This window comes from Malus domestica, chromosome 09, assembly GCF_042453785.1.
Source record: "Malus domestica chromosome 09, GDT2T_hap1".
Classification (NCBI taxonomy): Eukaryota; Viridiplantae; Streptophyta; class Magnoliopsida; order Rosales; family Rosaceae; genus Malus; species Malus domestica.
Window position 1 is genome coordinate 14,345,003 of NC_091669.1, and position 72,089 is coordinate 14,417,091.

Consider the following 72,089-nt stretch of genomic DNA (forward strand, 5'->3'; position numbering starts at 1 on the left):
AAGGCCAACGCAATCTATTAGCAAAACTGTATATATGAGCAAGGGTTACTAGTAAATTCACCATAATTAAAATACATCACAAAAAATTACACAAATTTGCAGATACATATTAGATATTTATACGTTAAACATAAAAAAAATTAGATCATTTGGTGACCATTAGATGTGTCATTCATCCGATTTGAATCAATACATGTAAACTGCCAGAAATACTATGTGTATCTATCATGAATCTATACAACCATAATTAATTCAATCTCATCCAATTTCAATTCGATGCGCGATGAAACTTAGGTAGTCAAATTTATCCTTTGAATAGAAATCATAGTTCAAATTGAAAAGATTTACAAGCATACTACTTAAACAATGTGTACCTTAGCAATCATTGACTAACCTTCGTGGATCCAATACTTTGCATCAACAAGTCTCATCAGGAGACACAAAAATACATCATGATGCAACCGATTTCCATGCCCTAAAACCAAGACCTATAATGGGGCTCATACTGGAAATATTTGTAACTGAAGATATGGAACTAAATCCCTAATAAACTCCATGAAATTAGATTAATTTACACCTGTGGACAAGAAAATTACCTAGTTTCTAGTACTAGATTATTTGTCACAAAAGTAACTTCATGAAAAACTTCAACACTTGTGGGTAGATAAAGCTTTCATAACTCCTGTCAAATAAAACTCATACTTTGCCATCTTAATTAAGCTAAAAGAAACAATCCACACGTACAGGCAAGAAGATTATTCTTTTATTCTAATTAAGATGCAACATTGGTCAAAATAACTCAAAAACACAGTCTCATCATCAACTAAGCCGTTGCGGCTTGCTTAGTTGAAAAGACATTAATCAACTCCGCCTTGAAACAAAAGGTAACATGGATTAATCAGCCTTAAGTGACAAAATTATGATGACCTGATTCAAGCTTCGAATCTTGCCAACAAATGTCATTAACTCCTTCATGACTCCCTTTGACATTCAATCAATCTCAAGAAACATGACATCATATTTGAAAGAGATTAATCACATATCGAACAAGCTGTATAAGAATCGTAATATCACACTTCCACCACAATAATGTCCATACTTACAAGAGAACATGATGGAGTTAATTGCTTCGAAATTGAAACACTTTATGTAATGTGAAAGAATAATACATTTGCTTTAATTCAAAAGCCAATTTGTGATATCACCTAAATGCTTTCTTAAGTCAAACGAGTTCCTTTTCTTTTGTACGTTTCTTTCCGTAGTACAAAACTACTAAAAGCGTTAATTAGCATTAAAAGTATGCATTAGCTTGGTAAATACCAAATAAACTAAAGCAACAACCAAAATTTTTTTCTTCCGAAGGAAACATTTCAAATACCTGTCATATATTAGTCTTGAATAATTTCTTTTCTTCTTCCATTATGGCACATAAAATTTTGACTGATCAAGCATTGTTTAAATACTTTAGGCATTAGGAAAAACTAACAAACTATAATACCAGTTTGGAAATTCATGCTTATTAATTTGTTAGTTTGTTAGTTTTTCCTAATGCCTAAAGGATTTAAACAATGCCTTTTGCATTCATATTTTCACCACTAGCTTTGGATTAGTATTCCTTACGAAAGAAGACCTTTATTATGTCTAAATAAAAGGGCTATTGCACTAGCTTTGAAGAAGAGCAAAACAATAAGTTGTATGCCACTCAAGGAGTTAAAGTGAGAGAATATAATAAGGGCAAAGTTTGTGCGAGAAAAAAGAAAAGAGATAATAGTTTAACTCTTGTTATTTCAAGTCTTCGTCAAGTACTAATCCTAAAGGCTTGGAAAGATAATTTATTGTACTCATTATTGAAATAGTAAATAGTTGAACCATGTAAATTCTTGGTGTTATCTATCTCGGTTATTTGTTTTCAGTTTCCGAGTTTGTTAAGTTTTTTCCGTTCTTGAAAGCATTATTCACAACAAGTGGTATCAAAGCCTCATTTGGCTAATATCCAATTTAGAATGAAGGGTGCGATTAGCCCTGTGATAAAAGCCACCCGTTCTAACTTGGTGATGTGGAAATCAATAATGAAGGACATGCTTTATTGTAAAGAACTCCATGAGCCAATTGAAGGGGTTAAGGACAAGCCAGCAAGTATGTCTAATATCGATTGGAGCAAGATAAATTGCAAAACTATTGGTAGGATTAGATAATGGGTGGATGAGAGCATATATCCCCATGTAACTCAAGACTGATATACAAGCTCTTTGGAAGAAGTTAGATTCTCTCTTTAAGAAGAAGACCGTTGCCAAGAAAGTATTCCTTATCAAGAGCTTGTCAACGTGAAGTATGTAGAAGATGTTACTATAATCAAGCCCTAGAACAACTTTCAGAGCATGATCCATTAGTTAGCCACTATGGGTTTGAATATTGAAGTAGAACGTTTAGCACTATTGTTGCTAGGATCCTAGCCAGATGATTAGTAAAACTTTGTTGTAACTGTAAACAATCCAGCTTATAATGGTGTACTATCTTTGGATGTTGTTAAGGATAACATGTTCAATGAAGAAATAAGGAGAAAAGCTTCATGTGCAAACATTGGACAAATCTTTATCACGGAGAAAAAGGCAAATATTTTGGTGAGACGATGTTTGGTGGTGACTACTACTATTGTGGGTAAAAGGGTCGATGAAGAAGTACTGTCGTAAATGGAAAAGGAACAAAAGGATGGGATATTTTGTTGGTGTTGTGACTAACGTTGGAGAGCTTCTTTAATGTCGATGAGCGATGGTTTCTGGCAAAGAAATCTATAATTGCCTTTGCCAAATGAAGATGAGAGTCCTAGTCAGCGGGAGCCTGGTAAAAAGAAGTTTGATCTTGGTTATTAGATGTTCGATCAATGAGAGTTTGGTTAAGAGAATCAAGGGTGTAGTACTATTTGTAGTAGTGATCTTTATATATTGTATTAACAATAAAAAAATGGTCGAAAGAAAAAATCTCTATTTGACAAGGCTTCTTCCTATACCTATGAAAGGAGATTGTTGGATTTTTCCAATCGATGATGAGTTTTCCTAAGTCTATTAAGAATTATAGTCTTTGAGAATTAAATTGTTTGCCCAATTGGAGTGGTTTTTCCAATTGGATTTGGTTTATGTATTAAAGAACTATTGATAACTAGATTCTTTAGATTAGTAATCCATATTGAAGAAGACCTTTATTATGTTTATATAAAGGAGCTATTGCACTAGGCTTGAAGGGGAGCAAATCAATAAGTTGTGGGCCACTTAAAGAGTTAGAGTGAGAGAATATTGTAAGGACAAATGTATGCAAGATAAAAGAAAAGAGATAAAAAGTATTTCTTCTTCTTATTCTTTCAAGTTTTTCATCAAGTACTATTGCTGAAGGCTTGGCAAGATAATTTGATGTACTCACTATTGAAATTAAATATAAAGTTTGTTGTTACTACCTCGTAGACTTAGGCACGTAGCCAAACTACGTAATTCTTGGTGTTATTTATCTCGGTTATTTATATTCACAACAATAACAACCCGTGTTTCAGGTACATTGAAAAATCTCTTAATTTATGATTTCAAATCATCCCCCGAAATAGTAAAGAAATACAAAATAAGAGATTTCATGTTAATAGGTTTTAGAACGTACAGACACAAGTTCACGATGCCCTTTTTGATCAAAAAAACACAAACCACATATTGCATGTGAGTTGGCAACACGGTATGTAGAAAACCTTTGCCAACCCATGGCCAGTTTCTTGTAAGTAACGGTTGTCTCTGTCGATGCAAATTTCCGCCGTCTCTAACTCTGACAAAAATGCACCTGCAAAACAATTAACACCTTTGATCAAGGACCTAAGCCTCACACTCCCAGGAGGTGGTGGAAGGGGGGTTAGGCCAATGGATCTCCACTGCTTAAGTTAGTTTCTCTAAGAAAAGTAAAGTGTTTAGGGCCTTTATGGGTAGCAAACGCTTCCGAAATTTGGTAGAATATGAGGTAATATAGGAGGAGAGGGCCGGCCATAGTGTTAGGGTTTTACCCTACACATGGTGGCATCCTATTGGCCAAGGTTTATGGGGAAATATTCGCAAGATATTAAATAGGAAATAATATCTTGAGATAATGGAGTAATTATCCCTAATTGATTTAAATTGGGATTACTTGCTTGAATGAAATCAATCTTTAACTGGGGAATGTATTAAAGATAGGATTTGGGTAATTAATCATTATCTTTAATGCTTTGACTTTTCCTTGCTAAGGGCAAGTGAGTTGTGGGCAATCATATTTAATTGCTAAGACCTTTAGGAGTGTGAGCTACGCATGGAAGTATTTGAGGAGTCTGCCCATTTATTGAGGGCAATCTTGTCTTTCTTGAGCAAAAGTCCACGTGTCGCTTCTAGAATTTTTGGGATTATTTTAGACTCCACAAATGGCCCCACACCTACTGGGTAGCACATAGAAAAAAGGCAGTAGGTGTAGAAATCTCAAGCTGCATGGGCTTGTAGAATTGTTTCCCAATTTAAACCTGATCTTCTTCCTTGATTTGGAGATAGACTTCTTCTAGGAAAAGGAAAGCAATTGCCCCTGTTACTTATTTAATTCTGCCTTAAGCTGGGGATTAAATAAATTTGGAGAATAATCATCATTCCAACAAGGAAGAGAGAAGCCAGAGGAAAAATTTTCCCCCTCCCCTAGTTTTATTATTCTTTTGCCATTGCAAAGAGTTGTCTCTCATTGTTGTTCTTCTTCTCTGTGCCGCACCAAGGTAAACAAAAAATTTCAATTTTCTTTTTCTTGATTTTTTTAGAGTCTTGGGACTTGAAAATTTGACTCGGCAAGGGCCGAAGAAGCGTGATTGACATGGCAAGGATGCCACGGAGTTGTTGTGCTATGGGGGTGCGGTGGTAGAGCTCAGCTGGAGTGGGTTAGGTGTTCAACTTGACTCGGGTCGAGGTGACAGGTGCGCTAGGGCGCAGGGCTGGACAAGTTGTAAGGCTCTAGCCTATCTAGGTTTGAGCTTAGCACAAGCCAAGCATGGAGGAGTAGGCTTAGGCCAGCTATGGTGGATGAAATGGAGAGAAAGACCGGTATGGGTCGGGTCTCTCCTGCAGACAAATTGGGCCAAAAGGCCTTGGGCCCTATTAGCCGTGCTGGGCGCGAGAGAGAGGTAGAGTCGGGTCTAGGTAGTGGGGCCTGGCTTGCCGCTGGGTTTCTGTGATTTAGGCCCGTGCTGGAGAAAATAGAGAGTAAGGTTGAGATAGATCATGGAACCTTTCACTAGGGCGCTGGATTCTGCGGTCTTTTTTATTTTATCTTATTATTTTTGTTTCTCTTCTTATGAGCTGCCTTGTAAATATTTTTCTTGGTACTTTTTGCAGACATTTTGAGATGTCTTCCTCCGATCGCAAAAGTGACGAATATCATCCACCTTTATACCGTCAAGGTGGGCTACTTCAAGGCTGCACATGTCAAGATCAACTCTGATGAGCTGTTTCGGGATTTTCTTAAGATGTACAGGCATGCGATTCTGTCAGGGGTTCGTGTTAAGCTAGTGAAGGATGATAGCAACCATGAACCATGCGGCGAGGGTGCCATTGCTAGGAAGAAGGCTATCAAATTCCATCTGTATTACTTCGTGTTGGGATTTACTTTTCCCATGCCGTGTCTTTTCTAGGAGGTGATCTGCTCCATGAAATGCGCACCTGCTCAATGCTCTTTGAATGTAGTTCTTGCGATGGTGGGGTTCTCGAACTTGAGCAGGTTTTTTTAATCTTGGCTTGACCATAAATGAGTTCTGGTACTTCTTTGAAATTAGCCACAAGGAAGGCGTAGGGCAGTTGAGGTCTCGTCATAGGATGCATCATGTTTTCTGCAAAGGTGATCATGAGTAGGCAAGAGATATCTCGGAGGTAAGTGGAAAGTGAGAGTCTGACTCATCTCCTGACTGTCTTTATCAGTGGTAAGTGAACTGCTTCATTCCTGGCTTGCTTGGATTTTTGTTAAGCTGCTCCATGACTTCAGTTTATTGATCGTCCTTATTATTTTATGTAGATTCGAAATTTGGCTCAACTCCAAGAACTTCGGCGGATATGAAGAAAGTGCACATTGCCTTGGGCATTCTTGCTAAGTACCGTGAGTGGCGCTAGCTGCTCAATCCTCTTCATACGCAGAAACACGTGCTGCCTCAGAAAGAAGAGATAAAGCGGATAAAAGATGGGGTGCTGGCTAGTCCTATCATTGTTGTAGAGCTTGTTGCCAATGAAGGCGGAAAGAAGATATCTTCCTCACTTGCTTGTGAGCCTTCGACCGAGAAGAAGCCAAAGACTTCTTCTACTGCTAGGGGCTCATTTTCTGCTAAGCCTGTGAAACCTACTACTCGGAAGGTAGCCACGACCATTACTGAGAGGTTGACCAGCAGAAAGGTTCGGTGGTGCCCCCGGTGTCTGAGTTTGTGTCGAAACGCGCGTCAGGAGCTAAGTCCAGTTTGGCTTCTAAGAGGCTCATTGCTATGAAGAGCGAGAATATGGATTTTGCTGCTAAGGTGGCGCCTAGGCCTGTTCCTTATTCTGTTGCCACTGATTCGTTTGCTGAGAAAGGGAAGTTTGCTCGCACGGGGAGTTGTGAGAGATCCACTAAGTCTGAAGTTAGGGAGTTTCCTGAGATTTGTGCCTTGCTGAAGGATGACTTACTTGAGGACGTCAATGCATGTGTCAAGTTTGTTGATAATGTTGGGAAAGTTATCGTCCATTCAGACTTTTTTACTAAGTGTCATACTTACTATAAGAGGTCATCCCTGATTCCTACAATGCATAAGACTTTGATCCTGGTAGTTGAGTTTATGCGCATTGATCAGGATGTTGTCGAATATGCTAAGCAAGCCAATGTGGCATTGGTGGCTCAGCTTTGCTCGGTTACTGAAAAGATTGAGAAGCTCGAATTTAAACTCGCTATTTTGAAGGGGTCTGATGTCTCTATCTCTGCCCCTACTTCTATACAGCTGAAAATAGCTCATTAGGAGGTTGCCCATTTAAAGGCTAAGCTTAGTGCGACTCAGGCGATTTGGAAGCTACAGAGAAGGAAGTCAATATTGTTGCACTGGTGGTTAAAGACCTTGAGCATGTCAATTCAGAGCTATGATTTACTTGTTTCACCAAGGACGAGGAGCATGTCTTCATGCATGCTGAAGTGTCTCATCTTAAGGATGTTGCGAGTAAACTTTAGTCCAAGGAAGTGGATCTGCAAGGTACGCTGTATGCTAACGAGAACATGAAAAAAGAACTGGGTAAGTTACAGGATGCTCACACTAGGCTTGTTGAGGAGAATGTGCAGCTGAAGAATGAAAAGGTCGGTCACGAAGCTGCGCTTATTTCTTGTCAGGCTGAGTATTACAAGCTTGGCTATGTAGAACATCTTCAGGGTAGGTCGTAAGATTATGAGTTTTCTGAGAATGACTTCAAGATTTTCTTCATTTCTCCAATTGATTTGCTTGACTTCTCGTTTGAGGCTGCCTTTGGTAGAGCAGCTGAGGGTCAAGCAGTCCAGGCATGGACGGCTGAGGATGAGCTGATGGAAACTTTGGCTGCTAACAGTGGTGTGGCTGCTGAAGGCGTGGCAGTTGAGGGACCAGTGGTTGGTAAGCTACCGATGAGTAGTCTTTTTGCTTAGACTTAGGAATTTTCTTCTTTTCCTTTTCGTTCTGCTTTATTTGAACTTTGTTGGCCTTCAAGTCGGTTTATCAATTTGCTAGAAATTTAATAAACAACTTTCCTTGCTTTGTTTCATTCTTCTATTTCGCCATGTCTTTTGCAAAACTTTACAGTAGGACGGGTAGCTAGGTGAGCTGTCTCAATGAAGCAGTCGATTTCACATCATCACTTAGGTTTTAGTCTCAGCTTTGATGCTCAATGAGCTTTACCTACATGAAAGGAAAATGCAAGATTTTCAACTTATAGAGCCAGCGGCAGAACTCGTAGCCTTCGAAGGAGGTAGGCGAGTCTGCGTAGCTTCTATAGTCGTGAATCTCGGCTTTACCAGCTTCTTGGCCATCCCGGGGCATGTTAAGAAATTTTTAACTTATACAGTCGGCGGCCAGACATGTGCTTCTCGTAGAAAACAGAAGAGTATGCGTGGCTGCTATAGTTGTACATTTCGGCTTTAGTGGCTACATAAGCCTTGGCCTTCTAGAGGCATGTTGCAAAATTTTTAACTTATAGAGTCGGCGGCTGGACAAGTGATTCTCGTATAGAGTAGATGAGTTCGCGTAGCTGTTATAGTTGTACATTTTGGCTTTAACTCTTGCAAAACTTAAATCGTAGATCGTCGGTCGGAATGTTTTAAAATAAGCAGACGGGTCCGTGTAGTCATAGTAGGTGTAAGTCTCAGCTTACAGATTGCCTTGGGCAACCAGTCGTTGGGTCATCGACCGGGCATCTTACTTACAGAAGTAGACGGCCTGCATGACTACTTAGGCGTCGTCCCTGGCTCTCGAATGTGTTTCAGGCTTAAGGTGTAGGCGACATCACGGCTTAGAGACCATATCCTTTTGAGTTGCTGGTTCATTAATCTTCTAAGCTGCATGCAGCTTGATATGGATCTCTAGGGCAGCAGTTGTAACTTGACTCCATAGGTCGCTTAACTAGTATTACAACACTTTAGAACCATGTTATGTTCATGAAAACTTGCGTATCGAAGACGAACAGTCTAGTCACGCGAATTCCTTCATGGGCAAGAATCCTGCACTTAGCATCTTTTTCGGTTAAAGACCCGGGCTAAGTCTTTTTAGGAAAAAGACTATTGTGACCAATTCTTTTAGGTAAAAGACTTTAGTCAGCTAAGTTTTTTTAGGTAAAAGACTATTGTGGCCAATTCTATAGCAGTCCGACGTAGGTAGTTGATGCATTCAGGGGGAACTGAGCAATCATGAAACACATCCACGTCTGGATGTTCCGAATCAGTTTACCATCCCTTGATGGGAGAGCACACGCCATGTCTGCAAGGGTAGGGGCGTCTTCTGCTGTCATAGGGATAGTCAGTTTGTTTATGCATTCGGCCCAGGGTTGTGAACAATTCCTTCAATCTTCATTGAAAATAGAGAAAATGTATTAACTTTGCTTGTAGGCAGTAATAGTATAACTCATAGTCCTCAACATGCAAGGTCTTGTTCATCGAGTTGCTTAAGTCTTCAAACTTTATTTTTCTTAAATAAGGTCCAAAGAATGGTGGGAGGTCGCACGTAGTACTTTCTCAGGTTGTAGGAATTTCATTGCTTTTCGATCTCTTTGTCGCTCATAATGGTGATTTTTGCCTACTCAACTGATTTTGTACAAATTTTCCTAAATGGGAGCCATCTTTTTGGAGCCTTCCTAGTGGGTGGTTATGAAGGCTTTTCTGAGGACTAAGTCTCATGCTTGGAATTGTCGGATCTTCGCCCTCTTGTTTTAGTTGGAGAGGAACTTCTATTGATAGAAACTGTAATGCGGGTGATAACCTTCTCGCGCTCTTCCTTTGTCAAGTCTGGGTTTGTGGTCATCTTATTCTTGTTCTGTTCGAAATTCGGTAGTGCAATGCTAATGCTTGGCACCATGACGTTGGGAGAGATGATCGCCTCAAAGGCATACGCCAGAGAGAATGAAGTTTCATCGGTTGCTCATCTCTTGGTGGTGCAATATGGCCCATAAAACACCAGGGATCTCATTTGGCCAATTGTTCGTCTTGTCTGAAAGGGACTTCTTGAGGCAGTCAAGAATGGTCTTGTTGGATGCTGATAGGAGCATATTTATGCGACTTAGGTAGCTTGTTTCTTGGCATTTATGTTGTTAGTTAGTAGTTATTTTAGTATTTTAAGCTATTTTCGTGTGTTTGTAGGTCCAAAGGGTTAATGTGGCAAAGAAATGCATTTTGGAGCATTTTTGGGCATGGAATGGATAGCATATGCTTGGAGCAAAAGGAATGGACGAAATTTGAAGTTTGTACATCATCCACTCCCTATAAATAACCATTTTAGCACACTCATTTCGCCCAACACATTCACCTACCACTACATTCACCAATTTCACCCAACACATCCACTCATTACAACCACCCAACACATTCACCTACCACTACATCCACTCATTTCACCCAACACATCCATTCACCTACCACTACATCCACTCATTTCACCCAACACATCCACTCATTACAACCACCCAACACATTCACCTATCATTACATCCATTCATTTCAACCACCCAACACATTCCTACCACAAATCCACTCATTACCACCACCCACTACATCCTCTCCTTAGCCTATAAATACATCCATCCACCCTTCACCATAGGGGAAAAAGATCAATCCAAACACATCCATTCATCTTCACATCCATTCCTCCATACAAACAAACCTTCAAACACTTACCAACACCTTGTGCCGTAGCAAAGGAAGGGAAGGAAAGTGCTTGGACGTGCTTGCTGTCCAACTTGGATCGTTGGAGCGTTTAGGTGTTTTCTTTCTTTTGTTTCTAATGTTTAAATTCATTTTCTTTCGTTTGTTGTAAATATGAGTGGCTAAACCCCTCTTGGCTAAGGGTGATTTCAAAGCCATGATTATGTGTGCAATATAATTTGATAAATTCCAGTTATGAACTATTGAATTGTGAATGCAATTGGCTTAACTATTTGATTGATAACTTATTTGTATTTGTTAATTAAGGTCGACACTTAATTGGCATGCATAAATCCGTTGCTAGAATATAAGGAAGTTTCACATAATCGTTACAAACTTATATTTACATGTAGTGAAGGTCGCTTATAAACGATCGCGTTAAGTTCAATTCCTAGCATAAGTGACATGATGTCATAGTTGCAAGTGCTTTGTCAATACTTATGATTTTCATTAAACGTAATGATCTTTGATAGTATCTCTATTATGATGTCAAGTAAGGAACTTTTGAAGAATGTTTTGGGTTGTCGAATGATGTCATCTAATTCAATAAAACAAGGAAAATCTGAGAGTTAACTAGTGATGTCACGGTTAATTTGGGGCATTGTCATTCATAATTCAATGAAGTAGTAACTGGAAATCAAGTTGTTTGCAAACATATCATGTGTGGAGAAAAAACCTCTAGCTATCCCATCCATCATCTTATTTCTCAAATTTGTTTTACAATCTGTCTAGTTTTTCATACTTATTTGTTTGTTTCAACTTCGTCGAAAACTCAATCCCCCTTTACTTTAGTGTGTCTAATTAGTTAGAATCTGTTCTAATTTGTGTTTTTAAATGTTTTGATTCAAGTAAAAGTCAATTTTCGTCCAAAGTCATTCCTAGTGTCTAGTTTAAGTTTGTTTAGTTGTTTTAAGCTGTTTTGAGTATTTTAAGTTTGCTTTGAGCCTTGTGAGTCTTGTTAAGTATTTTTAAGTTTAGTTTTATGTTTTTGAATCAGTTTAGAGGTTATTAGCAAGCCCTCCTAATCCCTGGTCTAGAACGACCCTACTTATATTTGTACTACAATTGTCAAAAGAGGGTTAAATTTGTGTGTTAAGATAATTTTCGCATCAAGTTTTTGGCGCCGTTGCCGGGGATTGGCAACTTTGCTAATCCCTTGTTATTTCTTTTTGTTTATTTTCGTGTCTTTTGTTTTTAGTTACTGACTTTGTTTCTATTTGTATTTTTTGTTTGTTTTACTTTTGATATTTGATTTAGTTTTGTTTCCTTGATTTCAGGTACTAGAGAAGTAAGACATGGATTTTGCTACCATTCAAGCTCAATTGGCAGAACTTACTTCTCAATTGGCACAATATGCCAAAAGGACCACAATGCAAAGTGTCCCTATATGTGGTGTGTCCTATGGGCAAGGATATCCAACTGAGCAATATTCTCAATTCGCTGCGAATGAAGATGCTTGGGGTTATCAAGGCCATAGCCAATCATGGAACAACATGTTTTCCAACGCTTACAATTCGGATTGGAGAGATTATTCAGATTACATAGAACCTCAACAATTCCAACAAGATGGATATTGGCAACAAGAAAAGGAGTTCCATTCAAGACCTATGCAGCCATCACAACCTCATATACAATATGCTCAATCAAACTCAGGTTCGTCAATAGATTATGATCGAATTTTTGATGAAATAAATTATTTGGTGCAAGGCTCACAAAATCGAACCAAGGAGGCTCAACAAGATGGATATTGGCAGCAATCTGAGGAGTTTTATTTAACACCTATGCAGCCACCACAGCTTCCCCTACAACAATTCCAATCAAATTCAAGTATGTCCACGGATAGTGATCAAAATTTTCAATTACTAACCTCTTTGGTGTAGGGGCAGCAAAATCAAAATGAAACAATGCTCAATCAAGCTAAGGAGATGAGTGAATTGAAAAATTAACTTGGAGAGATTATGGAGTTCACGGCACAAATTCAAGAGCAAAGTGAACTCTCCAACTCAACTATTGAAAATTTGAAGGAAGATTTTGAAATCCATGATGCTATCACTTTGGGAAGTGCTATGGAGGTTGGAGGTGAACCCTAGACATCCAAACCAAGCCAAAACATGGAGGAACAGCTGCTGCTCGAAGAAGCGGAGAATAACAAGGCCACGGCAAGGGAAGAACCACCCTTGCCGCAACCCCATATGCCATCTATGTCGTCCACTACAACCAAGGTAAGCCTAAATTCAATTTGTCCTGATCCCGTTTCACCAAATGTCCTTATTCCTTGCAGGATCATGCAATCCAAGGTAGAAGAAGGTGAGAAAGGTATCTTCGAAACCTTTCCAAGTAATCAAGAGCAAGAAGTGGATGGGGAATGTCTAGAATTCATCAAAGAAGATACACTTGAGACGAAAATTCCCAAAGAAGTTGGATTTTATGACACGGGACAAGTCATAACTCTCAAAACACCAAATTTGTCCAAGTCCCATATCCCTACAACCTTCAAAGATGTGGTGTTCGTAATTGAGTTTGTGTTAGAGCAAGCAAGTAAGCCATCTTCTCCAACTTTGATTTTATTATATACTAACTTGCTAATTTTGATGATTCAGGCATCTACACTAGAATTTAAACAATTGCCGGATCATGTCAAGTATCACTTTCCATTCAAGGATCAGTTCCATGCTATGGGCCCTATCCAAGTTTAGAAGGAAGTTTCGTCCGGCTGAAAGACATTAAATCAAGTGCTTCTTGAGAGGGAACCCATGTATTCACATAAGGAAGGTTTTTGAATTGCTCCACAATCAGTTTTGCATTTCTATAAACCTTCCATTTTCTGTAGTTTTATTTTGCCATGATTGTCATTTTTATTTTTTGCTTGTTTAATTGTTTTTGGTGTGGGTTTATTTTTTGAAACACTGACAGTTATGCAAGGTATTTTTACATTTATAAAATAAAGGGAACATTAAGCTGATAAATACAAGAAGGAGCCTTCACAAAGGCTGCTTATAAGAAATCTCAGTAGTCGACGGAGCCTCAGCAGTCAACAGAGCCCCAGAAGGAGGAGGCATCGGAGGTTGATCATTTGGAGCTTCATTACGCGGTACAGCCCCAGAAGACAAAGGCAAATACTGTTGGAACAAACCCACAAACTTCTGATGATCAAGTAAAATCTGACCATCAGATTCCTGTATCTGGTCAATCTTCCTCTTCATGTTTGTAGCATAGTTATGTGCGAGCCTGTGCAACTTTTTATTCTCATGCTTAAGCCCTCTAATCTCCTGCTTGAGACTCATCACTTCAGCCGCCAATGATTCAACTTGACGAGTTCGGGCAAATAGGCGTTGGGCCATATTAGACACGGAACCTGCGCACTGCACATTGAGAGCCAGAGAATCCTTAACAGCCAACTCATCAGACCGTTTGGCAAGTAGTCTATTATCTTTGGGAGTGACAAGGTTCCTGGCCACCACCGCAGCTGTCATGTCATTCTTCATCACCGAATCCCCAACGGTAAGAGGACCAGTAGGGGATATGAAGGATGGGCGCCATATGTTGTCTGGAGAAGGTGGGACTACCTCTTCACCAAGGTTCAAGTCAAAACGACGGTCGGAGGGGCTAGAAATTTTCAGAGGTGTTAAAGAAAGAAAAGGTCGGACAAGTCAAGATCGTAGAAGTGCAAGAATGGAGTTTCTACAGGCAGAAATTCAAGTGTACTTTGAACGTCCTGCGTACCTCTATAAAAATTAGCGCTCGATGGGATTTCAGAGATTGGAGAGGCGAGCTCAGAAATCGAAGAGGCCAACTCAAAAATAAAAAAGGCGATAGCTTTCTCAAAAGCTGGGCTTGCTCAGAAACCACGACCAATCTTCTTTTCCATATTTGTCCGCACTTGTCACATGCAACCTCTGCACTCGACGGGATTTTAGAGATCGAAGAGGCAAACTCAGAAATCGGAGAAGCATCTGCTTTTCCAGACGTGTGAGCATCTGTCACATGCAGAGTCAGCTTTGCGGAAATCACAGGCAGTTTGTCGAAGCGGTTTTCCAGACGTGTCAGCATCTGTCACATGCAGAGTCAGCTTTGCGGAAATCACAGGCAGTTTGTCGAAGCACCGATTCCAGGTATCGAAGAGGCACTTGTTTTTCCAGACGTGTCAGTGCCTATCACATGCACACTCAGCCTTTCAGAAATTACGGGCAATCTGTCGAAGATCTCTTGTGAAGTAGAAAACACGTGAAGTTTACTATTAAATCATCCAACGGTTGCCGACAATAGTGAAAGAATAGTACCGGTTCTTAATTCCTATAAATGTCACCATTCACCCTCCATTGTAAGGCAGACATACATAACCCTTCTTCTTCTCCGAGAATGCCTTTCTAACAAACCCTTTCGAGTCACTCAGTGTTCCTTATTCCTTGGGGTACCTCTACAAACAACTCATCCAAAGCAAAAGTATTTCATATCATGAAGGTTGAAAGCAAAAGTATCTCATACCATGCTTTCTCCCTGTCCTTCTCTTTGTAGTTGTTTTGGGACAAGGAGAAAGAGAGCAATCAGCCAGCACTTGGTATCAATCTTCCGATCTGGAACCGACTGCCTGGAGCCCCTTCCTGACTGCTTACCTAGGCTTACTCTCGAGTACTCATCTTCATCATTTTATGCTTCATCTTCGTCTACCACATCTGCCTGGAGAACATATAAGGGAAGTGAAAATGATACCTCGAAGCATGTGGAGACAATTTGCCAATTCATCCTCAGCTAGGGACAAGGAGAAAGAAAGCAAGAGGTGGGCACTTGGAAAGATTGAAGAAAGAAACAGACCAACACCTCTACCTTGTGCCTGCCTATCGTGCAAAAGAAACAAGTAGAGAAGAATGCAGACTGCACAATCAAATCAACCCAGCTGAAGGAGTCTGATTTGAAACCAAGAAACTCTCGCTCAGAATTCCGAACCAGTTCAAGATCAAAGCTGTGGAAAAATAACAAGATCATCTATCTCCAAAACCATATTTGCGTTCTTAAACTCTAATCTGTCTGGTTTTTACTTTGCCATACTTGTCATGTTTATTCGTTGTTTGTTTGATTGTATGCTTGTGTTTATGTGAGTTTATGCTTGAAACATTGAGGACAATGTTCGATTTAAGTGTGGGGGATAACCAAGTTGTTTTGCATGAAATTCGTGGGAGTTTATCACCCATTACTTCTAGTGTTGTTCCTTGCTGTTTTTAAGTGTTTTTATGCTGTTTTGGAGTGTTCGTGTGTTTTGACATAAAAATCCAAAAATCTCATAAAATTTTGAAAAATTGTTTTGAAAAACCCAAAAAGAGTTGTTTTTGTGTGTTTGTTTGTGTCTTAGGGTACCTTCCAACACAATGATGAGGATTTGGTTTTTAATTACATGACTGTTAAAGAGAGTTATAAACATGGATGAAAATTTGATTTACTCTTTGGTGTATGCTTGGTTGTGGTTATAATTTATGAATTCACATGCAATCATAAAGGAAAAATCAGTTTTTGTAACATGCTTGAAAGAAGGAACTCAAATGAACACTACAACCGTGTAAGACTTGAGCCTAAACGTTTATTTTGAGAGTTAATAATCTGTGCATCATTGTTTTTTAAAGTCGTTGCATGATCTCATTATTCTTTGCTTGGTTGCTACTTAGAAGGCGTTTCATCATTTAGTTCCAAATGCTAGAACTCATGCCTATTTCATTCAAAGCATGCTATTGATTTGCATAACACATATTCAAGATAAAGTTGTGTAGTGACCACCAAAGCCAAATTGCCGTGCCCCTATTTCATTATGTGTTTAAGTTTAACCCCGTTGAGCCTTGTTAAGCCTATGTTCTTTGTTAACCCACACTATCCTTACCTAGCCTAGTGTTAGGACCATCCATACCCTTGTTCTTGAAGCATAGTAAAGCATGACTTAAAATGAACTCCTTTTTTTGTCAATGTATTGCAGAAAGCAAGTGTGGGGGAATTGATTCTTGTGTGTGCCAAAGTCCTTAATAAGGCACGGGTAGAAAAAAAAATTGAAAAAAAAAAGTATGAAAAAGAGCTTTAAAGTGTTGTTTGTTAAAGAAAGGGTTCAAAACATTGAATTCAACCCTAAGTGTTGCATGAATCTTCTCGTTGTATTTAAAAGTTGATTCTGCATTCTAAAGTGATTTCCAAGTGTCTATTTCATTGCTTTGCTTGTTATCACTTTAAGAACGTTTGTTATCCCTATCCTTTCTTTGTTAGCCATTACCCCCAAGCCCTGTTACAACCCTTGACTTCAATCTTGAGTGTTGTGTGTTTCAATTTGTGGAGTTAGAAATTGGTATGAGCATATGGTGTCACTAGTTCTTGCATCTAAGTAGTAGCATTCCATTCATGAGATCATATCTAAACATGCTTAATAACTCCAGAAAATTGCTTTCTTTGTTATAACATATGTGAGTCCTAGTCTTTCGTGTATACATCAATCTTCTCACATATAACTAGTGTAGGGTGTGTAGTAAGAAAATGTGTGAAAATAGAGAGTATCTTGTAAGGAATTGAGCAAATTCTCTAAGGCATGTTACTACATTCAAAACATCGTTTTAATTGGTTAATTGTAAACTAGTAAGTGGTGACTGTGATTAAGTATGTGCTCAAGTGTGAAGATGACCAAAATTTGTGGGAATGATAATTTTTAACATGTCATGTTTCATTAAAAATCCCTGAGGCAATTATTGGAAGGTCTAGGTTGTGTTTTGTTTTGTTTTGCTCGAGGACTAGCAAAAGCTAAGTGCGGGGAAATTTGATAGAAGCATATTTATGCAACTTAGTTAGCTTGTTTCTTGGCATTTATGTTGTTAGTTCGTAGTTATTTTAGTATTTTAAGCTATTTTCGTGTGTTTGTAGGTCCAAAGGGTTAATGTGGCAAAGAAGTGCATTTTGGAGCATTTTTGGGCGTGGAATGGATATCATATGCTTGGAGCAAAAGGAATGGATGAAATTTGAAGTTTGTGCATCATCATCTCCCTATAAATAACCATTTTAGCACACTCATTTCACCAAACACATTCACCTACCACTACATTCACCCATTTCACCCAACACATCCACTCATTACAACCACCCAACACATTCATTTACCACTACATCCACTCATTTCACCCAACACATCCATTCACCTACCACTACATCAACTCATTTCACCCAACACATCCACTCATTACAACCACCCAACACATTCACCTATCACTACATCCACTCATTTCAACCACCCAACACATTCACCTACCACACATCCACTCATTACCACCATCCACTACATCCTCTCCTTAGCCTATAAATACATCCATCCACCCTTTACCATAGGGGAAAAAGATCAATCCAAACATATCCATTCATCTTCACATTCATTTCTTCATACAAACAAACCTTCAAACACTTACCAACATCTTGTGCCGTAGTAAAGGAAGGGAAGGAAAGTGCTTGGACGTGCTTGCTGTCCAACTTGGATCGTTTGAGCGTTTAGGTGTTTTCTTTCTTTTGTTTCTAATGTTTAAATTCATATTCTTTTGTTTGTTATAAATATGAGTGGCTAAACCCCTCTTGGCTAGGGGTGATTTCAAAGCCATGATTATGTGTGCAATATAATTTGATAAATTCCAGTTATGAACTCTTGAATTGTGAATGCAATTGGCTTAACTATTTGATTGATAACTTATTTGTATTTGTTAATTAAGGGTCAACACTTAATTGGCATACATAAATCCGTTGCTAGAATATAAGGAAGTTTCACATAATCGTTACAAACTTATATTTACATGTAGTGAAGGTCGCTTATAAATGATCGCGTTAAGTTCAATTCCTAGCATAAGTGACATGATGTCATAGTTGCAAGTGCTTTGTCAATGCTTATGATTTTCATTAAACGTAATGATCTTTGATAATATCTCTATTATGATGTCATGTAGGGAACTTTTGAAGAATGTTTTGGGTTGTCGAATGATGTCATCCAATCCAATAAAACAAGGAAAATCTAAGAGTTAACTAGTGATGTCACGGTTAATTTGGGGCATTGTCATTCATAATTCAATGAAGTAGTAACTGGAAATCAAGTTGTTTGCATACATATCATGTGTGGAGAAAAAGCCTCTAGATATCCCATCCATCATCTTATTTCTCAAATTTGTTTTACAATCTGTCTAGTTTTTCATACTTGTTTGTTTGTTTCAACTTCGTCGAAAACTCAATCCCCCTTTACTTTAGTGTGTCTAATTAGTTAGAATCTGTTCTAATTTGTGTTTTTAAATGTTTTGATTCAAGTAAAAGTCAATTTTTGTCCAAAGTCATTCCTAGTGTCTAGTTTAAGTTTGTTTAGTTGTTTTAAGCTGTTTTGAGTATTTTAAGTTTGCTTTGAGCCTTGTGAGTCTTGTTAAGTATTTTTAAGTTTAGTTTTATGTTTTTGAATCAGTTTAGAGGTTATTAGCAAGCCCTCCTAATCCCTGGTCCAGAACGATCCCTACTTATACTTGTACTACAATTGTCAAAAGAGTGTTAAATTTGTGTGTTAAGATAATTTTCGCATTAGATGCCTTGGCCTGCCCATTGCCCTACGGATATCGGGGCATGGACATGTGCTGCTTGATGCCATATTTTTCAAAGAACTTCGCCAAGCCCACAAACTGCAGACCATTATCTATAACGATGAAGTGAGAGATGCTGAAGCGGTATATGATGTTCTTCCATATGAAGCGCTCTATGTCTGTCTGGGTAGTTGTAGTCATGGGTTCGGCTTCAACCCATTTTGTGAAATAGTCGGTCGCTACGATCATCATGCTTTTGCCCCCAATGGCAAGCGACATTAGTCCTTGATACATTAATAACCTCATTTATTAATTACATTTTGATTTTTTAATTATTTCTCTTTTTCTTCCTAATTTTAATGTATTAATTATATTTCATTATAGTTATAATTTTCATTTCATTTATCTTAATATATTTTGTTGTAAACATTTAGATAAACTAATTTTTTTTATACAATATATTTCTATGTACTTTGTTTTCTTCATTTAGGTACATTAAATTCATTATAATACATTTTAGTGTATACATTTAGGTACACACATTTCGGTACATACATTTTGATACAAATATTTAGGTATATTAATTTTTTTTTGGTAAAATAGGTATATTAATTCAATATAATTCATTTCAGTACTAACATTTCGGTGCATATATTTCAGTACACACATTTAGGTACATTAATTTAATATAATAGGTGCATTCATTTTAGTACATACACTTTGGTACTAACATTTAAATACATTAGTTCAATATAATACTTTTCAGTACATACATTTCATTACTAACATTTAGGTACATTAATTGAGTCTTTCAAGTTTGAAGAATGTTAAATAAAACTAATAAATTAAAAAAAAATCTTTTTTTTTTAAAATTTGTATATTAATAAATTTAAATATTTAATGGGAGACATTAAATAAAATGCACATTAATTATTTTGAATTAAGGACACATCAAGGGACTATAATCAATACGTAATCTAACACCAGGTTTATTTTAAATTTCAATGTTCTTGAAGGATTAAAGTTAAAAAATCACAATTCAGAATACTAATTATGATTTCAATAATTACAACTCTCTCATTAGAGTGGGAGAAATTTTCTAGTGTGTCTAGAACACTGCCCGATACACAAAATGTAATAAACAATTGGTTGCAAATTTGAAGAAAAAAAATTCAATCAATTGTATTATCACACTTCGTATACCAAGTCATATTCCTAGCAAACTGAAAAATTTCTCTTAAAATAGAACACACATTTTCACTTCCAAAGATAGAGAGTGTAAAATGACATGTAAATATGATTTTTATATCTCAAGTTTACAACTCTTAATTGAAGATACTACCTTAATATTAATCATGAATGAACCCTTTAGATGCCCACATATATTTTTGTTAACTTCTTGTTAAGAGTACAAATCCCACATCAAGAAAGAGATCGATCTTGCATGTGCTTATAAAAGGCTGGACTACTCTTCATTGCCAATTAACCTCAAATTTCTTCATGGTTTCAGAGTAGGTTGACCCAAGTGTGAAAATTAATGGCACACGTGCTCCACGTCACCCAATTTGTATTGTCCATGTATTTGGTTTGAGAATTCGCCATGTGAGGGAGGCGTGTGAGGATGTGAAAGTTAAAGAGTCCCACATCGTAGAAGGAGAAACCTTGCCATTGATCATAAGTAAGTTGGCAATCAGTTTTATGGTGGAATCCCTTCTTAGTGGTATCTGAGCAGGTTGTCATGCGTGTGAAGCTCACCAACTATACTTGCTTGACTTCACCCGATTGGTGTTGTCCACATGTTAGGCTTAAAAATTCACCACACGTGAGGGGGCGTGTTGAGAGTATCTATCATACATCAGGAAAAAGAAGACCTTACATGTGCTTATAAGAGATTTGGCAAATCTCATATTACCAATTAATTTTCGGGAGCTTTAATGAAAATGGCTTGGACTAACTTTAATTTAACCAAAAACCACCCTAAACTATTATTTAACCAAAAGGACTGAAAATTTAATCATAAGCAAACTATTCATATAACAAGCCCTGCAAACATAAAAGCTCACGAGCTGAACTAAAAGCCCAACACAATAAAACAAAAAATTTTCAACTTGCCCCAAATGGAAAACCCGTTACCTTTTTTATGATGGAGAAAGCCTGTTACCTTATTAAATATGAAGGTGCTGAACTGTCGTCCACCATCCCCAATTCCATTTTCCTCTGTTGTCCACCATCCCCCTTTCATTATTCCAACTACCACACGTGCCAAACTAATAAACAAAACCAACCGTCCTTGTTTCACTATGGGGATGTAGAAAATTTGATTTTTTAAGTGAGATTTAGAAGATTTTTGTTTTTTTTTAATTTATAAAATATTACTATTTTTTATGTTTTTCTAATTCATAGAATATTGCTATTTTTGTATGTAAAAAGACTTAATATCGCAAGAATTCCTTCAATTAGTATGGAATTTAAACCATGCATCCATTTCTAAAGTAGATCAAGCATGTATGATATTGATGATAGATTGAATTGCAATCATTTTTTTTATGGCGACGATGTGTAACATTTTTCGAAAATAAAAATGAGGGGAAAGGTGATAATCGAGTTCTTTGCAAATTTGTGTAACAAATTCCAATAAAAGAAAAGGAGAAGTGGCATTATTCTGCAGATTCGGAGGAAGAGAGGGTGATGAGAGAATGGGAACCCAGACTCACCTAGAGAGAGAAGGTTAGGTGCTTTGACAGCGAATGGTAGCAAAGCTTGTTGTTTATTGGTGTGGCACGCTCGCTCTATGTTTTTTTATGAACTAGTGAGACATGACAAATGCACACTTGTAATAGAAAATCACACATTTGTCACATTTATATGGAGAATATACCACATAGTTTTAGAAATGGTGTTTATTTTGTTCTATTTTATGTATAATGTGGGTTATTTTGGTTTAGTTTCAGAAATAGTGTGAGTTATTTTGCTACAATTCCAGAAATAGTGTGGCTTATTTTGGTTTTATATCAGAAATAGTGTGGTTATTTTTGCTGTAGTTCCATAAATAATGTTTATTTTGTTCACTTCCAGAAATAGTGTGGGTTACTTTGGTTTAGTTTCAAAAATAGTGTGGGTTATTTTGCTATAGTTTAATAAATAGTGTGGGTTATTTTGGTTTAGTTTCAAAAATAGTGTGAGTTATTTTACTATAATTTCATAAATAGTGTGAGTTATTTTGGTCTAGTTTCATAAATAGTGTGGGTTATTTTGCTATAGTTTCATAAATAGTGTGAGTTATTTTGGTCTAGTTTCATAAATAGTGTGGGTTATTTTACTATAGTGTATGGATTATTTTGGTATAGTTTCATAAATAGTGTGGTTTATTTTACAGTAGTTCCAGAAATAGTGTGAGTTATTTTGGTTCAATTTCATAAATAGTATGGTTATTTTGTTGTAGTTCCAAAAATAGTGTTTATTTTGTTCCTTCCAAAAATAGTGTAAGTTATTTTGGTTCGGATTCACAATTTTGGGTTAGTTTTCATATCAATTTGTCATAGCCATAGTAGCAGAGGTAGTTCAAGTAGTCAGCGGTTTCTGTTTCAAACATTTGAACGAGAAACTACCTAGTAAGCCCCCAAAAGAAATCCCATCACTCATTCACATAAACAAACAAGGAAAGTATATAAACCATGAAGCTTTCCAGAAAAAGCAAAAACAAGTGAAATTTGTATCATTGTATGCTGTACAACAACATATTACCAAAGCTTCGACATCATCCAGTTCAATTTTAATCTCAGAAAATTTCCGCTTCTTTTGCTCTGCAATTCACATTGATCCAAAAATAACCCATTTAATAAAATTATCAGAACTACCCAAAATCATGCAGATCAAACACATGATGGCATTAAAGGACCTGAATTGCACAAAGCAATCCAACAGACAACAACAACAACAACAACAAAGCCTTTTCCCACTAAGTGGGGTCGGCTATATGAATCCTAGAACGCCATTGCGCTCGGTTTTGTGTCATGTCCTCCGTTAGATCCAAGTACTCTAAGTCTTTTCTTAGAGTCTCTTCCAAAGTTTTCCTAGGTCTTCCTCTACCCCTTCGGCCCTGAACCTCTGTCCCGTAGTCACATCTTTGAACCGGAGCGTCAGTCGGCCTTCTTTGCACATGTCCAAATCACCGGAGCCGATTTTCTCTCATCTTTCCTACAATTTCGGCTACTCCTACTTTACCTCGGATATCCTCATTCCCAATCTTATCCTTTCTCGTGTGCCCACACATCCCACGAAGCATCCTCATCTCCGCTACACCCATTTTGTGTACGTGTTGATGCTTCACCGCCCAACATTCTGTGCCATACAACATCGCTGGCCTTATTGCCGTCCTATAAAATTTTCCATTGAGCTTCAGTGGCCTACGACGGTCACACAACACGCCGGATGCGCTCTTACACTTCATCCATCCAGCTCGTATTCTATGGTTGAGATCTCCATCTAATTCTCCGTTCTCTTGCAAGATAGATCCTAGGTAGCGAAAACGGTCGCTTTTTGTGATCTTCGCTAGATTGCTCCGGTCATTAGTGTGGATAAGTATATAAATGGATAGAGATAGGAAAGCAAACACAAGATGTACGTGGTGCACCCAGATTGGCTACATCCACGGAATAGAAGAGTTCTCATTAATTGTGAAGGGTTTACACAAGTACATAGGTTCAAGCTCTCATTTAGTGAGTACAAGTGAATGATTTAGTACAAATGACATTAGGAAATATTGTGGGAGAATGATCTCGTAATCACGAAACTTCTAAGTATCGGAGTGTGGTGTCGTCTTGACTTGCCTTAATAGTCTCATAGGTAGATGTGGCATCTTCTCTGGAAGTACTTTTCCTCCATCCAGGGGTGGTATCTTTAACTGGTGGAGATGCACAAGGTAATGTATCAATTTCACTTGAAGCTTACTTGTAGTTTCAGGCTTGGTCAAGCGCGATACAAACCATGTAGTAGGAGTCCCCCAAGTCGCCGAGCTAGGGGGTCTGCTGAAAGAGGTGACAGACAAGGTAAGCAATCAGAGCTCCAACTGATTGTTCACCTTCTCCCCATCTTGCAACAGCATGAAGGATAAAGAGAAGAAAAATGAGAAGAGATGATATGAGATACTTTTGCTTTTGAAGAAGTAACTTTCCACAGGCTTATTCTTGAACTGAGCTGGAGGGTTTTCTGGTTTCCTCCAGAGTATAAGGCCGACTGAAGAATTTGAGGGTCAAAACAAGTCCATCAAATCTAGAGTACATTCCACCCTGCTGATATGGGATACTTTTGCTTTTGACAGAGTAATGGATGTATCGGCACGTGTGCTGTTACGCTTGTCTCCACATGCTTCCTTGTATCCTTCGCACTTGCCCTATCTGTTCCTCAAGCAGATGCGGAATCTTCCCTGGAAACATAAGATGTTGAAGATGAGTACTCGAGAGCAATGCCAGGTAAGTAATCAGGTAAGGGGTTCCAGGCAGTCAGTTCCTGGCTGGAAGCTTGATTCCAAGTGCTGACTGATTGCTCTCTTTCTCCTTATCTTGCAGGTAAAAACAAGGCCAAAGGAAAAGACAGGGAAAAAGCATGATATGGGATACTCTTGCTTTTAACCCTGATGATATGAGATATTCTTGCTCTAGTATAGCTTGTTTGCAGAGGTATTATCGGGGGGAAAGAAAGCTGAATATTTCGAAAGGCTTCGTTGGGAGTGCCCTCTCAGATATGATGAAGGGTTGAGCATTTTTGCAGGTCTGCCTGTCCGTTGGGGATGGAGGTCGACATATATAGGAGTCTCCCTAACAACAAGTAGTAATGCTATTCCTTTACCCTGCTTGGTCATAGCACGGTAGTGGGAGCTGTCAGTTTCACATGTTTTAACTCTGTCAGAGCACTTTGAAAAAGTGGTCTGTGGTATCTGGCTCTCGAGATTCGGAGAACGATGCCTCTTCGATTTTTGAGAAAGCAATCATGCTGGGGGTCTGGCTCTCGAGATTCGGAGAGCAGTGTCTCTTCGATTTTTGAGGAAGTAATCATGTTGGGAGTCTGGCTCTCGAGATTCGGATGGCGGTGCCTCTTCGATTTTGGAGCAAGCAATCTTGTTGGGAGTGTTGTCTCGAATGTGAGTAAAGGTTGGGCATGTTTGCTAGTCTACCTTGCCACAAAGCACAAAGGTTGACACACAGGGACTTTCCAATTATCCAGCAATGGTACTGTTCCTTTACCTTCTCTTCGATTTTGAGAAAGTAGTCATGTTGGGAGTCTGGCTCTCGAGATTCGGAGGACGGTGCCTCTTCAATTTTGGAGCAAGCAATCTTGTTGGGAGTGTTTTCTCGAATGTGAGTAAAGGTTGGGCATGTTTGCTAGTCTACCTTGCCACGAAGCAGAGAGGTTGACACACAGGGACTTTCCAATTATCCAGCAGTGGTACTGTTCCTTTACCCTTGTGGGTAATAATATGGTAGCTAGACCTTCAAAATTTATGTGTCTAAACTTTGTTAGTGCTGTTTCTTTGCTATTCTTTTACCTTTCTTGGTCAAAGCGATTTAGTGGGAGCTGCAAGCTTCACGTGCTCAACTTTGGCAGAGAACTTTGGCAAAGTTATCTGTGGTACCCATGAGCTATTGTTGCGTGTGGGAAGTGGGTAATTGAACAGTAAGATTCATGTGCTTTCTACTTCACCAGAAATCTTCGACAGAATACCCATAATTTCTGCAAAGCTGAGTGTGCGTGTGAAAGGTGCTGACAAGGCTAGAAAAGTAGGTGCCTCTTCGATTTCTGAGATCGGCCCTCGTGGTCTCTGAGCAGCCCAGCTTTTGAGAAAGCGAGCGCCTCTTCGATTGATTGGGAGAACGATGCCTCATCGATTTTTGAGAAAGCAATCATGCTGGGGGTCTGGCTCTCGAAGATTCGGGGAGCAGTGTCTCTTCGATTTTTGAGAAAGTAATCATGTTGGGAGTCTGGCTCTCGAGATTCGGAAGGCGGTGCCTCTTCGATTTTGAAGCAAGCAATCTTGTTGGGAGTGTTTTCTCGAATGTGAGTAAAGGTTGGGCATGTTTGCTAGTCTACCTTGCCACGAAGCACAGAGGTTGACACACAGGGACTTTCCAATTATCCAGCAATGGTACTGTTCCTTTACCCTCTCTTCGATTTTTAATAAAGTAGTCATGTTGGGAGTCTGGCTCTCGAGATTCGGAGGACGGTGCCTCTTCGATTTTGGAGCAAGCAATCTTATTGGGAGTGTTTTCTCGAATGTGAGTAAAGGTTGGGCATGTTTGCTAGTCTACCTTGCCACGAAGCACAGAGGTTGACACACAGAGACTTTCCAATTATCCAGCAGTGGTACTGTTCCTTTACCCTTGTGGGTAATAATATGGTAGCTAGACCTTCAAAATTTATGGGTCTAAACTTTGTTAGTGCTGTTTCTTTGCTATTCTTTTACCCTTCTTGGTCAGAGCGATGTAGTGGGAGCTGCAAGCTTCACGTGCTCAACTTTGGCAGAGAACTTTGGCAAAGTTATCTGTGGTACCCATGAGCTATTGTTGCGTGTGGGAAGTGGGTGATTGAACAGTAAGATTCATGTGTTTTCTACTTCCCCAGAAGTCTTCAACAGAATGCCCATAATTTCCGCAAAGCTGAGTGTGCGTGTGACAGGTGCTGACAAGGCTGGAAAAGTAGGTGCCTCTTCGATTTTTGAGATCGGCCCTCGTGATCTCTGAGGAGCCAAACTTTTGAGAAAGCGAGCGCCTCTTCGATTTCTGAGATCGGCCTTCGTGGTCTTTGAGCAGCCCAACTTTTGAGAAAGCAAACGCCTCTTCGATTTCTGAGATCAACCCTCGTGATCTCTAAGCAGCTCAGCTTTTGAGAAAGCAAACGCCTCTTCGATTTCTGAGCAGGCGCCTCTTCGATTTCTGAAGCTCCGTCGAGTGCAGATTTTTATAGGGGCTGGCATTAAGTTCCAAAGCACACTTGAATCTCCACCAGTAGAAGCTTCATTCTTGCACTTCTAAGATCTTGATTTGTCCGACCTCTTCTCTCTTCAACACCTTTGAAAATGTCTGGCCCCTCCGACCGTCGTTTTGACTTGAACCTTGTTGAAGAGGCAGCCCCGCCTTTTCCAGACAACATATGGCGCCCATCCTTCGTCTCCCCTACTGGTCCTCTTACCGTTGGGGATTCCGTGATGAAGAATGATATGACCGCTGCGGTGGTGGCCAGGAACCTTCTCACTCCCAAAGATAACAGACTACTTTCTAAACGGTCTGATGAGTTAGCTGTTAAGGATTCGCTGGCTCTCAGTGTTCAGTGTGCAGGTTCTGTGTCTAATATGGCCCAACGCCTATTTGCTCGAACCCGCCAAGTTGAATCATTGGCGGCTGAAGTGATGAGTCTCAAACAGGAGATTAGAGGGCTCAAGCATGAGAATAAACAGTTGCACCGGCTCGCACATGACTATGCTACAAACATGAAGAGGAAGCTTGACCAGATGAAGGAAACTGATGGTCACGTTTTACTTGATCATCAGAGATTTGTGGGTTTGTTCCAAAGGCATTTATTGCCTTCGTCTTCTGGGGCTGTACCGCGTAATGAAGCTCCAAATGATCAACCTCTGATGCCTCCTCCTTCTAGGGTTCTGTCCAGTACTGAGGCTCCAAATGATCCCCCTCCGGTGCCTTCTCTTTCTGGGCCTCTACCGACTGCTGAGACTTCTCCTAAGCAACCTTTGTGAAGGCTCCCTCTTGTGTGTTTATTTTGACTCATGTATATGTACATATTTGTAGCTTATCGGGGATATCAATAAATAAGCTTTCCTTCATTTCAACGTATTGTGTTAAATACACCAAAGCCTTCTTCGCTAAGTTCTTTGAATTTTCTTTTGTTGAAGCTTGTATGTTGAAGCTTTCTGAGTGGAGCATGTAGGTTGGGGTGGTGTTCCCTTAATTTCCCGAGTGAGGAAAACTTCTCAGTTGGAGACTTGGAAAATCCAAGTCACTGAGTGGGATCGGCTATATAAATCTTAGAACGCCATTGTGCTCGATCCTGTGTCATGTCCTTCGTTAGATCCAAGTACTCTAAGTCTTTTCTTAGAGTCTCTTCCAAAGTTTTCCTAGGTCTTCCTCTACCCCTTCGGCCCTGAACCTCTGTCCCATAGTCGCATCTTCTAATCGGAGCGTCAGTAGGCCTTCTTTGCAATGTCCAAACCACCGTAACCGATTTTCTCTCATCTTTCCTTCAATTTCGGCTACTCCTACTTTACCCCGGATATCCTCATTCCTAATCTTATCCTTTCTCGTGTGCCCACACATCCAACGAAGCATCCTCATCTCCGCTACACCAATTTTGTGTACGTGTTGATGTTTCACCGCCCAACATTCTGTGCCATACAGCATCGCCGGCCTTATTGCCGTCCTATAAAATTTTCCCTTGAGCTTCAGTGGCATACGGCGGTCACACAACACGCCGGATGCACTCTTCCACTTCATCCATCCAGCTTGTATTCTATGGTTGAGATCTCCATCTAATTCTCCGTTCTTTTGCAAGATAGATCCTAGGTAACGAAAACGGTCGCTCTTTGGTATTTCTTGATCTCTGATCCTCACCCCTAACTCGTTTTGGCCTCCATTTGCACTAAACTTGCACTCCATATATTCTGTCTTTGATCGGCTTAGGCGAAGACCTTTAGATTCCAACACTTCTCTCCAAAGGTTAAGCTTTGCATTTACCCCTTCCTGAGTTTCATCTATCAACACTATATCATCTGCGAAAAGCATACACCAAGGAATATCATCTTGAATATGTCCTGTTAACTCATCCATTACCAACGCAAAAAGGTAAGGACTTAAGGATGAGCCTTGATGTAATCCTACAGTTATGGGAAAGCTTTCGGTTTGTCCTTCATGAGTTCTTACGGCAGTCTTTGCTCCTTCATACATATCCTTTATAGCTTGGATATATGCTACTCGTACTCCTTTCTTCTCTAAAATCCTCCAAAGAATGTCTCTTGGGACCCTATCATACGCTTTTTCCAAATCTATAAAGACCATGTGTAAATCCTTTTTCCCATCTCTATATCTTTCCATCAATCTTCGTAAGAGATAGATTGCCTCCATGGTTGAGCGCCCTGGCATGAACCCAAATTGGTTGTCCGAAACCTGTGTCTCTTGCCTCAATCTATGCTCAATGACTCTCTCCCAGAGCTTCATTGTATGACTCATTAGCTTAATACCCCTATAGTTCATGCAATTTTGTACGTCGCCCTTATTCTTGTAGATAGGCACCAAAGTGCTCGTTCGCCACTCATTTGGCATCTTCTTCGTTTTCAAAATCCTATTGAAAAGGTCAGTGAGCCATGTTATACCTGTCTCTCCCAAAAGTTTCCACACTTCGATTGGTATATCGTCTGGGCCTATTGCTTTTTTATGCTTCATCTTCTTCAAAGCTACAACCACTTCTTCCTTCCGGATTCGACGATAAAAAGAGTAGTTTCTACACTCTTCTGAGTTACTCAACTCCCCTAAAGAAGCACTCATTTCATGTCCTTCATTGAAAAGATTATGAAAATAACCTCTCCATCTGTCTTTAACCGCGTTCTCTGTAGCAAGAACCTTTCCATCCTCATCCTTGATGCACCTCACTTGGTTTAGGTCCCTTGTCTTCTTTTCCCTTGCTCTAGATAGTTTATAGATATCCAACTCTCCTTCTTTGGTATCTAGTCGTTTATACATATCGTCGTAAGCCGCTAACTTAGCTTCTCTGACAGCTTTCTTCACCTCTTGCTTCGCTTTTCTATACCTTTCACCATTTTCATCGGTCCTCTCCTTGTATAAGGCTTTACAACATTCCTTCTTAGCCTTCACCTTCGTTTGTACCTCCTCATTCCACCACCAAGATTCCTTTTGGTGTGGGGCAAAGCCCTTGGACTCTCCTAATACCTCTTTTGCTACTTTTCGGATACAACTAGCCATGGAATCCCACATTTGGCTAGCTTCCCCCTCTCTATCCCACACACATTGGGTGATTACCTTCTCTTTGAAAATTGCTTGTTTTTCTTCTTTTAGATTCCACCATCTAGTCCTTGGGCACTTCCAAGTCTTGTTCTTTTGTCTTACTCTTTTGATATGTACATCCATCACCAACAAGCGATGTTGATTAGCCACGCTCTCTCCTGGTATAACTTTGCAATCCTTACAAGTTATACGATCCCCTTTCCTCATTAGAAGAAAATCTATTTGTGTTTTTGACGACCCACTCTTGTAGGTGATCACATGTTCTTCTCTCTTCTTAAAGAAGGTGTTGGCTAAGAAGAGATCATATGCCATTGCAAAATCCAAGATAGCTTCCCCATCCTCGTTTCTCTCCCCAAAACCATGGCCACCATGAAAACCTCCATAGTTGCCTGTCTCCCTACCCACGTGTCCATTTAAATCTCCTCCTATAAATAACTTCTCCGTCTGAGCAATTCCTTGCACCAAGTCTCCAAGATCTTCCCAAAATTTCTCCTTCGAACTCGTATCCAACCCTACTTGAGGTGCGTACGCACTAATCACATTGATAAGTTCTTGTCCTATTACAATCTTGATTGCCATGATTCTATCTCCTACCCTCTTGACATCTACAACATCTTGTACCAAGGTCTTGTCCACGATGATGCCAACACTGTTTCTCATTCTATTTGTGCCCGAATACCAAAGTTTAAACCCTGAGTTTTCTAGATCCTTTGCCTTACTACCAACCCACTTAGTTTCTTGTAGGCACATAATATTTATCCTTCTCCTCACCATAACTTCCACTACTTCCATAGATTTTCCCGTTAAGGTTCCTATATTCCACGTTCCTAAACGCATTTTGCTCTCTTGAACTCTACCATTCTGTCCTAGCTTCTTCACCCTCCCCCGTCTAATAGGATCAAAGTACTTCTTTTGTGTGTCCCGGGTAAAGTTGATAGGAGCATATGCTCCCAAACAACTTTGAGTGGAGTCGTTCGAAAAGAAGTTTCTATGGCCCCCTTGCTCATTTAACACTGCATCCGGGTGCCGATGGAGATACAGCGACCCTTGCTCACTTATCACTGTGCTCGGGCCACACAGCGCGCCACTTACGGGTGACGCCCTAGCTTTAGCGCGATTTTGTTCTGGATTCATTTTCATAAGGATTCGACGTGATCATGGAGTGCCGGCTGTCGACTACCTGACGCCCTCCCCCTCCTCCTTTATCCGGGCTTGGGACCGGCCATGTAAGACATAGACGGAGTTAAAGCAATCCAACAGACACTTGAACTAAAAGCTACCCAAAAGCACCCAAAAGAAGTCCCTTAATTAATGTTACTAAATTACTAATTCACTGAAGAAGAAAAAACACATAATTAAGAGGATTAGGAGATAATCTATAAAACCCATGTCATAAATCGGCAGAAAAGAATAATACCATAGTCGGGAAGAAGGGCACTTGAGTTGAATTTTTACGAAAATCCAGATTCGACTGGAGAGCCTCCGTGAAAAATGAACAGTCGGCTACTTCCCCTGCACCGTAATCATACGAGATCGCTATAGAATTTGTATCTGTATTAATTGGGATTTCCAGGTTGTTTGTTTGAGATGCTGCAAAGAAAGTTGGATTTAAACTTCCCAAGCTCAGAAGTAAAACATGCTATGAAATAAGAATCTCGACCTCGGGTGCAGAGCTCAGTAATGACAATGGTATTCAAGTCGTCAAATCTAACCTTAAATGCCACGACTGGCGTTAGGGGTAAAATCAGACGGGTGATAAATTATTTTGTTTGGGCCAGTCTTATTTGGGTAGTTTGGTATTGAGTTTTGTTCTATCCATTAAATAAAATTATTACATAATTTTTTATTAAAATTTAAAGTATTTAAACTATTTTTATTAGTTTTTTTTTAATTTATGATGAAAGCTATTTTTTTTCCACTTCTAATATCATCCTTAACTCCGCCGTGTAAGTTTATCTTACATTGGCGATCCCAAGCCCGGATAAAGGAGGAGGGAGAAGGCGTTAGGTAGTCGACAGCCGGCACTCAATGATTACGTCGAATCCTTATGAAAATGAATCCAGAACGAAATTGCGCTAAAGCTAGGGCGTCACCCGTAAGTGGCGCGCTGTGTGGCCCGAGCACAGTGATAAGTGAGCAAGGGTCGCTGTATCTCCATCGGCACCCGGATGCAGTGTTAAATGAGCAAGGGGGCTATAGAAACTTCTTTTCGAACTACTCCACTCAAAGTTGTTTGGGAGCATATGCTCCTATCAACTTTACACGGGACACACAAAAGAAGTACTTTGATCATATTAGACGGGGAAGGGTGAAGAAGCTAGGACAGAAGGGTAGAGTTCAAGAGAGCAAAATGCGTTTAGGAACGTGGAATATAGGAACCTTGACGGGAAAATCTATGGAAGTAGTAGAAGTTATGGTGAGGAGAAGGATAAATATTATGTGCCTACAAGAAACTAAGTGGGTTGGTCGTAAGGCAAAGGATCTAGAAAACTCAGGGTTTAAACTATGGTATTCGAGCACAAATAGAACGAGAAACGGTGTTGGCATCATCGTGGACAAGACCTTGACACAAGATGTTGTAGATGTCAAGAGGGTAGGAGATAGAATCATGGCAATCAAGATTGTAATAGGACAAGAACTTATCAATGTGATTAGTGCGTACGCACCTCAAGTAGGGTTGGATACGAGTTCGAAGGAGAAATTTTGGGAAGACCTTGGAGACTTGGTGCAAGGAATTGCTCATACGGAGAAGTTATTTATAGGAGGAGATTTAAATGGACACGTGGGCAGGGAGACAGGCAACTATGGAGGTTTTCATGGTGGCTATGGTTTTGGGGAGAGAAACGAGGATGGGGAAGCTATTTTGGATTTTGCAATGGCATATGATCTCTGCTTAGCCAACACCTTCTTTAAAAAGAGAGAATAACATGTGATCACCTACAAGAGTGGGTCGTCAAAAACACAAATAGATTTTCTTCTAATGAGGAAAGGGGATCGTATAACTTGTAAGGATTGCAAAGTTATACCAGGAGAGAGCGTGGCTAATCAACATCGCTTGTTGGTGATGGATGTACATATCAAAAGAGTGAGAAAAAAGAACAAGACTTGGAAGTGCCCAAGGACTAGACGGTGGAATCTAAAAGAAGAAAAACAAGCCATTTTCAAAGAGAAAGTAATCACCCAGTGTGTGTGGGATAGAGAGGGGGAAGCTAACCAAATGTGGGATTCCATGGCTAGTTGTATCCGAAAAGTAGCAAAAGAGGTATTAGGAGAGTCCAAGGGCTTTGCCCCACACCAAAAGGAATCTTGGTGGTGGAATAAGGAGGTACAAACAAAGGTGAAGGCTAAGAAGGAATGTTGTAAAGCCTTATACAAGGATAGGACAGATGAAAATGGTGAAAGGTATAGAAAAGCGAAGCAAGAGGCGAAGAAAGCTGTGAGAGAAGCTAAGTTAGCGGCTTATGACGATATGTATAAGCGACTAGATACCAAAGAAGGAGAGTTGGATATCTATAAACTAGCTAGAGCAAGGGAAAAGAAGACAAGAGACCTAAACCAAGTGAGGTGCATCAAGGATGAGGATGGAAAGGTTCTTGCTACAGAGAACGCGGTTAAAGACAGATGGAAAGGTTATTTTCATAATCTTTTCAATGAAGGACATGAAATGAGTGCTTCTTTAGGGGAGTTGAGTAACTCAGAAGAGTGTAGAAACTACTCTTTTTATCGTAGAATCCGGAAGGAAGAAGTGGTTGTAACTTTGAAGAAGATGAAGCATAGAAAAGCAGTAGGCCTAGACGATATACCAATCGAAGTGTGGAAAGTTTTGGGAGAGACAGGTATAACATGGCTCACTGACCTTTTCAATAGGATTTTGAAAACGAAGAAGATGCCAAATGAGTGGCGAACGAGCACTTTGGTGCCTATCTACAAGAATAAGGGCGATGTACAAAATTGCATGAACTATAGGGGTATTAAGCTAATGAGTCATACAATGAAGCTCTGGGAGAGAGTCATTGAGCATAGATTGAGGCAAGAGACACGGGTTTCGGACAACCAATTCGGGTTCATGCCAGGGCGCTCAACCATGGAGGCAATCTATCTCTTACGAAGATTGATGGAAAGATATAGAGATGGGAAAAAGGATTTACACATGGTCTTTATAGATTTGGAAAAAGCGTATGATAAGGTCCCAAGAGACATTCTTTGGAGAATTTTAGAGAAGAAAGGAGTACGAGTAGCATATATCCAAGCTATACAGGATATGTATGAAGGAGCAAAGACTGCCGTAAGAACTCATGAAGGACAAACCGAAAGCTTTCCCATAACTGTAGGATTACATCAATGCTCATCCTTAAGTCCTTACCTTTTTGCGTTGGTAATGGATGAGTTAACAGGACATATTCAAGATGATATTCCTTGGTGTATGCTTTTCGCAGACGATATAGTGTTGATAGATGAAACTCAGGAAGGGGTAAATGGAAAGCTTAACCTTTGGAGAGAAGTGTTGGAATCTAAAGGTCTTCGCCTAAGCCGATCAAAGACAGAATATATGGAGTGCAAGTTCAGTGCAAATGGAGGCCAAAACGAGTTAGGGGTGAGGATCGGAGATCAAGAAATACCAAAGAGCGACCGTTTTCGTTACCTAGGATCTATCTTACAAAAGAACGGAGAATTAGATGGAGATCTCAACCATAGAATACAAGCTGGATGGATGAAGTGGAAGAGTGCATCCGGCGTGTTGTGTGACCGCTGTATGCCACTGAAGCTTAAGGGAAAATTTTATAGGACGGCAATAAGGCCGGCGATGCTGTATGGCACAGAATGTTGGGCGGTGAAGCATCAACACGTACACAAAATGGGTGTAGCGGAGATGAGGATGCTTCGTTGGATGTGTGGGCACACGAGAAAGGATAAGATTAGGAATGAAGATATCCGGGGTAAAGTAGGAGTAGCCGAAATTGAAGGAAAGATGAGAGAAAATCGGTTACGGTGGTTTGGACATGTGCAAAGAAGGCCTACCGACGCTCCGATTAGAAGATGCGACCATGGGATAGAGGTTCAGGGCCGAAGGGGTAGAGGAAGACCTAGGAAAACTTTGGAAGAGACCCTAAGAAAAGACTTAGAGTACTTGGATCTAACGGAGGACATGACACATGACAGAACACAATGGCGTTCTAAGATTCATATAGCCGATCCCACTCAGTGACTTGGATTTTCCAAGTCTCCAACCGAGAAGTTTTCCTCACTCGGGAAATTAAGGGAACACTACCTCAACCTACATGCTCCACTCACAAAGCTTCAACATACAAGCTTCAACAAAAGAAAATTCAAAGAACTTAGCGAAGAAGGCTTTGGTGTATTTAACACAATACGTTGAAATGAAGGAAAGCTAATTTATTGATATCCCCGATCAGTTACAAATATGTACATATACTTGAGTCAAAATAAACAAACAAGAGGGAGCCTTCACAAAGGTTGCTTAGAAGAAGTCTCAGCAGTCGGTAGAGCCCCAGAAAGAGAAGGCACCGGAGGGGGATCATTCGGAGCCTCAGTACTGGACAGAACCCTAGAAGGAAGAGGCATCAGAGGTTGATCATTTGGAGCTTCATTACGCGGTTCAGCCCCAGAAGACGAAGGCAATAAATGCCTTTGGAACAAACCCACAAATATCTGATGATCAAGTAAAACCTGACCATCAGATTCCTTCATCTGGTCAAGCTTCATCTTCATGTTTGTAGCATAGTCATGTGCGAGCCGGTGCAACTGTTTATTCTCATGCTTAAGCCCTCTAATCTCCTGTTTGAGACTCATCACTTCAGCCGCCAATGATTCAACTTGGCGGGTTCGAGCAAATAGGCGTTGGGCCATATTAGACATAGAACTTGCACACTGAACACTCAGAGCCAGAGAATCCTTAACAGCCAACTCATCAGACCGTTTGGAAAGTAGTCTGTTATCTTTGGGAGTGAGAAGGTTCCTGGCCACTACCGCAGCGGTCATATCATTCTTCATCACGGAATCCCCAACGGTAAGAGGACCAGTAGGGGAGACGAATGATGGGCGCCATATGTTGTCTGGAGAAGGCGGGGCTACCTCTTCAACAAGGTTCAAGTCAAAACGACGGTCGGAGGGGCCAGACATTTTCAAAAGTGTTGAAGAGAGAAGAGGTCGGACAAATCAAGATCTTAGAAGTGCAAGAATGGAGCTTCTACTGGTGGATATTCAAGTATGCTTTGGAACTTAATGTCAGCCCCTATAAAAATCTGCACTCGACGAAGCTTCAGAAATCGAAGAGGCGCCTGCTCAGAAATCGAAGAGGCGTTTGCTTTCTCAAAAGCTGGGCTGCTCAGAGACCACGAGGGTCGATCTCAGAAATCGAAGAAGCGTTGGCTTTCTCAAAAGCTGGGCTGCTCAAAGACCACGAAGGCCGATCTCAGAAATCGAAGAGGCTTGCTTTCTCAAAAGCTGGGCTGCTCAGAGACCATGAGGGCCGATCTCAGAAATCGAAGAGGCACCTACTTTTCCAGCCTCGTCAGCACCTGTCACACGCACACTCAGCTTTGCGGAAATTATGGGCATTCTGTCGAAGATTTCTGGCGAATTAGAAAGCACATGCATCGTACTGTTCAATCACCCACTTCCCACACGCAACAGTAGCTCATGGGTACCACAGATAACTTTGCCAAAGTTCTCTGACAAAGTTGAGACACGTGAAGCTTGCAGCACCCACTACATCGCTCTGACCAAGAAGGGTAAAAGAATAGCAAAGAACAACACTACCAAAGTTTAGACACATAAATTTTGAAGGTCTAGCTACCATATTATTACCCACAAGGGTAAAGGAACAGTACCACTACTGGATAATTGGAAAGTCCCGGTTGTCAACCTCTGTGCTTCGTGGCAAGGTAGACTAGCAAACATGCCCAACCTTTACTCACATTCGAGAAAACACTCCTAACAAGATTGCTTGCTCCAAAATCGAAGAGGCACCGCCCTCCGAATCTCGAGAGCCAGACTCTCAACATGATTACTTTCTCAAAAATCGAAGAGAGGGTAAAGGAACAGTATCACTGCTGGATAATTGGAAAGTCCCTGTGTGTCAACCTCTGTGCTTCGTGGCAAGGTAGACTAGCAAACATGCCCAACCTTTACTCACATTCAAGAAAACACTCCCAACAAGATTGCTTGCCCCAAAATCGAAGAGGCACCGTCATCCGAATCTCGAGAGCCAGACTCCCAACATGATTACTTTCTCAAAAATCGAAGAGACACCGCTCTCCGAATCTCGAGAGCCAGACCCCCAGCATGATTGCTTTCTCAAAAATCGAAGAGGCATCGTTCTCCGAATCTCGAGAGCCAGATCCCCGACAGGATTGCTTGTTCGAAAACCAAAGAGGCACCACTTTCCCAACTTCAAGAGCTGGATCTCCTTGGATAAAGCTTGTCTGTAATCTTCACACGCAACATCAGCTTTCCAGATACCACAGACCACTTTTTCAAAGTGCTCTGACAAAGTTAAAACATGTGAAGCTGACAGCTCCCATTACCGTGCTATGACCAAGCAGGGTAAAGGAATAGCATTATTACTTGATGTTAGGGAGACTCCTATATATGTCGACCTTCATCCCCAACGGACAGGCAGACCTGCAAAAATGCTCAACCCTTCCTCTTATCTGAGAGGGCACTCCCAACGAAGCCTTTCGAAATTTTCAGCTTTCTTTCCCCCCGATAATACCTCTGTAAACAAGCTATACTAGAGCAAGAATATCTCATATCATCAGGGTTAAAAGCAAGAGTATCCCATATCATGCTTTTTCCCTGTCTTTTCCTTTGGCCTTGTTCTTACCTGCAAGACAAGGAGAAAGAGAGCAATCAGTCAGCACTTGGAATCAAGCTTCCAGCCAGGAACTGACTGCCTGGAATTACTTACCTGGCATTGCTCTCGAGTACTCATCTTCAACATCTTAGGCTTCCAGGGAAGATACCACATCTGCCTGAGGAACAGCTAGGGCAAGTGAGAAGGATACAAGGAAGCATGTGGAGACAAGCGTAACAGCACACGTGCCGATACATCCACTACTCTGTCAAAAGCAAAAGTATCTCATATCAGCAGGGTCGAACGTACTCTAGATTTGATGGACTTGTTTTGACCCTCAAATTCTTCAGTCGGCCTTATACTCTGGAGGAAACCAGAAAACCCTCCAGCCCAGTTCAAGAATAAGCCTGTGGAAAGTTACTTCTTCAAAAGCAAAAGTATCCCATATCATCTCTTCTCATTTTTCTTCTCTTTATCCTTCATGCTGCCTGCAAGATAGGGAGAATGTGAACAATCAGTCGGAGCTCTGATTGCTTACCTTGTCTGTCACCTCTTTCAGCAGATACCCTAGCTCGGCGACTTGGGGGACTCCTACTACATGGTTTGTATCGCGCTTGACCAAGCCTGAAACTGCAAGTAAGCTTCAAGTGAAATTGATACATTACCTTGTGCATCTCCACCAGTTACAGATACCACCCCTGGATGGAGGAAGAGTACTTCCAGAGAAGATGTCACATCTACCTATGAGACAGATAAGGCAAGTCAAGACGATACCACACTCCGGTACTTAAGTTTCGTGGTTACGAGATTATTCTCCCACAATATTTCCTAATGTCATTTGTACTAAATCATTCACTTGTACTCACTAAAGGAGAGCTTGAACCTATGTACTTGTGTAAACCCTTCACAATTAATGAGAACTCCTCTATTCCGTGGACGTAGCCAATCTGGGTGAACCACGTACATCTTGTGTTTGCTTTCCTATCTCTATCCATTTATATACTTATCCACACTAATGACCGGAGCAATCTAGCGAAGATCACAAAAAGTGACCGTTTTCGCTACCTAGGATCTATCTTGCAAGAGAACGGAGAATTAGATGGAGATCTCAACAGAAGAATAAAAACTTGGATCCAACGGAGGACATGACACAAAACCGAGTGCAATGGCGTTCTAGGATTCATATAGCCGACCCTACTTAGTGGGAAAAGGCTTTGTTGTTGTTGTTGTTCTAATATCATCCTTGAAATTATTGCCATAACTGATTTTTCTTATGTATTTATGATCTAATTATATTGTCATAATTTTGACGAGTGTGGACAAGACATTCAAAAATATGAAAACGTCTTATCCATTGGAAAATGAAGCCAAAATTTTCTGAATCTGTATAATTGCCAAATCTTCTGTTCTTAGTTCTGTCATCTTGTTATTACTCAATCAACTTTCCTTGTCTGCTTATCTCAGGGATTATTTCCACTTGCTAAAGATTTGATCCCTTTTCAATGATTTTCTATTAAATTGATAATAATTCAAAGTAAAACAGAAACACATATACTTCAATGGCATCTTTGAGGTTAAGAATTTCTATCCTAGCTTTCTGTACTTGCCTAGTTATTCAGTGCAGCTGCTATGGCCATTCTGTGCTTCAGAAAAAGCATGCAGCCCTACTCATCTTTGGTGATTCACTTTATGATCCTGGAAATAATAACTACATAAACACCACCACTGATTTCCAGGCCAATTGGTTCCCATATGGTGAGACCTTCTTCAAGTATCCAACTGGCAGATTTTGCGATGGACGTTTAATCCCAGATTTTCTTGGTAAGAATCTTAATCGTTCTGTCAATAATTTTTGTTGTTTAACTTTTTCAATACCCCTTCAAAGACCCTTCCTGCTAACAATTATACCAGCATATTTAGTACATTTGCATTGATTTTGCAGCTCAGTATGCCAAGTTACCATTTATACCAGCATATTTACAACCTGGGTTGAACAACTATTCTAATGGGGTGAACTTTGCTTCTGGTGGAGCTGGTGCTCTAGTTGAAAGTCATCAGGGATTTGTATGTCCTCTAGCTAATAAAATGTTTTTCCATTATTATTAGGAGTTTTCGTTTTTCCAACGAAATAGAGGATTAGGCAATAATAGGTAAAAGGAGTAGGATGATGGGACACAAAGCGTCCACCCTCAGTCCTGAAGCCGAAGGGTCTTGCACTCTCTGAGAACACAGCGCCGATCATCTGAGAGTTTTTTGCTACAGTTGCAGCTTTCGATTATTGATTTTCCGTGTGAGAAAGAAATTCGGGCGGACATTTATCCATTTGGCATGACTTAATTTTGTTTTCCTTATTCTTTCCAGGTGACAGACCTTAAAACTCAAATAAGTCAATTCAGGAAGGTGGAGAAGCTGTTGAGGCACAAACTAGGTGATGCAGAAGCCTACACGGTGCTCTCCAAAGCTGTTTACATAATTAGCATTGGAAGCAATGACTATATTTCTCCCTTAGCATCCAATTTTAGCAATGAAGAATATGTTGGCTTGGTTATTGGCAACCTGACAATTTGGATCAAAGTAACATTTTGCCTTGTTTAACACACATACGTAACACATGATTTTTTTCTATGCTTAGTTTCTTCTTTTTCCGATCATTTGTGACAGCTCATGCCCTTTTTTATTGACTATGAATTCACAAAAATATTTGGATGAATGACTTCGTATACATTTTGTCAGGAAATATACAAGAAAGGAGGAAGGAAATTTGGATTTTCAACCTTGCCGCCTCTCAATGAAATACCGAGCCTGAGAGTACATAAACCAGGGGACACAAGCCCCTCGGCGGAAGAAGTTATACCACTAGTGAAACTACACAATAAAGCACTTGGAAAACTCCTCCTAAAGCTGAAGAGAGAGCTCGAAGGATTCAAATACTCAACCATTGATCTCCATACATACCTAAAACAAATTATAAATCGTCCATCAAAATATGGTATATATAGCTACCTACTGTACCTTCTTTTAGCTTTAGTTTCTCTTATTTGTTTTTATTTTTCATAAGCTAATAAGTTATGTCCTTTCCAATTTTGTTATTATTTTGTTGTAAAGGCTTCAGTGAAGGAAAGACGGCATGTTGTGGCTCTGGTCCATACGGAGCAATTAATTCTTGTGGAGGGAAGAGAGGAGTGACTAAGTATCAGTTGTGTGACAATGTTGCTGAATATGTATTTTTCGACTCTTTCCATCCAACCGAAAAGGTTTACCGGAAACTATCCAAGTTATGGTGGAGGCATAACTTGAAGGAGCTATTTGAAGTTTAGACATAATATATGGCTTGATACCAAAAGAAGGGGAGAATAATTCTAATCAATAGCTGACTTGGTTCAGCCAATAAGAGTTGTAACTCTTAATTCAAATAAATCATAGTGTGTTTTGCTTTTATCAAATATTCTTGTTTCTTTCATTCATTTCTTTAAGTGAAATTTAGAGAGGTGCGATACAGTTTGTAAACTTATCAGCAACATTATTTGGTATTAGTTTGTAAACTGAATACTAACATTGAGGGAAGGGAGTGACAATGCTCCATATCGAGGAATTTTGAGCTGTGAAGGGGAGGAAGGGTCATAGATTGTGGTTTATGTCACAATGTTATTGAATATGTCTTCTTTGACTTTGGCCATACAATATCTTCTTTGTTTATTCCTTATCTCAAAGCCCTATCTGAAACTGTTGAAAATACTAGTGGGCATTGAATGCCCATGTAGAAACTGAAAACATTGGTAGCAGTTTTCCAACATTGGTAGAAGTTTTCAATGACCATGCAAATTGGAAAGTGACTTTGGATGCAGGAGATCATGTTTGTCAAAGGTTACATGCTGTAAATTTCCATATGTAATTAATACGGTTGTTTGAGTTGCTCTATAAATAGAGCACTCAAATGCAATCAAAGGATACGGAAAAACATATCAATAATATCATCCATCCCCCCCTCTTTAATTTGCCATCTCCTTGTGTTTTAATTACAGTGTGATATTTTACCTCTGCTTCGATCCACTCACTATCAAGGTTATCTCTCTAACTTTTACATTTATATAACACGTTATCAGCACGAGTCTCTAAATATAACCATGTCTCATTTACATTCACTAAACAAAAAGGAAATCATTCTCTCATTTCTCTCCACCGAACGAAAAAAAAAAGTTTCCTCTAAGGTTTTTCCTGTTCATCTTCTTCCTCTACCTCAAATGCGCGGTATACCCTCGCGACGAACTATTTGCTCCATGCCTACTTATAGTCCTCCAACTAGCGGTTACATACATCTTTGATTACTTGTTTGGTTTAGATATTGATTACTAACCCAGTATTTATTTATGTTGATTTTACTGCAATCCAAGATGGTGCGGTACAATCGCCCATCTTGAACTGCAAATTTCATCTTACTGCGATCCAAGATGGTGCGGTATCATCGCCTATCTTGGACTGCAGATCTACTTTTACTGCAAATTTCAGGTGGAGCGGTATAATCGCCCACCTTGTTCTGCAAATTTACATTTACCTGTTGTTTAATTTCATTGCAACTTTAGGTGGTGCGGTATAATCGCCCACCCTGCTCTGCGTATTTCAATTTTCTTGCTACTTGAGTGGTGCGGACTAATCGCCCATTCCATGTTACATTCTTTCAATGAGAATGGTGCGGTACAATCACCCTTCTCATTCACCCTGAAAATCTCGAGCCAGAAGTTTCGAGTGCTTATCATTTTGGCCTGAAGATCAAAATGAAAAATTTGTAAGAACCAGAATTTCTAACATTACATTCCTCCAAGAATACATATTATTGCAAGTTCTTACACATCTCATTTTCTTTCAGAAAAGAAAATGGCGAACTTGGCAAAGCTTGAATATGCTGCCTTGGACATTACCGGGAAGAATTACCTTACCTGGGTACTTGATACCAAGATCCATCTGGAAGCAGGGAATCTTGGAGATACCATCAGGGAAGAAAGCATCTCATCCTCTCAAGATCGGGCGAAGGCCATGATCTTTATTCGCCGCCATCTTGATGAGGCACTAAAGAGTGAGTACTTAACGGTTGAAGATCCATTAGCTCTCTGGGAGGCCTTGAGAAGCAGATACAATCACCAGACAAAGGTGATTCTTCCAAAAGCTCGCTATGAGTGGTCTCACCTGAGAATTCAGGATTTCAAATCAGTGGCGGAGTACAATTCTGCGTTGCTGGAAAAGACTTACAGCACATTTCATGCCAATAACGTGCTCCTGTAGCAGCAGTATAGAGCGCGAGGCTACACTGAATACAACCAGCTGATATCTGTGCTCCTGGTAGCTGAACAGAACAATGAGCTCCTGATGAAAGACCATAATTCCCGACCTACTGGATCTGCACCATTCCCAAAAGTGAATGCTGTTTCCCTCGAAGTGAACGCCACATCCTCTGGTGGTGATTATCATAAACGAGGACGTGGCCACAAACGAGGTCGATGGAATAGGAAAGGCAAGAACCATGGTGGTCAGTTTCACAACCAGGTTCCGAGGCATAATTCTGGCCCGAGCTTCAAAAATGTGAATCGTCACAAAGGCAAAGCTCACATGACCAATGCTCCCAGGAACTCTAAAGGAGCCTGCTATAGGTGTGGTGGCAATGGGCATTGGGCGCGAACTTGTCGTACCCCAAAACATCTGGTGGAGTTGTATTAAGCTTCCCTCAAGAAGAAGGGTGTCGAGACCAATTTTCTCGACCAGGCTAAACCAATGGATATACCTGATCCAGTGTTTGATTTATCAGGGCAATTTGACGCAACTCACCTCGATGTTTCAGACTTCATTATGGAAAGGGGGAATGAAGTATATCGGTCCGACTAAATCGTTTATGTTTGATGTACTTTTATTATGCTGAACTTGTTGTCTAAAACTAGTGGCATGTAAATTTCCTGTTATAAATTGTTTGTTAACTGTGATTCCATTTACTCAGAAAGCATGGATAAAAATTGTGGTTATTCTCAGAACATGAGAAATGGCGGAGATATTTGTCTTGCAGACAGTGCAACCACACACATAATACTTCGTGATCGAAAGTATTTCTCAAGCTTAATGCTTACAAGAGTAGGGGTAACAACTATATCAGGACCTTCAAATGTGATTGAAGGATCAGGGAAATCCCATATTATGTTACCAAATGGAACAATATTGTCCATACAAAATGCATTGTATGCTACTCGATCTACTCGAAATTTGTTGAGTTTCAAAGACATACGTCTAAATGGATACCACATTGAAACGAAAAGTGCAGAAAATGTGGAGTATTTATGCATTACCTCCAATGATACCCAGAAGCGTATATTGGAGAAGTTGCGTGGTTTTTCGAGTGGATTATATTATACATACATAAGGACAATTGAATCACATACTGTCATGAACCAGAAGTTCATTGATTCAAAAGTTTACATGCTTTGGCATGACCGTCTGGGTCATCCAGGATCTACCATGATGTGTAGGATCATTACCAACTCTAATGGACATCCATTATTGAGCAGAGACATTGCTATCTCAAATGATAACCCTTGCAAGGCTTGTTCTCAAGGGAAGTTGGTAATAAGACCATCACAACTAAAGGTTGATGCTGAATCCCCATCATTTCTGTGAAGAATTCAAGGGGATATTTGTGGACCTATTCAACCATCTTGTGGACCATTTCGATATTTTATGGTTTTGGTTGATGCATCCACCAGATGGTCACATGTTTGTCTCTTGTCTACTCGGAATATAGCTTTTGCGAGACTTCTTGCTCAGATAACTAAGTTACGAGCACAGTTCCCAGATTATCCCATTAAGTCAATCCGACTTGATAACGCTGGTGAATTTACGTCTCAAACCTTTGATAATTATTGCATGACATTGGGCATTGATGTTAAACACCATGTTCCTCATGTCCATACTCAAAATGGTTTAGCAGAAGCATTGATCAAGCGGCTTTAGTTAATAGCCCGCACTCTGCTTATGAAAACCAAATTGCTAGTTTCTGCATGGGGACATGCCATCCTACATGCTAAATCATTGGTTCGATTGAGACCTATAGCCAACCACCAATACTCCTCAATACAACTCGTGTTTGAACATCAGCCAAACATTTCACATTTACGAGTTTTTGTTTGTGCTGTTTATGTGCTTATTGCACCCCCGCAACGCACTAAAATGGGACCTTAGCGTAGACTGGGAATTTATGTGGGTTTTGATTCACCATCTATCATTAGATATTTGGAACCCTTGACAGGTGATATGTTTACAGCTCGTTTTGCTGATTGTCATTTTGATGAGACAGTCTTCCCATCGTTAGGGGGAGAAAAGACCGTTCCAGAAGAACGGAAAGAACTGACATGGGTTGTTCCCACCTTGTCTCATTTTGATCCTCGAAGCATTCAATGTGAAAATGAAGTAAAGAGGATCGTTCATCTTCAAAGCATTGCCAATCAAATGCCAGATGCATTTAATGATGCTATGAAAGTGACAAAATCGCATATACCAGCTGCAAATGCACCTGCTAGAATTGATGTCCCTATTAGACAAAGTAAAGTGGCAGCGAATGATTCATCTGGTGCACGCCTGAAGCGTGGTAGACCACCAGGTTCAAAAGATTCAGCCTCTCGAAAGAGAAAGACAAGGGCACAACTGAATCCAAATGAAATCATTCAGGAAGAAAGAATGAATGACAAATCCACAATTCATGATTCTAGACTTCCAGAAAAAGAAAATGTCCTCGATGAGACATATGTCCCTGAAGAGACAGGAGTACATGAAAGCAAAGAAATCTCTATAAATTATGCATGTACTAATGAATTGTGGGATTGGAATGAAATAATCATTTATGATATGTTCGCATTCGCAGTAGCCACTGAAATCATATTAAGTGATGATATTGAGCCCCACTCTGTTGATGAGTGCAAACAGAGACAAGATTGGCCTAAGTGGAAAGATGCAATCTAGGCAAAATTAAATTCCTTGGAAAGGCGAAGTGTTTTTGGACCAGTAGTCCAAACCCCGCCTGATGTAAACCCCATGGGTTACAAATGGGTATTCACAAGGAAACGCAATGAGAAAAAACGAGATTGCTAAATACAAAGCACGACTCGTTGCACAAGGTTTTTCACAAAGACCTGGAATTGATTATGAGGAGACATACTCTCCTGTAATGGACGCAATTAAGTTCCGTTACTTAATAAGTTTAGTGGTTTCAGAAAAGCTTGACATGCGACTTATGGATGTCATCACTGCGTATCTATATGGAGAATTAGATACTGACATATACATGAAAGTCCCAGAAGGATTTAAGTTGCCTGAAACAAGTAACAAACCAAGAGGTATGCTCTCGATCAAATTAAGGCGATCATTGTATGGGCTGAAACAATCTGGACGAATGTGGTATAATCGTCTCAGTGAGTATTTGATCAAAGAAGGATATATCAACAATGTCATTTGCCCTTGTGTATTCATTAAGAAATCCAACTCTGGATTTGCTATAGTGGCAGTATATGTTGATGATATGAACCTAGTTGGAACTCCTGAAGAGCTCCATAAAACTGCTGAATATCTGAAAAGCGAATTTGAAATGAAAGACCTTGGGAAAATAAAATATTGTCTCGGCCTGCAGATCGAGCATTGTGCTAGTGGAATTTTGGTCCACCAATCAGCTTACATTGAAAAAATTCTGAAGCGATTTGGCATGGATAAAGCTTATCCACTCAGCACACCAATGGTCGTTCGTTCTCTGGACATTAAGAAAGATCCATTCCGTCCAAAAGAAGATGATGAAATGGTCCTTGGTCTAGAAGTACTATATCTGAGTGCAGTAGGTGCTTTGTTGTATTTATCACAATGTACTAAACCAGATATAGCTTTTTCAGTCAACTTGTTAGCCAGGTATAGCTCTGCTCTAACAATCCGTCATTGGAAAGGTGTCAAAGATGTATTGCGATACCTTCGTGGGACAACAGATATGGGTCTCTTTTACTCAAAGAACTCCACAAATGATCAGGTCCTTGTTGGATATGCAGATGCTGGTTTCCTCTCTGATCCGCATAAAGCCCGCTCACAAACTGGATATGTGTTCAAGAATGGAGATACAGCAATCTCATGGCGCTTAACAAAGCAAACCTTAGTTGCTACATCTTCAAATCATTCAGAAATACTTGCTTTACATGAAGCAAGTCGTGAATGTTCTTGGTTAAGATCAATGATCCATCATATTTGGAATTCATGTGGTCTACCTTCGAAGACTGATAATCCAACTATCATTCATGAAGATAATGCAGCCTGTGTTGCCCAAATGAAGGAAGGATTCATCAAGGGTGATAAGACTAAACACATATCTCTAAAGTTTTTCAGTGCACATGAGCTTCAGAAGGCTAAAGTTATTGAAGTCAGACAAATCCGTTCTAATGAAAATCTAGCAGACTTGTTCACCAAGTCCCTACCAAAATGCATGTTTCAGAAGTTAGTGCAAAGTATTGGATTACGTCGACTTACCAAACAACTAAGTTTGGAGAATGCGGAATCAGGGGGAGATACATCGCAGGGGGAGCATCCATGATACATGCTTGTTGTACTCTTTTTCCTTCGATTAGGATTTTTCCCACTGGGTTTTTCCTATCAAGGTTTTAACAAGGCAACATAAGTATACTGAACACTATATCAACAATCCAGGTAAAGTTGTATTCTTTTTCCTTCGCTATGGCTTTTTCCCACTGGGTTTTTCCAAGCAAGGTTTTAACGAGGCAACTGATGTTGATATGTGGGCATCCAAGGGGGAGTGTTGAAAATACTAGTGGGTATTGAATGCCCACGTAGAAACTGAAAACATTGGTAGCAGTTTTCCAACATTGGTAGAAGTTTTCAATGACCATGCAAATTGGAAAGTGACTTTGGATGCAGGAGATCATGTTTGTCAAAGGTTACATGCTGTAAATTTCCATATGTAATTAATACGGTTGTTTGAGTTGCTCTATAAATAAAGCACTCGAATGCAATCAAAGGATACGGAAAAACAGATCAATAATATCATCCATCCCCCCTCTTTAATTTGCCATCTCCTTGTGTTTTAATTACAGTGTGATATTTTACCTCTGCTTCAGTCTACTCACTATCAAGGTTATCTCTCCAAATTTTACATTTATATAACAGAAACTAATTTTTCTTTCCTAACACAACAGACCAGCCATCAGCATCTCCAAGAGTTATTTTAAAACTTAACTGGTTCTTTTTTCTTTTTCTTTTTTTGAACAAAAATTATTATCTACACTAAGGAGTTGGGGAAGTGGGCTAAATCTCAAAATAGCTAGCAATAATGTGATTTAAATACTATTATACCGTAGTACTAAGTGGCAAAATTTAGTTGGTTTAGCTAGTGAATAGTGCCAAAGAATTATTTTATCTAGCTATGTAAACTTTTTTTCAAAATAATAAATTTCATTAATTGAAAAGGCTAGTACAAAATAAAAAAAATTAAAAAAATTAAAAAAAACCTAAAAAGCAGTCCAAAGCAACCAAGTACAAGAAAAACTACAACAATTCAAATACAATAAAAAAGTCACTCAGTATTATGGTCTGGTGGTATTCCTCTTTACTTAGAAGTGAGAGGTCTTAGGTTTGAATCTCGTGGATGATGAATTCGATACCAAATTAGGCTGCCCATTGTGTGGCTTAGCCGAACTTCCCATTTCCTTAGTGTAAAAATATTAATGTACTCAAAAAATACAATAAAAAGGTCCAAAAGTAGCTAGACCACTACAAGTAAAACCTAGATCTAAAAGATCGTTGGCTCCACCAAACAGCTGCGCCCCCATCAAAAAGACTAGACGAACCCACAAAATGACTAGATGAACCGGAATGTGGGTGAACAAATCACCCACGCAAAAATACGCTATAATGATCCTACTAAATAACAATGCTAATAACACTTTTACACCACCCAACGCCAAAGCGCTCCCAAGTCGAGTAGTAGAGGTTGATAGTTGAAAACTCGCAACGAAAGCAACATCTAAGTAAAAGAGGAGCATGAAAGCTCAAATGTGAGATAAGCTCAAAACAAAAACAAAAAAGAATTGAGACAAAAGCTCAAGGAAAAAAAAACAAGGGCCAAAGTAAGATACAAAAAAACTAAAAGGATAACAGAGAAGGAGAAGCATTTGGGGTTGGTAAGGAGGGGGTGGGAGGGGAGGTTTGCCACTGACCCCCACCTAAAAGTAAGAGTCGGTAGCAATGGGAGTTAGCTTTCTTTTGTGTTTTCAGCAAGAGAGGAATTGTTTTATTTCCCCAATTTAACTTATTATTTTGAACACCCTCGCTATTTTACTAGGGCTGGAAACTTTTCCCTAAAATCCCAAACCAAACTAAAAAAATCTATATCCCATACCGAAAAATTCACAAACCCATAATACCAAAATTTCGAGACTCCATACTGAAGCGATATCGAAATTTTCGGTAGGGATTCGGTCTGAGCAATGCATTAGTTCGGGATCCTGAACCAAATCGATTTTGATTTTTTTATTTACAAGTTAGGGTTAATTTTCACCCGTTGGATTGCTTTAGAATAATTTGGGCTGTCCGTTTTTTATCGTTTTATCTCTGCCTTCCAGCCCTACTTACTCTTTCACATTTCATTTTTGCTATTCTCATCTCTGCCTTCACTTAGAGTCTCAAACTCTCTCATTCTCTTCTTCTTGAATTTAAAGCTTAGCAACCACCCACCCTCTCACAATCTCACTCCGACGAATTATTTCCACGCCGGACCCCACCACACCTCACGACTTCATCCCCCTCACGACCACATCAACTTCGAATCTCCACCTTCCCTTCACCACACATAGTCACACAACCAACACACACACACACACTCTCTCCCTCTCTCCTGTTTCTCTCTTTCTTGCGCGATTCTATTTCTAAGACCGTCTACAATTCTCTCTAATGATTCACTATGTGTGTGGGTTTCGAATTAGGGGCTCAAGTTAGGAGGAGGATGTGGGTTTGACTACCTCTTCACTGTCTCTCTCTCATCCTTCAATCTTCACTGATTCACAGTCACTTCGTCTCTGATTTTAATTTGGGGTTATAATGCAAGTTCAAATGATTTCTGTTTCAATCTAGATAATTTGGATTTTGATGCAGGTCTAGTTCTGGGAAATTCCAAAAACATTTCGGGAATCCTGAAATTTAAGAATACTAGAATTTCGATTCGGGATCTGTTGTCAGATTCCCATCCCTAAAATGATTGATTCAAAATTTGTTATGCTATTTTTGGTTTGGTATCCCATATCAAACTAGCCCTAATTTTAACAAATTAACCTCAAAAAACAACTAACACACCTCTTAGTAGAGAGAATGTGAGTTTTAATAGCTTGTTAATAGTTTTCTTTTGTTATTTTCTCTCTCCCCTTTTTAAATTTAAAGAGTAACTCTTTATTTTGTTAAGTTAGATTGTCTTCATAAAGATTAATGAATAATCAATCTAAGCATCCAAATGATTGCAATTGACAAAAAAATGCGAACACATATACTAAGTGTTCATTCATGCAACTTAAACATATTATTGTCATTCAAGTTATGGTTTAATTCCAATCTCATCAACCAAAACACATATTCATGGAAGATAGAACAACGCTTTAATACATTCATGCAAGTCTACGTTTGTTGAAGCCCAAAATCAGTGAAGACTTCTGAACAACGTAAAGTGTCAAGTTTGTGACCTTCGCTTGGTTGTTCTGGTCACCTAGTGAGGATAATATGTAAAGAGATAGAGATAGGGAAGCAAACACAAGTTGTACATGATTCACCCTAAGTTTGGCTATGTCTACGGAGTGGAGGAGTTCTCATTAATAATGAAGGGTTTACCTAAATACATAGGTTCAAGCATGCGTCTCATAAGCGAGTTCTAATGAGTAGTTTTGTACAAGTATGACATTCGGGATTCATAGTAAGAGAATGGTCTCCTTTTATAGTTGAGGAGATATTTTAGCTTTATTCTAACGTTGACATGTGTCGCGCTGTGATTGGCCTCCGATGTTGACATGTGTCGCAATGTGATTGGCATTTGACGTTGACATGTGTCGCATTGTGATTGGCCTCCTGGTTGGAGGGAAACTTTTGTGCTTCGACATGGGTGCCTCAGCAAGAACCCCTCAATGGGTCATTCATGGTATGATGTTGACCGGTGCTTGGTAGTTTTGGGATTGGCAAAGTATGGTACAAACAGCGCTCCCCTAAGTTCCCGAGTGAGGGAAGTTTCTCAGTTAGGGACTTGCAAAATCCAAGTCATTGAATAATCACGAAACTTCTAAGTACTGAAGTGTAGTAGCATATAAGTGTTCGAGCAAGCTGTGATGTCGATGTTGGCTACCACTCCAATCATTTTCCCTTGCCTTATCTGTCTCCTAGGTAGAAGTGGTATGTTCTCTAATTTTCCCCCCAGGATGATGTATCATTTTCACTTGCCTTATCTGTAGTTTCGGGATTGGTGAAGTATGGTACGAACCATATAATGGGAGTACATCACTTCTCAGCGACTCATTTTCACTTGCCTTATCTGTAGTTTCTGGATTGGTGAAGTATGGTACAAACCATATAATGGGAGTACATCACTTCTTAGCGACTCATCCATGCTTGGCAGCTTCAATGTAAAAAGCCAACATCATATCAACTGTTCTGAGGTATTTGCTGAGGAAATTCAAGACCTAACAACAGTTGAAGATGAGTACTCGAGAATAATGCAAGGTAAGCAACCAGGCAAAGGTTCCAGGCAATCAGTTCCAGATCGGAAGTTTGATTTTAGGTTCAAACTAATTGCTTTCTTTCTCCTTGTCTTGCAGGTAAGAGCAAGGGCAAAGGAAAAGACAAGGAAAAATCTTGATATGAGATACTTTTGCTTTCGACCCTGATGATATAAGATATTTTGGCTTTTGAAGAAAACAGTAGTAGGTTTTGATACTAATGTAAAACTTCTTGATCAAAACTATTTTCTTGCTGAGGAAATGAGTTGAGCATTTTGAGTGACTTGGTTGAAGAAATATTCTTGGAGAGAAAGAAAATATAGCATTTAGAGATGCTTTGTTGAAGATGCATTCTCAGAGAGGATGAAGAGTTAGGCATTTTAGTAGGTCTGCTTTGCCATGGAAGACGGAGGTCAACATAAATAGGGATTTTCCAATAGCAAATATTGGTGTTGTTCCTTTACTCTTGTCAGTAATAGTGGTATAGTTGGAACTGCAAAATTCACGAGTTTCAATTTTGTCAGAGATCTTGGACAAAGTTGCCCGTGATATCCGAAAAGTTGAGATTGCATATGAAAAGTGCCAACAAACTTTATTAAGGAAAATCTGGCTTTTGAAATTCAGATAGTGGTGTCTCTTCGATTTTTGAACAAGTGGCCTTGTTGAAGATGCATTCTCGGGGATGAGGAAGAATTAGGCATTCTCGTAGGTCTGCTTTTCCATGGAGGATAGAGCTCGATATATATAGGGATTTTCCAATAGCAAGTAGTGGTGTTGTTTCTTTACTTTTGTCAGTAATAGTGGTGTAGTTGGAACTACAAAATTCATGCATTTCAACTTTGTCAGAGATCTTTAACAAAGTTGCATGTGATATATGAAAAGCTAAGATTGTGAATGAAAAGTGTCAACAAACTTTATTCAGGAAATCTGGCTTTCGAAATTCAAAAAGCGGTGCTTCTTCGATTTTTGAAAAAATGGCCCTATTGCCTCTTCTTTTATAGAGGCATCAATTGTGTTCACAAAGCATGCTCAAAAAGTTATTGCCTATAGAAATTTCCCCTTTTTTGCACTTTTGAGATTTGTCTGACCTCTTTATCATTCATCATTTCTAAAAATGGTTTGCCCATCTGACCGTCATTTTGATTTGAATGTTGTGGAAGAGGTAGACAAGTCTCATCAAGACAACATATGACACCCATCTTTCTTATCCCCTAATGGTTCTCTTACAGTTAGGGACTCTGTGATGAAGAATAACATATCCGCTACAGTGATGGCTAGGAATCTTATCACTCCTAAGGATAACAAGATACTTTCTAAACGATCTAATGAGTTAGTTGTTCAAGACTCTCTAGCTTTCAATGTGCAGTGTGCGGGCTCTGTATCCAATATGAGCCAACGCCTACTTGCTCGAACTCGCTAAGTTGAATCATTGATGGCTGAGGTGGCAAGTCTTAGACAAGAGATCAGAGGGCTCAAGCATGAAAATAGAGAGTTACACGTGCTTGTAAATAATTACTTAACGAGTATGAAGAGAAAGCTTGACCAGCTGCAGGAATCCGAAAGTCAGATTCAAAGTGACCATTAGAGGTTTGTGGCTTTTTTCCAAAAGCACCTATTGCCTTCGCCATCTAGAGTTTTACCAAGTATTGAGGCTCCAAATAATCAAACTCCGGTGCCTTTTCTTTCTGAGGTTCTGCCAAGTACTAAGACTTCGCATGAGCAACCTTTGTGAAGGCTCCCTTCTGTTTGTTTGTTTTGACTCATATGTATGCACATATCTGTAATTTCTCAGAGATATCAATAAATAAGCTTTATTTCATTTAGTGTACTGTTTTAAATACACTATGGCATACTTCATTAAGTTTTTACATGTTTTAGTGTTGATTTTTTTGTTAAAGCTTTACAGGTGAAATTTTGTGGGTGAAGCCTTTTGTAGGTGAAGCTTTTTGGTTGAAGCTTTATAGATGAAGCTTGTATGTTGAAGCTTTGTAGGTAAAGCTTTTTGGTTGAAGCTTTGTAGGTGAAGCTTTTAGGTTGAAGCTTTGTAGGTGAATCTTTTTGGTTGAAGCTTTGTAGGTGAAGCTTTTTGTTAAAGTGTAGGTGAAGCTTTGTAGGTGAAGCTTGTATGTTGAACCTTTGTAGGTGAATTTTTTTGGTTGAAGCTTTTGTAGGTGAAGCTTTTTGGTTAAAGCTTTGTAGGTGAAGCTTTTAGGTTGAAGCTTTGTAAATGAAGCTTGTAAGTTGAAGCTTTGTAGGTGAAGCTTATACATAGATTTTGCTTCCACACTCTTGAGCAAGAGTGTGGAAGGCTTTTTGAATTTTTGGTTGAAGCCTTAAGTTGAAGCTTTTTGTGAAGCACATAAATAGATTTGGCTTCCACACTCTTGAGCAAGAGTGTAGAAGGTTTTTTGAAATTTTTGTTGAAGCCTTCGGTTAAAGCTTTTTGTGAAGCATATAAATAGATTTTGCTTCCACACTCTTGAGCAAAAGTGTGGAAGGCTTTCTCCCTTCCAAAGTGTGAGAAGCTCATACCCTTGGGTGTGGGAAGTTTTATCCATTCAAAAGTGTTAGAAGCTCTCTCCCTTCAAGTGTGTGGGAAACTTATACCCTTGGGTGTGGGAAGCTCTCTCCCTTCAAAGGTGTGGGAAGCCTTCTCCCATCAAAAGTGTTGGAAGCTCACCCCCCATGCGAAGTTTATACCCTTGGGTGTGTGAAGTTCTCTCTCTTGGGTGTGGGAAGCTTTCTCCCTTCAAAGGTGTAGGAAGTTTATACCCTTGGTGGTATGAAGCTCTCTCCCTTCAAGGGTGTGGGAAGCTCATACCCTTGGTTGTGGGAAGCTTTCTCCCCTAGGGCTCTTTATTTCGAATTTCGTATGTTTGTTTTTTAATTATTATTATTATTTTTTTTTTAATTTCAGACTTTTTTTTTTAGGGATAAGAAAATGTGGGAAAGACAACATATATAGATTTTGCTTCCACACTCTTGAGCAAGAGTGTACGAGGCAACCCACACATTTTAGAAGTTAAAGGTTCGGAGGAACCACATAAATTGATTTTGCTTCACACAGTCTTGATCAAAAGTGTGTGAAGCTTTCTAAGAGTTGTAATGTTTGCATTGTTACCAAGGGGAAATGTCTGGAGTAGATGCAAAATGGCTGAAAAGCTTGATCTTTGTATACCATGCACTGAAGCCTTTGTTGGCTTGCAATAAGACTTTGTTAGTGACTATAACCCTTGTTGGGCACAAGTGCTCATCTTGTTGGGTTGAGTTAAGCTTGCTTACCCCTCTTTTGAGCTGTAAGGCTTGATGGGTTTTTATTATTTATGAATGCTGAGAGTTCACATGTACAAGTTGTACCACTCCTCACCTAGTTGATGGGAAAATGGTGAGTTGTTGAGGCAAAAGTGTTTATTAATAGTACTAGTTGTACTCTTCATCGCCTGGTTAGTGATACGAATGTGAGTTCTTTCATCACCTAGTTGGTAATAAGAGTGGCAAGTTGTCGAATGGTATTAGAGGACGAGTTGTACCTTTCATCACCTGGTTAATGATACGAAGGTGAGTTCCTTTATCACCTGGTTGGTGAGAATAAAGGCAAAGTGCCAAGGCACATTGTAGCAAGTGTCGAATGACACAAAGTATGTTGACCCCTTTCGAAGCTCAGTTGACTTATGTATGAATGTGTTGAAATGTATGATGTTTATGTTGATTGACATAAGTGATGCTTAGTTTTGCTATGCATGAAGGAATCTATGCTTTGGATTTGTGAACCATGTTGGTTGTAACACTTAGTTTCACTTACTTTGTGTCAAAGTATGCATGTTGAAGCTATGAGTCAAAGTATGCATGTTGAAGCTATGAGTCAAAGGATAGAGGTAGGTTAGCGTAGACCAAGTGTTCCGGTGCTAGGAATGTAAAAGACTCAAATGAAGTTTTTTGACTTCCCTCTTCTTTAAATATTTACCGAATGGCTTGTGATTCAAAAGATCTCAAACAGTTGAAGGTCAAAACATTTGTAATGTGTATGCCTTCTTATAATAGTATTTTCTTCAACATTTAGTTCTCCCATTTTGAAAGAGCTAGGCTTGATCCCATGATCATAATAGTTGAAGGTACATTCACTTTTGGTTATCTTGATACGAACCTTTATCCCTCTTGTTGTAATGAGTTTGTTGAAAGTAAAAATCTTTCCTCTTACCAAGAGATGAATACATTTGGTGACTGATGTGATATAAACTAGCACTCAAATTAAACCCTCTTATTGACAATTGTAGTAAAGATGTAAGTAGGGATCATTCTAGGCCGGGGATTAGGAGGGATTGCTAGTTTACTTAAAACTGACTCAAAAATACAAAACTAGGCTTGAAAACACTTAACTAGACTCAAAGAACTCAAAACAAACTAAAAAGACTCAAAACAACACAAAACAATCAATTAGACTCAAACTAGACACTAGAGAGTGATTTGGACAAAAATTGATTTCAACTTGACTCAAAACACTTAAAAACACAAGTTTGGACAGATTCTAACTAATTTGACTCGGACAGATTCTAACTAATTTGACTTAACAAAGTAAATGGGATTAGGTTTTTGACGAATTTAAAGTAAAGACAAGTAAATTAAAGACTTAAGCAAATTTAGCACGAATTTGGGGAAAAAGTATGGGTGATTGGCTAGCTAAAGGGTTCTTCTCCACACATGACACATTTGCATACAAATCAATTTCCAGTTGCTTTTCCAATAAATCATGAACCTCAACGCTCCAGATTAACCGTGAACAGCACTAATTAACCCTTAGATATTTCTTAAGTCATTGAATTGGATAGACAACGCATTGGCAACCAAATTATTCTTCAATAGTCCCCTACATGAGCAGCATAATAGAGATACAATCAAAGATCATTAAGCTTTATGAAAATCATAAGCATTGACAAGACATTCGTAACTATGAACAACATGATACTCTTGCCAGGAATTCACTTAACACGATTGTGACTAGCTACCTCCACTACTTATAAATATAAGTTCATAACTATTAGGTGAAACTCCCTTATATTTTAGCATCAAATCCCTACATGCAAACTAAGTGTGCACCCTTAATCAACAAACAAGAATAAGTTCTGAATCAAACAGTTAAGTAAATTGCATTCATGATTCATGAAATCACAATTGGAAGTAATCAATTCATATTGTAAATATATTCATGGCTTTGAATTTCCCCCTAGCTAAAACGAGTTTAGTTCCTCATGTTCGCAAAACAAAGATAAATTAAATTAAACATTGAAAACAAAGGATGGATTACACGTAAAAACGTTCCAGCAATCCAAGCTTGAATGGCAAGCATGTCCAAGGGTCCTCCTTCTTCTTCTTTGTTGCGGCACAAGGTGTGGGTATAGGTTTGAGTGATGAATTGTATGAAATGATGGCTAAAAGTATGAATGGTAATGAATGGATGGTGAAAGATGGGATGTCGTGAATGGGGTTCTGAATGGGTTCCTATTCTTATGCGACACACACATAAATATATAACAGGGCTCGGCAAAACCCTAGAAGAAAAGGAAAGGGCTAATTAAAATCAGAATCCAAAAGAGAAAGGGAAAGGGATATGTGGCAGGATCCTAGAAGAAAAGGGAAGGACTTTGCCTTGCACGACAAGGGAAAGGGAAAGGGGAAAAGGGAAAGGGGAAAAGGGTGCGGCAAACCTCTTTGACTGGGATTAGGTCTTCTAGAATAATTTATTTAGTGTCTAAAAATAAATAGAGATCCTCCTTGCAGCTGGAAATTAAGTGGTGAAGGATTAGGAAAATTTAGGACAAAATAAGGTAACTTTGGCTAACATTCCTTCTTTCTTGCTTGCATCCTTTACTTTCTTTTCTTGAATTAATTTCTTCATAACTTCATCATAATCCTAGCCTCTTTTGGTCTTCAAATTCGTCCATCCACCTGGCTCCATGCATGTGCTATCCATTCCAAGCCCAAAACTGCTCCAAAATGCACTTTCTTGCCACTTTAGCCCTTTAAACCTACAAACACACGAAAATAGCTTAAAATACTAAAATAACTAGGAACTAATAACATAAATGCAAGAAAACAAGCTAACTAAGTCGCATAAATATGCTTCTATCAGTGACCTAGTGAGTAGCTAAATGAGGCAGAAAAGGATGCAATGGGTGTCTGAACTGCCAAAACTTCCTCGCTTAGTAGAACTTGACTTTCACTCCCCACTTGTTGATAAGAGTTAACCATAAGAATGTTCCCTTGGTATGTCATTGCCTCGGCAACGGTATGATTGTAAGCTTGCATCATCATCTCAGAGTAAGTCTTCCAAGTGTTAGCATTAATCATGTACTTGAAGAAGCATTCACTCATGCCTACCATGAAAGCCCTGAATGTTATTTTTTTCATCTGCCTCAGTGCAACGAGAGTACTCATAGTTGAAACGACCGACATATTCACGCAATGACTCGTTTGATTTCTAATGAATAGTGTATAGCTCATCAGCGGAGTGTAAACGATTAACTTGGAAGATGTGTTGAGCCATGAAGAGTCTCATTAACTCAACAAAAGAATCCACTGTATCAGGTAGAAGATGATAATACCAATTAAGAGCTCCACCAGAGAAAGTGGAGGGGAAAATGAGACATTGTTCCTCATCACTATGTCTTCGGTATGCTATGGTGGATTCAAAGAAGTGGATATGCTCAATCGGATCTTCTCTCCCAGTATAAGATTGCAAGCCAAGCTTAAGTTTTGTTTCTCTTTATAGAAGGGTGCCAAGGATCCTCCTTGTCAGATGGTCAGGCCTTGGCTGATCCCAGCCAGGGATTTGGGCATGACGCTCGGCATTTAGCCAGTTTACTTCTTCGAGGAGATGTAGGATAAGAGGGTCCTGAGTGAAGTCAGACACTATTAGAACTCTCATTTGCAAGTTTTCCTCATCCCTTGGAAGTATAAGAGTTGGTCAAAGACATGTGGCTTTTCCTTAGATTCACCGTACTGGCTTCTGAAACGTGCCATTTGGAAGTCCCCCGAGTCTCCTACTAATTCCTGTCTTTCCAATGCATGTCGTTCCTTTCTTGGATTAGGCATTGGCCTACGTTGTGGTAGAGGATCGAGCCCTTCAATGACTCTTAGGTCTTTGATCTTTGAGCCTATGGGGATAGAATTTTTTTTACGATGTCTCATGAAGTCTCGACAATCACGATAAACGGCTATTGATCCCTCCATTCCCTCTACAAAGAGGTGCCTCTCTCCACTTCTCCTGCTTCGGGTCGAAACAGCTAGGTTTAGAGAAGTCTCAAGTTGATCAACAAATTGATGAGTAGCTTTCTCCTTATCAAGAATATCCATGTTGAAGACCGGTGACCCCCCGTGTTGGAGGGTACCGAAGTGATGGTTGACGTCTATAGGGGCAATGGGCTCATGTGATTAAGTATGTCTAGCCTTATGGAGCATCTCGAAAAGCTTCTCAACTGCTCCTGGAGGATCTCATTCTTCATTGCTATCTTGTTATTCTAAGCCTCTAATTCTTCGACTTTAACTTGAAGAGCAAACTTTTTTCGTTCCTTCCTTTGCCACCTCACACTACGCACGAGGGGAGTGTCGTTCTGTGAGTTATGGCTTCATTCGCTCCCCATGTTGGGGAGGGATGCTCGGTTAAAGGAAAAGTGTGCGACCGATGGAAACCAACTTAATAAAGCTAAAGAGAGTAGGAATAAGTTTCGATTCCCACAGACGGCGCCAAATGTTGATGCACAAAATCATTGAAGACTTTGGAACAACATAAAGTGTCAAGTTTGTGACCTTCGCTCGGTTGCTCTGGTCATCTAGTGAGGATAATATGTAAAGAGATAGAGATAGGGATGCAAACACAAGATGTACGTGGTTCACCCTAAGTTTGGTTACATCCACGGAGTAGAGGAGTTCTCATTAATAGTGAAAGGTTTACCCAAATACATAGGTTCAAGCATGCTTCTCATAAGTGAGTTTTAATGAGTAGTTTTGTACAATTATGACATTCGGGATTCATATTAGGATAATGGTCTCTTTTTATAGTTGAGAAGAGTCTTTAGCTTTATTATGACATTCACATGTGTCGTGTTGTGATTGGCCTCTGATGTTGACATGTGTCGCGCTATGATTGGCCTCCTTGTTAGAGGGAAACTCTTGTGCTTCAGCAAGGGTGCCTCAACATGAACCCTTTAATAGGTCCTTGACGGTATAATGTTGACCAATGCTTGATAGTTTTGGGATTGGTCAAGTATGGTACAAACAACTTTAACGCTCAAAACTTTCTAACCATAAACAATATGATTAGGCTAACCCAAGAACAACTCCCACTAAGCTTTTAGAATTTTTACACTTACTGCAAATAAACCAATGAGTGTGAAACACAATTTTCTTTAACTATTTCTCCCACTTGGGCAAACACTCATTAATGTATTCTTTCAAAGGATGTACCAAAATAAAATAGCTTCATATTTTAGACATAATAAAATAGATACCAAAACCAACATAAAGTTTGTCAAACAGAATTTCAGCAATAAGTCACACTTACTTTAGAATTCTTCATAATTAAGTCATAAGCTTGATTTCTACCAAAATTATACGAGTCAAACTAGATATACTAATCTTCATAGAATAAAAGTAGAGAGCCATTTTAAGTCAAAATGATAGTCTGAAGTGATGTCTCAAAACTGTCAGCAAAACTGTTCATACTAGCATGGGTTACTAGTAAATTCACCATAATTAAAATACATCACAAAAAAATTACGCGAATTTGCAGATACATATTAGACATTTATATGTTAAACATATAAAAAATTCGGGTCATTTGGTGACCTTTCGACGTGTCATTCATCTAATTTGAATCAATACATGCAATCTGCTAGAAATACTATGTGCATCTATCGTGAATCTATACAACCATAATTAACTAATTCAACCTCATACTATTTCAATTCGATGTGCAAAAGAAACTTAAGTAGTTAAATTTATCCTTTACATAAAAATCATAGTTCAAATTGAAAAGATTTACAAGCATGCTACTAAAACAATGTGTACCTTAGCAATCCTTGATTAACCTTCATGGATCTAATACTTTCCATCAACAAGTCTCATGAGGAGACATAAAATACATCATGATGCAACCGATTTCCATGCCTTAAAACCAGAACCTATAATGGGGCTCATACTAGAAATATTTGTAACAGAAGACATGGAACTTAATCTGCAATAAACTCCATGAAATTAGATTAATTTATACCTGTGGGCAAGAAAATTACCTAGTATCTAGTACTAGATTATATGTCACAAGAGGACCTTCATTAAAAACTTCAACACTTGTGGGCAGATGAAGCTTTCATAACTCCTATGAAATAAAACCCATACTTTGCCATCTTAATTAAACTAAAAGCAACAATCCACACCTTAAAACAAGAACATTATTCCTTTTATTCTAATTAAGATGCAACTTTGATAGAAATAACTCAAAAACACAGTCTCATCATCAACTAAGCCATTGCGGCTTGCTTAGTTGAAAGGACATTGATCAACTCCGCCTTGAAACAAAAGGTAACAAGGATTAATTAGCCGTAAGTGACAAAATTATGATAACCTGATTCAAGCTTCGAATCTTGCCATCAAATGGCATTAATTCCTTCATGACTCCCATTGACATTCAATTAATCTCAAGAAGCCTGACAACATATTTGAAAGAGATTAATCACATATAGAACAAGTTGTTTAAGAATCGTAAATATCACACTTACACTACAATAATGTCAATAATTACAAGAGAACATGATGGAGCTAATTGCTTCGGAATGGAAACACTTTACGTAATGTGAAAGAATAATACATTTGCTTTAATTCAAAAATCAATTTGTGATATCACCTAAATGCTTTCTTAAGTCAAACGAGTTCCTTTTCTTTTGTACGTTTCTTTCCGTAGTACAAAACTACTAACAGTATTAATTAGCATTAAAAGCATGCATTAGTTTGGTAAATACCAAATTAAATAAAGGAACAACCAAAATTCTTTTCTTCCAAAGAAAACATCTCCAATACATGTCATACATTAGTCTTGAATAATTTATTTTCCTCTTCAATTATGGCACATAAAATTTTGACTGATCAAGCATTGTTTAAATCCTTTAGGCATTAGGAAAAACTAACAAACTATAATACAAGTTTGGAAGCTCATGCTTATTAATCTGTTAGGTTGTTAGTTTTTCCTAATGCCTAAAGGATTTAAACAATGCCTTTTGCATTCATATTTTCAACACTAGCTTTGGATTAGTATTCACTAAAGAAGACCTTTTTATGTCTAAATAAAAGAGTTATTGCACTAGCTTTGAAGAAGAGCAAAACAGTAAGTTGTATGCTACTCAAGGAGTTAAAGTGAGAGAATATAATAAGGACAAAGTCTATGTGAGAAAAAATAAAAGAGATAATAGTTTAATTTTTGTTCTTTCAGGTCTTCATCAAGTACTAATCCTAGAGGCTTGGCAAGATAATTTATTGTACTCATTATTGAAATAGTGAAAGTTTGTTGTTGCTGCCCCGTAGACATAGGCACGTAGCTAAACCATGTAAATTCTTGGTGTTATCTGTCTTGGTTATTTGTTTTCGGTTTTTGAGTTTGTTTAGTTTTTTCCTTTCTTGAAGGCAATATTCACAACAAGTGGTATCAAAGCCTCGTTTGGCTGATATCTAGTTTAGAATGGAGGGTGCGATTAGCCCTGTGATAAAACCCACCCGCTCTAACTAGTTGATGTGGAAATCAATAATGGATGACATGCTTTATTGTAAAGAACTCCATGAGCCAATTGAAGGTGTTAAGAACAAGCCAGCAAGTATGTCTAATACCGACTGGAGCAAGATGAATTGTAAAGCTAATGGTAGGATTAGATAATGGTGGATGAGAGCATCTATCCCCATGTACCTAAAGACTGATGTGCAATCTCTTTGGAAAAAGTTAGAATCTCTCTTTGAGAAGAAGACCACTGCCAAGAAAGTATTCCTTATCAAGAGCTTGTCAACGTGAAGTATGTAGAAGATGTTAGTATGATCGAGCCCTTGAACAACTTTCAGAGCATGACCTATTAGTTGGCCATTATGGGTTTGAATATTGAGATAGAATATTTAGCACTATTGTTGCTAGGATCCTTGCCAGATGGTTAGGAAACCTTCATTGTAAATGTAAACAATCTAGCTTATAATGGTGTACTATATATGGACAATGTTAAGGATAACATGTTCAATGAAGAAACAAGGAGAAAAGCTTCAAGTGCAAACATTGGACAAATCTTTATCACGGAGAAAAAGAAAAACATTTTGGTGAGACAATGTTCGGTGGTGACTACTACTATTGTGGGTAAAAGGGTCGATGAAGAAGCATTGTCGTAAATGGAAAATGAACAAAAGGATGGGACATATCGTTGGTGTTGTGACTTACAAATGAGAGTTTCTTTAATGTCAATGAGCGATGGTTTCTGGCAAAGAAATCTATAATTGCCTTTGCCGAATGAAGATGAGAGTTCTGGTCAGCAGGAGCCTGGTCAAGAGAAGTCTGATTAAGAGGTACTTGGTCAAGAGAAGTTCAATCAGGAGAAGTCTGGCCATGAGTAGTTTGATCAAGGGTTGCTTGGTTATGAAGTTTGATCAATGAGAGTTTGGTTAAGAGGATTAGGGGCTGGTTATGAAAAGTTCAATCAATGAGAGTTTGGTCAATAGGTGCAATCCTACTTTCGTATACCTTCCTCATGGTTATCTTTTATTCATATTTTTTTCCATCAAGAATGTTTTATAAAACTCTTTGACTCCTAAATTTGGAGTATCCTACTTTCACGCAATTCACATTTACAAGGTTCAACAAGTAATCAATATTTCACCATAAAGGGTGTAGTACTATTTGTAGTAGTTGTCCTTATATATCGTATTAACAATCAAAAGATGGTCGAAAGAAAAAATCTCTAATTGACAGTGCTTCTTCCTATACCTATAAAAGGAGATTGTTGGATTTTTCCAACCCATGATGAGTTTTCCTAAGTCTATTAGGAATCATAGTCTTCGAGAATTAAATTGTTTACCCAATTGGAGTGGTTTTTCTAATTGGAGTTGGTTTCTATATTGGAAAACTATTGATAACTAGATTCTTTAAAGAAGTAATCCTTATTGAAGAAGACATTTATTATTTTTATATAAGGGAGCTATTGCACTAGTCTTGAAGGGGAGCAAATCAATAAGTTGTGGACCACTCAAAGAGTTAGAGTGAGAGAATATTGCAAGGACAAAATGTATGCAAGAGAAACGAAAAGAGATAAGAGTGTATTTCTTGTTCTTTTTCTTTCAAATTTTTCATCAAGTACTATTGCTAGAGGCTTGGCAAGATAATTTGTTGTACTCACTATTGAAATTAAATAGAAAGTTTGTTGTTGCTACCCTGTGGACGTAGGCACGTAGCCAAACTACATCATTCTTGGTGTTATTTATCTCAGTTATTTATTTTCAGTTTTTCCAAGTGATTTTGTTTTTTCAATTCTTAAACGCTATATTCACAACAATAGCAGCCCGTGTTTCAGGTACATTGCAAAATCTCTCAAATTATTATTTCAAATTATCCCCCGAAAATAGTAAAAAAATACAAAATAAGAGATTTCATGTTAATAGGTTTTAGAACGTACAGACACAAGTTCACCATGCCCTTTTTTATCCAAAAACACAAACCACATATTGCACGCGAGTTGGCAACACGGTATTTAGAAAACCTTTGCCAACCCATGGCCAGTTGCTTGTAAATAACGGTTGTCTCCATATTACTTAACACGGTTTTCTACACAATGTTCTAACCAACATTGTTTGAACCAGAGTACGAAATCTCCAACGCTCCAGGTCCCTTGAAATCCGGAGGTGGAAGAAGGTTCTCGGTAAGCAAAGTAGATCTGTTAACCAACTTTAATCATTGTTACAATATAAATCCCCTCGCTCTCCTCTCCTTAAACCCATCCTTCACTTCTCTGCCTCTCAAACCCTAAATAGTAAATACCATCTTCCTCACACACACAGCTAAACCCTAAACCTTCCCTCTGACTCTCTTTGCCTATAATGGCTCACTCCACCGGCCTTGTTCTTGTTCTAATGGCTGCTCTTTTGGTGGCCTCAACAGGGGCACAATCCCCAGCATCGTCACCGTCTAAGTCCCCTGCGGATTCTCCTTTGAGGAGTCCACCATCGGCTCTTCCTTCTCCATCATCAGCTGTTCCTTCTCCATCAAGCAATCCACGTAAGGCTGCACCTTCTCCATCTCCATTGACCACTCCACCTGCTGCCACTCCTTCTCCATCGAGCAACCTACCAACAACCGCTCCCTCTCCATTTAGCACTTCACCAGCGGATGCTCCCTCTACTGCCCCTGCCGCTGACTCTCCACCTTCTCCTCCCTCATCTTCCCCTGTGCTATCTCCGGAGATTTCTCCCTCTTCAATATCTGGAGATGCTCCTGCACCCTCCCCTAACGGTGCCGTTTTGAATAAGTTCACCTTCTCTGGATTTCTGGCCGTTGGGGTTTGGGCTGCTTCTGTCTTGGTTATGTATAGGACAGTCAGACTATGATTAACAATACAATGGTTATGTAGAGGATATTTAACATGTAATCACAAAGAGCACTACTTGACTCCTTAACGGATCATTCCTTCTTCCCTGCAAATTTAACTCCAACATATATTATAACATTTCAAATTTGTTTGGAATTGCAGCCCATTGATTCTAGAAAACACTATTTGTCCCTGTATAAAGATTAATTTTCCTTGTATGATTCCAATTTCAATTGGTATGTTTTTTATTACATTACTAATTCATTTTCAACAATCATATGACCAGAAACGTACGATAATGAGGGAGGCTTTGAACAATAAAGTGGAAAACAAATACAAGACAGTACTTTAATGTGCTATACCACAATGTTCAACCAAGTGACAAACAATCTAATAATGAATATGTATCATCCTTAGGGCTGCAAGTTAGAATGGTATTTTCGATTCCAACATAAAAATTTCTGAATCTGAATATTTCTAAAAATTTGAAATGGAAATTGGAATACATTCAAAGATTTTGAGAATTCCGAATTTTCACTCTGAAATTTTCTGAACTGTTTGAACTTAATTATTACGATAAAAAAAATCCGAATTTTTAATGTTATTTACTAAAATTATGTATTTTGTAAATATATTTGTATTTTATTGTTAGTCTTGGACACATTTTATTCAGGATAAGCATACTAGTATATCACAAAATTAAATGTATCTGTACACAAGCATATATCAAATACATTAAGAAAAAACAATAAAGTGCATGTACGAAAATTCAAGAATATTAAAACATGTAAAATGTATGAATTTTCGACCTATGTTCTGATCTGATCCGATTTTGAAATTTGGAAAGAAAAGTAGAAACGTTGTTTCCTATCCGACCAGTTCTAAAATCACCCCTAATCATATTTTTACTTGCTAACCAATCAAATGGGGAGAAAATAGGAAAAAAATGATGGCAAACTTTGTTCTTATTTCATTGACAATAAGACTTGTAACTCATTGAGACAGACATGCAGATTCCGAAGCTAGACAGGTTCATATACCGAAGCTAGACAAACAAATTCAGATCATATACCGAATCTAGACAAACAAATTCAGATGCCAAAGGCAGACATAGAGATTCAAAAGTTGAAGGCATACATACAAAATTAGATTTCGAAGTCAGATGCAGACTTCATATACAAAGCCAAATGAAGATATCAAATGAGGAAGCCAATACTGTTGCACCATCGTCACTATGTGAACATGATCCCCATGTTCATGTACTAATTGTTTTTGGTATAGTAAATACTTCAGTTGGCAAGGAATGATAATGGTATTGCCATTTTGATATCGGGCTATTTTATTTGGTCTCAGATATTTTGATGAGGTTTGGCAAGTCTCATATTGCCAATTAATTTTATGATAAAGGCTCAATTTTTTTTCACTTCTAATATCATCCTTGAAATTATTGTCAGCACTAATTTTTCTTTTGTTGTATACATGATATTTGAGACTATAATTTTGTCTCTGAAACTATTTATGATCTAATTACATTGTCATAATTTTGACGAGCGTGGACAAGGCATTTAAAAATACGAAAACGTCTTATCTAAAAGATGATGCACATCAGCAATTGTGGAAAAGACAGCAAAGGTCAGAGAAGGTAATTTGGCTCAATCACTCCATACCTTGGAGGGTGCATTATCATTGGTTTAAATAGTGTACAATGACTCGATTTACAAGTATAATTAATATACATATAATACATAAAGGGAATGTTTTAATAATACAGGATATCGAGAAATCATGATGAAATAGGAAACAATCTATCATCTTTCACGCCCTCACAAGCTGAGAGTATGATTGAGTACCGGAAGCTTGGAAACCAAAAATCTAAAACAAGGTAGAGAAAGACCCTTGGTGAAGATATCAACGATTTGGTCATGAGTGGAAAGATAGCGAACATCAAGCTTCTTGCGAACAACCTTCTCACGAATATAATGGTAATCCACCTCAACGTGCCGAGTATGAGCATGAAACATCGAGTTGGAAGCAAGGGAGATGGCACTAATATTGTCGCAAAACAGAGTGGGGCAATGGAAAGGTAACTGAAGGTCACAAACCAACATACGAAGGAAATGGTGGCAGCGGCAAAGGGCAAGTTGACGATACTCGGCTTCAGTGCTAGAACGAGAAACCCCATTTTGCTTCTTTGCACTCCATGAGACAAGATTGGAACCCAGAAACAAACAATAGCCTCCAGTTAAACGCCGATCATCAAGATCCCCAGCATAATCGGCATCGAAAAAGGCCATAAGACGAAGTGAACTGGGCTTGTAGGTAATACAGTGATTAGCAGTGCCAACAAGGTAACGAAGAATTCATTTGACGGCAGCGCAATGAGTGGAAATCAGCTGGTGAAGAAATTGGCATACTTGATTGACCGCAAAGTTGATGTCGGGACGAGTGAGAGTCAAGTATTGGAGGGCGCCGACAACATTATGGTATTCAGTAGGATCCGGCAGAGGGTCACCATCATGAATGTTGAGTCGTCGCCCACTGAGGGCAGGGGTAGGGATCGACTGGGCACCAAGCATTTTGGTGCAGTGAAGGAGGTCAATGATATATTTGTGTTGGGAAAGAGAGAGACCAGATGGAGTGTGGACCACCTCCATGCCTAAAAAATAATGGATCGGCCTAAGGTCCTTCATAGAAAACCGTAGACCCAAATTCTTAATGAGTGACAATGTGAGAGGGATTATTCCCCGTGACCAAAATATCATCAACATAAATTAATAAATAAAATGTGAGTAGCACCACGAATATAAGTAAAAAGTGAGTGATCCGTTGTAGACGAACAAAAACTTAAATCTTCCAAATGAGTGGAAAAACACTGGAACCAGGCACGGGGCGCCTGCTTGAGGCCATATAAAGAATGACGAAAGCGGCACACATGATTAGGAAACTTTGGATCGATAAAGCCATGAGGTTGGTGCATATAGACCTTCTCAGATAAAGAACCGTGGAGAATAGCATTTTAAACATCCAACTGGCGAATAGGCCGTTTAAATTGAACTGAAAGAGCCAAAATTAACTGAATAGTAAAGTGATTTACAACAGGACTAAAAGTTTCACAATAATCATGGTCGGGTTGCTGATGAAAGCCATTGACGACCAAACGAGCCTTGTACCACTGAACAGAGCCATTGAAATTTTGTTTAATACGAAACACCCATTTGTTTGGCAAAATATTCATAGAAGCAATACGAGGAACATATGTCCAAGTAACTGCATGCTGAAGTGCATTAAATTCATCGGCCATCGTAGTATGTCTCCGTGAATTTATTGGCCTAACTAAAACATGTAGGCTTAATGGGTCCGTTAGAAGATTTAATTGCGGTAGAAAAAACATATTTAAGAGGCTTATAGGAAGCCATTTTGGACCTGGTCAGCATACCATGAGAATTAGAAGGAGCTGCAGATATGGCAGCAACAAATGGGGCCTCTGGAAGTGCAGCAGATGAGGCTGCAAGGCTAACTGCAGGCTTGGGCGTATGAGCTACAAGTTGGGTTGCAACTTGTGCAAAAGAGAGAACCCGTCAGTGAGGGTCACGCCAATAGACCTGCAGGGCCTGCTGTGGTGGGCTGGGTTGATGAGTCTCCAAAGCAGGAGACACAACCACCGGTTGGCTGCTGGATTGTCAGGGCACTCGGGAAAGGCCCAATGATTTATAAAGCATGAAGAGGAGATGGGGCCTGTGAGGATTGGGCAAGAGAGCCAGAGATCTCCTTGAAAGAAAAAAATACCTTCATCAAACACAACATGGTATGATAAAAAAATGTTATTGGTAGAGATGTCTAAGCACTGATAACCTTGATGATTGAGATAGTAACCAAGAAAAATACACTTAGTAGAATGAAATTTAAGTTTATTATTATTATAGAGCCTAAGGTAGGGAAAACGAGCACACCCAAAGGTCTTCAAAAAACTATAATTAGGTTCCTTATGAAACAATAAAACCAAGTACCTAATAGGGGAGCCGATTGATAAGATAAACCATGATGTGCATGTCCTCAGCCTAATAGGCAAGAGGCATCGACATGTGGGCCATTAAAGTAAGCCCAATGTCAACAACGTGACGGTGTTTCCGTTCCGCCAAACCATTTTGCTCGGGATGGTGAGGGCATGTTAAGTACAATTAATTACTAAGCTTAATTAGAGAAATGTATATATATTGAGTTGTATTCCTTACACATTAAGAAAGAAATAATACAGACTTCTTTCTTTACATGGTATCACCGTCTCTCTGCTTCACCGTCTCCCGATCCTTCTTTCATTGCGATCCCTTCTTCAATCTTTACTTCTCCAATCCTCACTTCTCGGACCTTTGATCTTCGACTATGACGTCTTCGACTTCGTCTCCTGTGCAACCTGAAGTTGTTGCCCCTAATCCTGCAATTTCTTCTCCCAATTTTGCAGCGATGAACCCTAATTCTTGAAATTCTCTGATCTCGTCGATTTCTTCCATAACTGTTCAAAATATCAGTTGTATGATTCCTACGAATCTCAAGCATGACAATTATCTCATTTGGAAAGCTATCTTCGCTCCGATTTTCCGACAATACAAACTTACCAGCATTGTTAATGGCTCTTAAGTTTGCCTGCCACCTTATGTTCTTGATGAATTTGGTCAAATTACTAGAATTTCTAACCCTGCTTTCGAGATTTGGTATGAAAAAGATCAAAATATACTAATATGGTTGAATTCAAGTCTCTCTAAGGACATTATTTCGTTCACCGTTGGTGTCACATCGTCTCGAGATCTCTGGTTAAATCTTGAGCATCTATTTGGTGGCATTTCTGTAGCTCACGTTCATCAGCTCCATTCTTGTCTCCATTCTGTGCACAAAGGCGATCTTTCTATCTCAAATTATTTGCAGAGAATTGAAGGCATTGTTGATTCATTAATGGCTACTGGAGCTCTTGTCTCTAATCATGATTTGATTACTATTACTCTAAATGGATTACCTGATGAGTATGAGTCTTTCATTAACTCTACCATGCTCAGGATCTCTACCATAACACTAGATGAACTTCATGGACTGTTGATAAACAAGGAAGTTTTCATGAATCGTAAGAAGAAATGTGTGGCCTCTTCCACTTCTGAGCTTTTTAAGGCCTTTGTTATGCAGTCTCAACCCCCTCTCCTTCCTACTACAATTTTCCTCAAGCTTATGCTACTCACTAGTCACTCTACAATGCCCACCAAAGTTTCACAACAATAATCGTGGTCAAGGATCTTTTCAACGCAATAATCGTGGTAATTTTCATAAGAACTTCAATAATTCTTGTGGTAATTTTCACAATTATGGTGGAACTCATGGCTTGCAATAATTTTGGTGGAAATCATAACAATTCTGGTGGAAGAACTCCCTGCCAAATTTGTAACTCTTTTGATCATGAAGCAATATTGTTATGAGCGAATGAATCATGCTTTTGCTAGAAGAATCCCTCTTGCAAAGTTAGCTTCTGTGTGTGCTCACACCAGTTCTAAGCAATCTTCTCCCACTTGTTTGATGGACTTGGGTGACACATCCCATATTACTAATGACATATCTGCCATTCAATCTCCACATTCATACTCTGGCGAAGAAAGTGTGTATGTTTGTGATGGACAAGGTATGGCTATCCATCACACTAGTAATTCTTCAGTTTCAACACCACATGCTTCTTTCAGATTAAGTAATATTATTCATGTTCCACAGATGAAATTCAATTTACTCTCTGCCTATCAATTCTTGAAAGATAACTATTATTCTTTGACCCTTGATTCTGATGGTTCTAAAATCAATGATTGTTCTTCGGGGATGACATTTTTTTAAGGGCCAGTTAGAAAAGGATTTTATTCCTTTCAAGGTCTCTCCAATGTCCTTTCTTCACATTCTACTCTTATCAGCACTAAAGCATCGTTGAAGACATGGCATAAAAGGCTCGGTTATCCTTCATCTGCTATGTTTAGGACAATATTAAATAAGCATAGTCTTGATCACAGTAGTGACAAGCTTGTATCTTTCTTTTGCACAAATTGTGCCATAGGTAAAAATCATAAGTTGATACATTGTGATGTTTGGGGTCCATCTCCAGTCACTTTTGTCAGTGGTTACAAGTTCTACTTGCTAATTGTCAATGAGTTTACTAAATACACCTAGTTGTTTCCTGTGAAAGCTAAGTCTGAGGTTTTCTCTATATTTGTATCCTTCAAAGCTTATGTAGAAAACATGATTGGAAATAAAAAAAAAAGTCTTGAGATCAGATTCAAAGGGTGAGTTCACTAGTTATGTGTTAAATTCTTTTCTCTCAAGTAATGGAATCTCTCATCAATATAATTGTCATCACACTCCAGAACAAATGGATGTGTTGAAAGGAAGCACAAACATCTTACAGAGATTGCAAAGACTTTTTTGGTTTCTTCTCGGGATCCTCACAAGTTCTGGGTTGAAGCCCTTTCAATTGCTCTTTATCTCATCAACAGATTGCCAATTTCTAAACTGGACAAATCTCCTTGGGAACTTCTATTTAGGAAACCTCCAGATTATTCCAAATTAAAGGTGATTGGATGCAGCTACTACCCTTGTCTTAAACCACATATTTCATCAAAACTGGATGGTAAAAGCAAGCATTGTGTCTTTCTTGGTTATAGCCTTCAACACAAAGGATATCGTTGTTTAGATCTTCAATCTCAAAGATTGTATATTTCAAGGCATGTTCTGTTCAATGAAGTGCATTTTCCTTTTCACTATGAACAGAAGCTTCACTTCTCATCACTGCTATATTACACAGTGTCTGCATCTACTCTAGCATTTACTCTTCCATTTCCAACCTCTCATCGTACTCCAATAGCATCTCCATCCCCTACAACATCTCAGCAATC

At 39.1% G+C, this 72,089-nt stretch overlaps 3 protein-coding genes and 1 long non-coding RNA gene across 8 annotated transcripts in view; 2 read left to right on the top strand and 2 right to left on the bottom strand.

The window, feature by feature from the left end:
* Window positions 1-22,606: 22,606 nt before the first annotated feature.
* On the bottom strand, window positions 22,607-31,698 carry LOC139188145 (uncharacterized). Its single transcript, XR_011571358.1, has 2 exons — window positions 31,419-31,698; window positions 22,607-22,780 (listed from the first exon to the last, which is right to left on the bottom strand). It is a non-coding gene; the product is annotated as an uncharacterized lncRNA (long non-coding RNA).
* A 7,445-nt stretch (window positions 31,699-39,143) lies between these two features.
* Window positions 39,144-41,260, top strand: LOC103443640 (GDSL esterase/lipase 1-like). Of its 2 annotated transcripts, none has more exons than XM_008382527.4 (5): window positions 39,144-39,638; window positions 39,760-39,881; window positions 40,179-40,391; window positions 40,551-40,806; window positions 40,923-41,260. In XM_008382527.4, the coding sequence occupies exons 1-5, from the start codon at window positions 39,377-39,379 to the stop codon at window positions 41,132-41,134; spliced, it is 1,065 nt and encodes a 354-aa protein (XP_008380749.3). In that variant the 5' UTR covers window positions 39,144-39,376; the 3' UTR covers window positions 41,135-41,260. The 2 variants fall into 2 exon arrangements, with proteins under 2 accessions (XP_008380749.3, XP_070661384.1); XM_070805283.1 differs by having other exon boundaries at window positions 39,172-39,638; window positions 40,563-40,806.
* A 1,429-nt stretch (window positions 41,261-42,689) lies between these two features.
* LOC139187788 (uncharacterized) lies at window positions 42,690-43,691 on the top strand. Its single transcript, XM_070804382.1, has 3 exons — window positions 42,690-43,082; window positions 43,164-43,494; window positions 43,615-43,691. The coding sequence occupies exons 1-3, from the start codon at window positions 42,690-42,692 to the stop codon at window positions 43,689-43,691; spliced, it is 801 nt and encodes a 266-aa protein (XP_070660483.1).
* A 20,536-nt stretch (window positions 43,692-64,227) lies between these two features.
* Window positions 64,228-72,089, bottom strand: part of LOC139188208 (uncharacterized) — a 19,810-nt gene continuing 11,948 nt past the window's right edge. Inside the window, exon 3 of one of the 4 annotated variants that reach the window (XM_070805405.1) lies at window positions 64,228-65,166. In XM_070805405.1, the coding sequence (XP_070661506.1) occupies window positions 64,696-65,166 (471 nt within the window). In that variant the 3' untranslated portion in view covers window positions 64,228-64,695. Of the gene's footprint in view, window positions 65,167-68,146; window positions 68,947-69,351; window positions 69,689-72,089 lie in introns of those variants that run through there. The other 3 variants (XR_011571498.1, XR_011571499.1, XR_011571497.1) reach the window with 3 other exon arrangements.

Bases quoted from the DNA above. Each gene is read 5' to 3' on its own strand.
- LOC103443640 (XM_008382527.4), top strand. From the start codon at position 39,377: ATGGCATCTTTGAGGTTAAGAATTTCTATCCTAGCTTTCTGTACTTGC. The intron at 39,882-40,178 runs GTATGTCCTCTA...TATTCTTTCCAG, and splicing joins TTGAAAGTCATCAGGGATTT to GTGACAGACCTTAAAACTCA. The intron at 40,807-40,922 runs GTATATATAGCT...TTTGTTGTAAAG, and splicing joins AAATCGTCCATCAAAATATG to GCTTCAGTGAAGGAAAGACG.
- LOC139187788 (XM_070804382.1), top strand. From the start codon at position 42,690: ATGGCGAACTTGGCAAAGCTTGAATATGCTGCCTTGGACATTACCGGG. The intron at 43,083-43,163 runs GTGCTCCTGTAG...GTAGCTGAACAG, and splicing joins GCACATTTCATGCCAATAAC to AACAATGAGCTCCTGATGAA. The intron at 43,495-43,614 runs GTACCCCAAAAC...TTGATTTATCAG, and splicing joins GCATTGGGCGCGAACTTGTC to GGCAATTTGACGCAACTCAC.